Source organism: Papio anubis, unplaced genomic scaffold (genome assembly GCF_008728515.1).
Source record: "Papio anubis isolate 15944 unplaced genomic scaffold, Panubis1.0 scaffold385, whole genome shotgun sequence".
NCBI lineage: Eukaryota > Metazoa > Chordata > Mammalia > Primates > Cercopithecidae > Papio > Papio anubis.
This window is the reverse complement of record NW_022164007.1, coordinates 1-72089: the sequence shown is the minus strand read 5'-3', so window position 1 is coordinate 72089 and position 72089 is coordinate 1. Positions and strand designations below refer to the sequence as shown.

The window sequence follows — 72089 nt, the reverse complement described above, 5'->3', positions numbered from 1 at the left end:
ATTCATAGTTCTGAGTTTCAAGACAAACCCCTGGATACTTCTATCTCTTGACAATGGCCTCAGTGGTCAAGGCACTGACTATATTTGCCTTGCCCCCAAAATGCAACTTTGCTGTACCTTCACATGGGTGAAACTGTCTTCCTCATGAGATAAGTAAAACAAATAAGTGGTATTTGGGGGAGACCTGTAGACTCAGAAATCTCAATATTATTTCCACCTTGGGTTTATTTTTCTGTCTTTGGGGCATATAATTTACGTTCATCTAGCCTGCAGGTCTTCAAATTACTATATTCTCAATAAATTTATATTGCAGTTGACAGGCAGAAAGAGCCTCTTTTAGAAGGTCATATTTTCTTTCTTTTATGCATTCAGATATCCCAGAAGCCCACAATTCTGCAAAATGTACCCAGCACTCTCCAATACAGTTTTACTTTTTACTAAATGCCCAATACTACAGCCTTGGAAAGCAAAGTTTAAATGCCAAGAAACAATAGTTCGCAGTTTAACTAGTTGCTTTAATTCTATATAGCAAGAATTGTATACTTCCCAGACTAGGACACAAAGTCTCTTATTGCTTTCAATCCTACCTCTTTGACTAGAACCATTTCACCCTTCTCTGTCTGTTAATTATAATCCCCCACTCCTGGCACAAAATTCTGAAACAGTTACTCTTCTTCTGGTTGCACATGTTGGAAAAGCCAACTAATGTTGGCTTATACACAAAACTAATTTATTATTCATGTAAGTATATTTCCAGAGATAATACTGGCTTTAAGTGTAGCTTGATTCAGCAGCTAATGAGGACCTGACTTTTTTCTGCCTTCAGCATTATTGCCTTTATCCTAAGACTAGCTTTTCTTGAGGTCTTATGATGACCGCCAACAGGTGCTGGGGCTGCATTTTTTTGTTGCTCAGCTCCGCATAAAAGTAAGCCTTTGCCAATCATTACCAGCAAATATCCAGAGATTCACTTTCTTTAAACAACTTAAATTACATCTCTACCTTGTTACCTACTCTTGTGTACAGGGAATAGAGCGTATTGCTTGGCTTATCCCAGGTCATATTGTACGTCTGTGGATCTGGAGGCATGGCCAAATTACCCAGAACCAAATGGATTTCTAAATAGTGACTGGGAATTCTGGTAATGGGAAAGTAAGGAATGGTTGCTAAGGAGGCATCCAACAAATTTCCACTACATTTCAATAGTGCCTTTCCTTATTGGATAAAGATCAGGTACATTTAGTTAACTACTTTTTTCCCTTAGCAATGAAAACAACGCAATTCATTTCTAGTCTGGGAATGGATATCACCCAAACAGTGTTGTTAATTGGATATACTGCATGTTAAACACAGACATACAAGGTAAAAAAAAGTCAGTTTACAAACACAGATAATTTGTAACAGTCTTTAATTCATATTTCAGGATTTTTATACTTGGAATACTCTTCTCAGAGATATCTAAATATCTCACTCCTCCTCTTCATCTTTTTCCCTGAAGGTCTCCTCTTCAATGAGGCCTTACCTAAACACAAGTCTCTTCCCCTGCAACGTTTCCTATCATTCTTCCTCTTATCAGCTTTATTAAGATATATTTTATATATCACATGTTCCCCCATTTAAAATGTAAAATTCAATAGACTTTCAGCATAATCACCAATAGGTGCAACCTTCACCACAGTCCAATTTTGAACATTTCATCATCTCAAAAACAGACTCTGTAGCTTCTAAGTGTTGTCCTTTAGCTGCGTCAGCCCTAAGCAGCCACACATCTACCTTCTGTATCTATATGTCTTTCTGGGCTTTCGTGAGAATGAGATCATACAGTATATGGTCTTTTGTGACTGGCATTTTTCACTTAGCAGAATTTATTCAAGGTTCATCCACGATGTGGCATATATCACTACATATGCTCCTTGAGTTACAACGGAGGCATGTCCTGATGATCTCCTTGTAAACTGGAAATGTCATGAAGCCAAAATGTATTTAATCTACCTAACCACCAAATATAGTCACCTAGCATAGCCTACATTAAATGTGTTTAGAACACTTAAATTAGCCTCCAGTTGGGCAAAATCATCTGGCAACACAGCACACTATAGAGTATCATTTGTTTGCTCTCAAGAACACGTACCTGACCAGAAGTTTTGACTCACTGCTGCTGCCCAGCATGGGGAGAAAATATTGTATAGCGTATTCACTAGCTTGGGAAAAGATCAAAAATCAAAATTCAAAGTATAGGTTCTACTGTTTGTGTATCATTCATTTTTTCATTAAAGTCAAAAAATTGAAAAGCTGTAAGTCAAATCATTGTTGAGGACTGTCCGTATTTCATTCCTTGTAACGGTTGAATCATATTTTATTATATGAATATACTATTTTTTTTATTCATGTGTCTGTTGATGGATGTTTCCGTTATCTCCACCTTTTAGCTATTGTGAATATTGCTGCTACAAACATTTGTGTACAAGTTTCTATATGGGGGAACACATATTTTCATTTCTCTTGGATATATTAGTAAGAGTTAAATTACTGGGGCATACAGTAGCTGTATGTTTAATCATTTGGGAAACTGCCAGACTGTTTTCCAAAGTAGCTGCACTATATCATATTCCCATTAGTAGTGTATGAAGGTATTAATTTTTTATACCCTTACCAACACTTGTTATCTAACATTTTTATTCTAGCCATCTTGATGGATGTAAAGTGGTAACTCCTTGATTTACCATGGTTATTATTTATATTTCTCTGATGACTAATGATGTTGAGCATCCTTGCATGTACTTGTGAACCATTTATATATCTTTCTTGGATCTTTTACCTATTTTTAATTGTGTTATTTCTCTTTTTATTGTTGAGTTTTAAGAGCTTTTTATATGTTCTAGATACAAGTCCCTTATCAGATATATGATTTGTCACTATCTTCTCCCATTCTGTGGGTTGTCTTTACACTTTCTTGGTGGTGTCCTTTGAAGTACAAATGTTTAGTTTGATCAAGTCTCATTTATCTAATTTTTCTTCTGCTGCTCATGTTTTTGGTGGCATCTTATACATTCTTTGCAAATCCAAAGTCATGAAAATTTACCCTTATATTTTCTTAAAAATGTTTTATAGTTTTCTGGTTTTACATTTAGGTCTTTGATCCATTTAATTTTTACATATGGTGTAAATTATGATCCAATTTCATGCTTTCACAGGTAGCCATCTAATTGTCCCAGAACCACTCATGAAATGACTATTCTTTCAGTTTTGAATGGTCTTGGCATTCTTGTTTAAGATCAGTTAACCATGGATAATAAACACATCAGTATGTGTTTATTTCTGAACTTTTGATTCTATTTCATTGACATATATGTCTATCCTGGGGATAGTATCATACTGTTTTGATGACTGTTATATTGTATTTAGTCTTGAAATCAGAAAATGAGGGTTCTTCTATTTTGTTCTTCTTTTACAGAATTATTTTGGCTTTTCTGCATTCTATATAGATTTCAGAATCACTTTTTCTGTTTCTAAGAAGAAATAATCTGTCATTTTGATAGAAATTGTATTGAATCTATAGATCAGTTGGGATGTATTATTAACTTAACAATGCTGAGTCTCCCAATCTATAAACATGGTATGCTTTCTCATTAGCTTATACCTTCTTTAATCTCTTTCAATAATGTTTTGTACATTTCAGAATATAAGTTTTATGCCACCTTTGTTAAATATTTTTAATGTATTTTATTATTTTGATACTACCGTGAATGAAATTGTTTCTTTTATTCTATTTGCTGTTAATAGCAAGTATGTATCAATGCAAATTTTTTTTTGTATATTGGCCTTGTAATTCTGTTAATTTGTTGAACTCATTTATTAGTTTTAATAGTTCTTAGTAGATTCCTTAGAATTTTCTCTACACATGATCATTCAGTTAATTGAAACAGTTTTACTTTTTCCTTTCAAATTTGAATGCATTTTATTTCATTATTTGCCTAATTTCCCTGACAAGAGCCTTTAGTATAATGTTGAATGGAAGTGCTGAAAGCAAACATCCTTGTCTAGGTCCTGATATTAGAGGTAAATCGTTCAGTCTTCCAGTGTTAGATATGATGTTAGCTGTGGGTTTTTCATAGATAGTCTTTATCAGATTCAGATATTTTCCTTCTATTCTTAGTTTATTTATTGTTTTTATTAGGAAAGAGTTTTGAATTTTGTCAACTGTTTTTTCATCTACTAAAATGATTATGCGATTTTTAAATATTGATAATATGTATCACATTAATTATTTTCAGATGTAAAGGCTAAATCCCACTTGGTCGTGTGTGTAATTCTTTTTATATGACACTGGATTCAGTTTGTGAGTATTTTGTTGAGGTTGTGTGACTCTATATTCATGAGTCATTGTTCTGGAGTTTTCTTGTGATATCTTTGGTTTTGGTTAATAGAATGAGTTGGGAAGTGTCTATCTGCTAATTTTTGAAAACAGAATTGATATGAATTCTATTTTTTAAATTTTGGGTAGAATTTAGTGGTCAATCTATCTGGGTCAGGGCTTTATGTTGTGGATAGTTGTGTTTTGTTTTTAATACTTTAATCTCTTCACAGGTTTATTCAGATTGTGATTTCTCCACGAGTCAATTTTGGTGGTTCCTAACTTTCAAGGAATGTGTCCATTTTATCTAATTCGGGGGTCCCGTACCCTGGGCCACACAGCAGGAGACTAGTGGAGGGCAAGGGAGCATCACCGCCTGAGCTCCTCCTGTCAGATCGGCGGTGGCATTAGATCCTCACAGGAGCGGATCCCTATTGTGAACTGTGCATGGGAGGGATCTAGGTTTCATGCTCCTTATGAGACTCTAACTAATGCCTGATGGTCTGAGGTGGAACAGTTTCATCCCAAAACCATACCCCACCCCCCATTTGTGGAAAAATTGTCTTCCATGAAACCAGTCCCTGATGCCAAAAAGGTTGGGGACTGCTAATCTAATTTATTTAATATGTGGGTATACAATCGTTATTAGTATTTCTTCATAATTCTTTTTGTATTTCTAAGCTTAGTAGTTTGTCTCCTTTCATTGTTAGTTCTGGTAATTTGTGTCTTCTCTCTCTCTGTCTCTCTTCTTGGTCAATTTAGCGAATGTTTTGTTTATTTTATTGAGTTTTTCAAAAACCATTCCTTGGTGTCACTGAATTTCTCTGTTGTTTTCCTGTTCTCTTTTTCATTCATTTCTGCTGTAATCTTTATTATTTTCTTCTTTCTGTTTGCTTTCTGATTAGTGTACTCTTCTCTGTTTAGTGTATTAATATGAAAGGTTAGATTATTGAGCTCTTTCTTCTTTCTTAATGAAGTTTTCAAAAAATAATTGAAGAACACTTATAACTTAATTGAAAGAGAACATCAAGTACTTAGCAAATGAATGTTTAAAAAATAATCCCCAAACCAATATAGTACCTCATCATGAGATTTGTGTACACCAGAGATAAAGAGAAGTTCTAACATCTTACAGAAAGAGGAAATAAAGGAAGAAAAAACCACAATGTGAGAATCATAAATAAAAATTTAATTAGACTTCTGAATAGTGTTACTGGAAGCCAAAAGGTATTAGAACAAGGCCTTATTCAAGATTCTGAGGGAAACTGATTTTTAGTCTAAAATTCTATAACCACAACCTAACACATCTGACAGAAGAAAAGCAATGTTCTCACATATTAAAAATCTAAAAACAAATTGAAGAAAAAAAAATGCAGAAAGCCTAACTTCTAATCCTATATTTCTGGAAAAGTGGCTGTAAATATGGCTACAGCATAGTGAGGGAGACTGTGTGTATATGGGCGCAGGGGCATATGCCGTATCTCTGTGCCTTTCTCTCAATTTTGCTGTAAACTTAAATGTGTTCTAAAAATCGTCTTAAAACTTTGCTTAGGAAAAGTGACTTAGTCTTTATACATTCCACTAGAAGGTTATAAATCCATCCTAGTAAAAAGAATAAACCACTATGGTTTAAAGGGCTCATATCCTAGTAGAAATATTTATGCTCCAACATGCCTCAGATCTTGCTAGTAAGAAAAGTCTGAAGCACCACAAAATTGACTTTCTTATTAAGGTCCTTAGAAGAGATAAGCTGATGCACAAACACCTTTTAGTCTTTGTCAGAATAAACTTCCTTCCTAGACAGATGGCAGATTGCAAAACGTCAGGTTAGCTTTGAGGCTGATTAATTCAGATGGTGTCAACATAAATAGCTGTTGACTTGTTGTGGAAAACCAAACTCCAAAGCAAGACCCAAATATTTTATTATATGCAATTTTGTTTTCAGATCATATTTCCTGTGTTATTCCTGCACCCTGTTTTTCTTTTTTGTTATTACTACCAATATTTGCATGTAAACAGGATCTCTGTTGCTTAGCAATTCATTACTTCTGTTTTTTTCTTCTCTGCGAAATTGGCTTATTTTTGTAGTAGAGAAGAGAGCTGTCTGATTTCTCTCCCATCTACAAAGTTTATCCCATTTTGAAATCTGAACATAAAGTTTGTTTGTAGAACAAGTCACTCAAATGTTCTTCAGACTTTTGTTTGTATTTCAGTTCTCACTGGAAAGGGATTGAAAATATCATCGCTTTTGACCACTGCTGCTTTCTGCCAATTTTATAGTTACTCTATACCTACTTCAGTCAATGAAGATCCCTGAAAGCACATGCATTAAAATATGTTTAATAATTGGGAAAAATTAGAAGAAAACAGATTCCATGAACAGGGGCTAGATAAGATGTGTGTTGAGTCCATGATCCAAATGTCCAGTGCAACCCTTGTAGAGCTATTAACCGTGAGACAGACCTATGTGAGAAAATGGAAAAATGACCAGAATATATTTAAAAGTAGGGAAGTAAAAGCAAGTGGAAATACAAAATGTATAGTATGATCTCATTTATATATATAAGTTGGGTGGTGAAAGGACCTATTCAGACCTGTCTTTTATTTTATACTCTGTGTCCTGTTGAGAGAGAGAGTGTGTGTGTGTGTGCGCACGCGCTTGCTTTTCCTCTACAATGAACTTGTATTGCTTTTATAATTAAAACAAAAAATACCCAATATAGTCACTGACAGGCTCTTATTTTCCATCTTTCTGGGTTTTGATAGCTGTCATGACAGCAGGAGAAACAGCAAAGCATAAAGTTATGGGAAGTCATTCTTGGCATCCTACAGAGTGATAGCCTCAAGGGGATTCTTTGTCTCTCAACAAGTCTCACTGACACATGAATATCTCATCTGCAAGATTCCCCTGGAAATGAGAATCCAAGGTTTAGAATATAACCTCTTATGTTATAGAGTATACTTTCTAATGGCAGTGAACACTGGCTTCAGTACCAGCAAAAGGAAATGACAAACAAGATACCTGCTCTTCAATAACTACACAGGCCCATGCTTTTTCCTTTCATGTTCAAATAAAATAACATTTTTAGGCATCTTAGATAATATGTGAAAATCAATTGCTCAACCACCCAAAAGAAGTACCATTCCCCCCAACCCAAAGAGAATCAACGCATCATGTTTGCTAGTCTGAATATTTTTGTCTCCACAAAATGCGTATGTTAAAACCTAATCCCCAAAGAGATGTGTTAAGATCACTTAATAAGAAGTGATTGGGCCTTTGGGAGGTGATTAGGTCATGGGGGCTCCACCCTCATGAATGAGATTAGTGCCCTTATAAAAGAGGTCTAAGGGACTTGTTCATACCTTCTACCATGTGAGGACACATGAAAGGTGCAATGTCTTAGAAACAGGCCCTCACCAGACATTAAAACTGCCACAGCCTTGATGTTGGACCTCCTAGCCTCCAGCACTGTGAGCAATAAACTTCTGTTGTTTGTAAGTAACCCAGACTAAGAGAGTTTTTTGTTATAGCAACCCAAACAGACTCAGGCAATATTCAAGCAGAAAAATTTCTGTGCAAATGAACTCAGCTCAAACTAAACCAAGATCTTTATCTAGCAAAGTGACACTGCAGATTGACGCCCAGTGCTACTTTCCAATATAAGGACCTCTTCTGAATTCTAAGCTGACATAAATTGGCTGGAGGTATAAAGACTACCATGACCATTGTACAACTCTCTGGTGTTCTTTGCATTTTGACAAATGAGGCAATGAAAATTATAGTTATTATTTATAATTAACAGTTTTTTTGAGATCCTCAGAGTGAAGTTTATATCACTGGGTACCTGCTGAAGAGAAGGAAGGCTTTGTGGTACTGGAGAAAAAACTTTGGACTAAGAGTCAAGTGAAATGAGTTCTCCTGGCCTTACCAATGTGAGTGAATGTGAGCTAGACATTATTTTCCTAGGCCTTAAGAATTTTTCATTTGAAAAACGTAGAACTAGAACAGATGATGCTATATATTCCTTACAATTCTATAGAAACTTGGTTCATGATGATTTCGCAGGGTCTGTGTTGGTTGCGCAAAATCCCCTTATGTATAGTCTATTACTTGGTGGAATGCCTATGTGACATAGCAAAATTTCTACCCCACCCTCTCTCTGCTTATCTTTTAAAGATAGGACGCTTGCTACGAGACGTTCCCTTTGTACTCACACCAGTTGAGACTGGTTAGAACCAAGATAGCCAACCAACGACTTCAAAAAGACCTCAGACTTCATTAGAATCTCATTTCCATGCTAAATGACGTTCTCCTCGCACCATGACAATTGACGATCACCCATAACAGTGACTGGAAGAAGCTGTAAAATAACAAAAAGGAAGGCAACACTACTTGTTCCAAGAAGTTCACTGCCTATTCCTGGAAAATACAGGAATATTCCTCCCCTCATTTTTAATGTCCAACCCCTTCATTAAAGAGGCCATATCTTTAATTTTTTAATTGTTTTATTTTTATTTTTAAACTTTTAAGTTCAGGGGTGCATGTGCACATGTGCAGATTTGTTACATAGGTAAACTTATGTCACAGGTGCTTGTTGTACAGACTAGTTTGTCACCCAGGTAGTATGCCTAGTACCCAATAGTTATTTTTTCTGATATTCTCTCTCCTCTCACCCTCTACCCTCCAGTAGGCTCCAGTGCCTGTTGTTACCCTCTTTGTGTCTGTGTGTTCTCAGCATTTAGTTCCCACTTTTAAGTGAGAACATGCGGTATTCGGTTTTCTGTTCCCACATTAGTTTGCTACAGATAATGTACTCCAGCTCCATTCATGTTTCTGTAAAGGAAATAATTTCACTCTTTTTTTTATGGCTGCATAGTAGTCCATGGTGTATATGTACCACATTTTCTTTATCCAATCTGCAATTGATGGGCCTTTAGCTTGATTCCATGTTTTTACTGTTGTGAACAGTACTGCAATAAACATAAACATACATATGTCTTTATGGTAGAACAATTTGTATTACTTTGGGTATATACGCAGTAATGTTATCGCTGGGTTGAATGGTAGCTCTGTTTTCAGCTCTTTGAGGAATCACCACACTGCTTTCCACAATGGAAACTGTATATTTTAACCCACTCACACTTCACTAGTCGAGAAGTTGATTTGTGAGCCACCTTCCCGCTTCTCCGTTACCTGGCCAGCAAATAAAGCTTGCTGTTACTGACATTCACTTTCAGTTTTGTGTATTGACTCTGCGACACTGAATGGGGAAAGATCCCACCTTTTGGAGCTACCAAGGTTCTGGTAACAGTACTGTACTCAGCTCTAGTTTCCACGGGCAGGTTACCGGTGGGTTCAGGACATGCTACCCAAAATATGGCGCCTGAGAAAATAGCAGAAGGGTAGCCTTTACCTTCCCCTTGCTCTTCTCCCCTGAAGCAGGTTATAAGCCCTTTTCAAGTGGTACCCTCCCTATACCCAAAGGAAACGAGCATCCTTATCTCTGAAGACACAGGGATACAAGGAAGAAACTGAACAAACAGACTTTGCTGAGTTCCTCCCAGCATATTATGATTAGATTAGACCCTTTGTCCTCTGTCACATTTCCTCATGACTGCCACTCTTCATCAGACAGAAGGAAAATGCACAGGCTTCCCTGTTTCTCTGGTTATCCATTTCTGAAGGCCTCTGAGTCACACAAAACTTATGTTAAATACATCTGTATGCTTTCTTTTTGTTAATCTGACTTTTGTTACGGAGTCTCAGTCACCCTGGTGATGAGAAAGATATTTCTCTTCCCCTACAATACTAAGTTCCAAAGTTACCCTTTTCCCCACATACCCATACACCTTCTTCTTGCCATTAAACTCTCATTCTCAGTTATACTCAGTCAGTTATCTTGCAGGTTAAATCTGCTAAACCAAGTCATAATAAGTTGCTTGCTAGTAGGAAGCAGAGTCCTCTCCCCTCTAAAATAATTAAATTGAAGTGAATCAGTTCTTGAAGCCTCATTTTCCAATAAGATACTATTAATATAAGTGTACTGATGGCTTTTATGCATTCAAATCCAAAGAATAGATAAAAATTGAGCAATAGGCTTTTGATAGGGCGGAGCACTTATGCACCATATGATGTTAACGCAACTTTGAAGGAGCGCTAAAGGAAGTAAGAAATATTATTTAAAAATTAATCACTTAAAAGCAACAATTAAAAAACATTGGAGATCATCTACCTGTTGGCCTGGTGATTGATTCTGGGGCCAGCTTATTGCCATTGTTTCCACAAACAGGCTGTTCCACACTGCCACAGGGAGGCCGTTTGGTGTGTAAAGACTTTGGCGGGTGCAGGGCCCACTCTTGTTCACTGGTTTGCTTTTTTTCTCTTTTTACTTCAAGAACCTTCACAAGCCTTTCTTCACCTTAGCAAAGCGCCTTAACACAGGTGAATTTAGTTGCTTCCTTCCTTCTCCTTCCATTTTTTGTTTCCTTTGACAAGCATGAGCCTCCCCACTCAGCTCCCTCCTCTCCATGGAGGTAATGGGAGAAGGGAGGTTGTTGTTGAATGTTTTGCTGTGACATCTAAAATCTAGGGAACAATTTGGAAAAGAGCAAACCACTTTGACTCTCTCCCTTAGACCACCACAAAAATAGTGTCCCTTCGTGTTCTTAGGTGGCTTGTACAATTTCAGTTGGAGAGGATCATTCTTCAGTTGCTTTTGGTAAGGATGAGAAAGAATCATCCAAGCACCAGGATTTAAATATTTTTGGTGGTTATAGCTATGTCACTACCCAGAAAAATGTATGGGCATATGTACATATGTATGTATATCTATCCATCTATGTCTTTTTTATTCAAATGTGTGTGCGTGTGTGTGCGCATCTGTGTCTAACCCTTAGAATGTTACCCTATCGTCCATCATCCCTTTGCCCATGAGCTTCCATTGACTTGTAACTTCCACATAAAACACCTTGATGATCTCTTCATTAGTAACACAATATAGCCCAGACCCCCATCTCCTTGTTTACAAGCTTGAAAGGGGGAAAGATAATCTATCTGATCACTAAAGAAACTAAATTTAGGCCCAGAGTCTTTGCAGAAGAGTGAGAATTATTCTATGGCCATCATATGGTTAGGCTTTGTGTCCCCAACCAAATCTCATCTTGAATTATTATCCCTGTAATCTCATAATTCCCATGTATCCAGAGACCAGGTGGCAGTAATCGGATCATGGGAGTAGTTTCCCCCACACTGTTCTCGTGATAGTGAGTGAGTTCTCAGGAGATCTGATGGTTTTATCAGTGTTTGGTAGTTCCTCCTGTGTTCACTCTCCTTCCTGCCGCCTTGTGAAGAAGGTGCCCTACTTCTCCTTTGCCTTCCGCTATGATTCTAAGTTTGCTGATGCCTCCCCACCCATGCTGAACTGTGAGTCAATTAACTCTCTTTCCTTTATAAATTACCCAATCTCAGGCAGTTCTTTATAGCACTGTAAAAATGGACTAATACAGGCTGATGGTATTTCTCTCAGAAGACACAGCACTAAACCACTACATTCTACTTATGGTTTTATATTCCCCTCATGTTACCTTCCAACTTTGGATATTATGGTATTTCAAATGTGCAATAGAATCACCTGTAATCCCAGCACTTTGGGAGGCCAAGGCAGGCGAATCACAAGGTCAGGAGTTCAAGACCAGCCTGGCCAACATAGTGAAACCCTGTCTCTACTAAAAATACAAAAATTAGCCAGGCGTGGTGGTGTGTGCCTGTAGTCCCAGCTACTCAGAAGGCTGAGGCAAAAGAATCGCTTGAACCTGGGAGTTGGAGGTTGCAGTGAGCTGAGATTACACCACTGCACTCCAGCTTGGACAACAGAGTGACACTTTGTCTCAAAAAAAAAAAAAAAAAAAAAAGAAGAAAGAAAGAAAAAAAAGAAAGAAGTGAGTTGGGAAAAGATTATAAAGGTCTGTAGTGTTATGAGTTCACTGCATGTTTTCTGTCATCTGCATGTACCCTGTGCAATGCTGTGTCTCAGAATGATAAAGAAAAAAATGGTGAGAAAAGTCTTTGTTTCTTAAATTATCATTGTTATACAAATAGTACCGTATTTCACTGTTCACTGGCATGTATTTAAGAAAAATGCTTTAAATTCAAAATAGTAATTTTTTTCTATTTCTTTATCTACTGGACTCCCTTTCAAAAACATTAGAAAAAAATTAGATCTAATATCAAAACCTGAAATTTTATTTTTTTGGAAAAAGGAAGGCCAAGTGTGTTTAGAAGCTTCCATAAATGAAGTGACCTAAGGATAGATATCAACAAGAGGAGAGATACTGATCACCCAATGCGCCTGTACAAATTACTTTATAAGAAACTTAGGGTTTAAAAGTGTACATACCAACGATGACTGGAGAGGTGGGAAGTTATGAATGGTGGAATGTCAGAAACCAGTAACAATAGAATCAAGAAGGTTCAGGCAAAAGAAAACAAAAAGGTTTTTCTAGCTGCATTTCAAACAGAAAGATGAATGTGAAATGTAACTACTTGGTTGTTACAAAATATCATCAGATGAGAGGAAAAAAAGACGAAACTCCATAAATAACATTTTACTTCTCTTTTGCTTCTAGATGAGGGGTGGTTTAAACTTAAAAAAAGATATTTAAAACTCAGTAAGAGAGGTTTAAAAAATTAAATTTAAAGAAGAGAGGGTAAAGGAGCATGTAGCCACTTTTAGTAAATTCATGCCTGGAATAATAGCTTCTCAGAACATGGGCACCCTCTGCATGTGTGAGGGTCAACATATAACGTGTAACCTTGTAAAAACTACAGATAATTAGAAAGTTCCTCAAAAAATAGGGATAGAGATACATCCTATTTTCAAAAGAGAAAAACAAATGGATTTCTGAACAATAGACTTAACATTGATCACACAACACAAAAGCTATATATGAATTCCAGGTGTTATGATTGTAAATATCCATGCTATTATAGACACTCTAAAAGAGAAAGATACATACCAATAAGCCTATCATTCTAACGAAAAAAAAATTCATTTTTGTTCAGACTTTCCCAGTCCTGCCTACACAAATGTAAAACATTTTTTCTCATTGTCAGGTAGTAGGTCAACATTTTAAAATGTTATTCTTTCATTTATCAGTAGATCAATATTAGGAGTTGTTTGGCTTTGATTTTGCATTTTTAGATTTCACAAGCATAACTTTAAATGAATATATAATATTCTATCATGTAAATGTGTACTAATTTCAGTGGTTATTCATTTATTACTGAACTTTTTGGGCTTTATTAATACTCCCCAAATAAAAATATGATGTATATAATTTTTCTCTTAATTTCCTGGAAGAGTTTATTTGGACACATTTCCGAAAACGGGTTTAGAAAATCAAATGTTATGAGCACTACATGGATGTAGAGAGATATGCATGATTGCATTCTAAAGTGATCATGTACTTTGGCATCGGTACCATTTTATGTTCATCTAAACAGCACTGAGAATTATGATTCTGATTAAATTTTATAAACATTTTACCAGATATTCAATGGAACTCATAGGTGTTATGGGAGTTTATTTAATTCAATGGAGGCTAAAATTGTCCAAATATAAACTTAGTTATAATTCTCTTAGGTGTAATATTCCTTTATGAGTTTTATGCATGAATTAAGCCTTCAAGTTTCTCTTTATATTGTGATTTTTGTATTTTACATTATATGTTGAGTTATATATGATTTTTCATATTTATTGCAAGAATTATAATCTTTTTGTCTTTCTTTTGAGTTATTTTCATAGGCTTTGAATATTTAAGTAATTCAATTGGTTTATTTCTTTGGAATTCCTTCAAGTAGTTGTAAAATAAAAATTTAATTTTTTCTTGAATACTTATTAAATATTTAACTCTATTTTTGCTGTTTTCCCTTTTGATATATTTTACATTACTCAGTTATTAAGCAGCAAATTCTAATTGTAAAAGGTTCAAGTCATCATGATAAAATAAACTATGAAAATCATCTCAAACCATTCCAATCCCAGCAATCTCGCATAGGTAAATAGTATGGACAACGGTGTGCTTATTTCTAATTCTTTATTGAATATTTTGAATGTGTGCTTTCTCTCTCTCCCTCTCCACACCCTGCCTTCAACTTTCTTTCTCTCTTTTCTCCACACACAGACACACATACACACACAGGTACACTCATGCATGTTAAGATTCTAGACTTAGGTTCCTAATGGAATTTTAATTCCTAACTTTAATTCCTAAATGGAATCATCAACATTTTTCTAATACTTATTTTTTTCACTTAGTAGTGCCTTCAATCTCTTTCCATTCATATCCATCTTTTTAATGACCATATTGCCTACCAGGGCATAGATGTTCTATGGTTTGTGCAAACACTCATCTAGTTAAGGCTGTTTTCTGACTTGGTTGTGAAAATACTTTATATAATTCTTGGAGTATGCATACAAATATTGCTATGAGATAAATTTTGTGAAGTAGATTTATGGTTAAAGAATACACGCATTTAAAATAATGCCAAATTGACTTCCTAACATGATTTATCAATGTATGCTGTCATCTCTCTCTCTCTATATATATATATACACACACACACACATATAATGTGCATATAATTATATTATATTTTTGCTTTTTCTCTATATCTGTCAAAACACTAGACATCATTAGTATTTAAAAGTTTGTCAAACTTAGAGAAAAGAATGATATACAGCCATTCTACACTTATTAAGAATCTAGATGACAGCAAATCATCATTCCCCCCATATCCGTTAAGAAAACAAAAATAAATTTAAAAATAAAAAAAATTAAAGACATCAGAGAGCTGTGGATGAAAGGACTATAAAGAAACTAAACGCAGTTATAGGAAAAGCCTTTCTAGGTAATAGAGATTAGTGGCTTCTTTCATCATCTAAGCCATGTGCTGAGTCTGAGCATAGAGGAACGAAGCATTGGGGCTCAATGGGGTAAGCAGAGGAAGAAGTCCACAATATGTTGATGCTTACAGACCTACTGGAACACACAGAGGGTAGGTTTTACCTTAAGGTCATTTGAATTCAGGTGAATGAAGTTAAGCTGTCACTCATTTCTGACCAAGCCCCATTCTTTATTAGATGAGAGATCAGCCTTTCACTCTAACTGTCTTACAAGGAAAGGGCAATGCTCTGTCAGAGGAAACACTACCAACCTCAGTATCTGTGGTTTTATTATATACGATGTTTGCCATGCAGTCAAAAAATTAGGAAACATACAAAAACGCAGAAAAATATGACGCCTAATCAAGCATTAAAAAACTGCCAATAGATGCAGACACAAGAACAACATACTAGAATTACAGACAATAATTTTAAAATTATTATTATATGTGTTAAATAAAGTAGAGGAAAACAAGGACAAAATAGATATATTATTAATAAATTTATTGGAGAAATTGGTTATCTGAGAAAAATATAATAAATATTTTGGAAGTGAAAAGTGCTGTATCTGAAGTTATGAATGTGTTGCATATACAGAATAGTACAATAGATACATAAGAAGAAAGGCTCATTGCATAATGTATAATAGACATTATACAAACTGAAGCACAAATAGTTGAAAGCATATCTAAAACCAATGAAAAAGGAAGAGCGTTTGACACTGTTAGTGGTCTGAAAAATGTGTAATTAGAATCTCTAAAGACAGAAAGAATGGAGTAAAGCAGTATTTTACCTCAGATGGAAGAACAGAGATTCAGAAACAACGAGAACTTACAACAATAAACATGTCTGAACAAATAAAAGCCTATTTTATTTAATTATCCAAATATTGACTGTTTAAAATAACAAGTACATTCATGTGTTTTAGGATTTGTATAGACAAAAGCAATATATATGACAACTTAGTACATAAAGTGGAGAAGGATACTTTTTTCACTTTGTTGTAAGGTTTTTATATTGATTATAAAGTGGTAAAATACTAATTCAAAGTAGACTGTAATGCATTAAGGATGGATATTGTAATCTCTAGAATAATTAAATAGTATAAAATTAGACAAAAATAAAATATAAGCATTTAAATAAAATAATAATAAACAATTGAGTAATCCCCAAAGCAAAACAAGTAAAAAGAGCAAGGGAAAAAGGATTTTAAAAAAAATACAAGATGTAATACAAGTATTTAAATCCAGTTCTACTAGTAATTGCATTAAATGTAAACAGACTAACACAGCACTAAAAGACAATCATTGGCAGGCTCAAATTTTTTAAATGATACATTAAACCCACTGTTTGCCATGAAAAAGATATCTACTTAAATGTAAGTTTCAATTAAAAGGGTAAGAAAATACACATCATGCAAACACTAAAGAAAACTTTAAAAGTAGACTTTAAAGTAAAACACCACCAGATTTGAAGAGGGATTCTTACAATAATAAATGGTCAGTTCAAAAGGGTTTCAAAGGATTCTCAAGTAAATTATGAGAATTAATATGTCATGTTTTTGTTACACCCTTTTAATAACATTTAATATCATAAATTTATTTCTTTCCCAAATTAACAGAGCCATTATGGTCCAAAAAAAAAGACCCCAAAAACACCAACAGGTATTTTGTGAAATTTAAAAAGTAATCCTAAAATTCTTTTGAAAATCTAATGTCAAGAATAACAAAGCCACTCCTTAAGAAGAAATAAGATTGGCCTTCTGGATACCAAGGTACAAAGCCAGGTGTAAAACAAAATCATTAAGATAATTGGACAAGGAACAGACGATGGAACAGAACTGCAGAACACACATATAAACACTTAAATATGACCAAAATTATATTACAGATCAGTGAGAAAGTTTGGATAATTAAATAAATGGGGCTAAGGTAAATGCTTTTTTATAAAGGAGAGAACAAAATTGGATATCTAATTGATACCATACATTAAAATAGATTCCATGTTTCTTAAAAGTTTAAATTTGAGAGTTGGAGCTTAAAATCTTTTAACATTAGAGAATACTCTTACTACTACAGGACTGAAGATAATTTTTAAGACACATAATCTGGAAATCTATATGGCAATACTAATATATTTGTCTACATTAAAATTTAAACATATTCATCAAAGAGGCCACGAGTAGAGTGGAAAGATAAGCTATAAACTTGGAAATTTTTAAAATACATATAACCAAAAAGAGACTTTTTTCCAAAATAGATTACATTGAACCATATGAAATTGCCTCCTTTGTCTATCTAAAATAATAGAATATTGTTATTTCTTACGGTTCAACCTAACGAAAGAATTTCTATGAATCATTCAGAATAAAGATAAATAGACCAATAGAAAAATAAGCAAAAGAGATAAACTAGCTCTTCTCAGAAGAAGAAATAAATAGCTAACAAATATTTTAATAGATGCCAATTTCACTAGAATCATAGAATTGTAAAATAAACCATAATTACATATAATTTCACATCCACTAAATTGACAAAATGTATACAATCTGACATTGTCCGGAATCCCAATGTGTTCTAAGCATTGTCAATGATGTGGGGCAAAAAACATTGCATTCACTCTGGTTTTCCTTCTCGGAATCATGCAGGATTAAGTGCACCCTGTCACCCTCTCAGTGTCCTCTCTTTTCATTACAACAACACACAGCTGAGAGTTTTCCTGGGTAAGCTATTTACCCTTGTGAATTTGAGCCATGTCCACATTTGCACTGTAAACTTTCATCCCTGGCACTCCTCAATCCTTCATGCAAATCTGTGACTCCAGTGACTGTCATTCTTCTTCAGCTGGAAGAACTTCCTTTGATATCTCTTTCAGTACAGGGCTGCTGGTGATGAGTTTTCTCAACACTTTTTGTTTGTTTGTTTGAAGACACCTTTATTTGCCTTTTTTCTGAATGATAGTTTTGATTTATATGGAATTGTTACATGACAAGTTTTTTTTTTCTTCCAACACTCTAAATGTGGATCACTATCCTTTGGCTTGCATTATTTCTGATGAGAATTCCGCAGTCATTCTTATGGGTTTTCCCCTATAGGTAATGTGTCTTTTTCTCTGGCTTCTTTTAAAATATTCTCTTTATCATTGGTGTGTCTTTCATTCACACAAATTTTTGGTCTGTTCATTTTGTTTTTGAGCAAGCTAACATTTTACATTTTTATATTATTACTATTTATCTATCAACTCAATAATTTGGAGCAGAAGCAGGGAATCTCAAAGTATTTACTTATTAAGCCACCTTTCCTGAAGTTGTAAGTACACTTGTGTTGTCACCAATTCCATACTACTTTAAGTATTACTGCTTTATATAAATCTTAATATTTGATAGAGTTGGTGAATTCTGGTTGTTCCTCTTTTTCAAAAATCTTCTTTAATTATTTTATCAAATTATTTTAAAAGAAATATTAATACAAAAAGACTTAGGCTGAATGTTTTTGGAATCATACTATATTTATAAATTAATATATGGATTTTGTATGTTTGAGATATTTAATCTTTATTCCCAGAAACATGGTGAGATGCCCTGCTTCTGCTCCAAAATTATTGAGTTGATAGATAAATCATAACAACAGAAAAATGTCAAATGTTAGCTTGCTCAAAAACAAAATGAACAAACCAAAATGTTGATTCCAGGTTAATCTAGAATGGTTAAAAACGCATTTATGTGAATTCATACCCAAATGCTTTTTGTTGCTGTAGCAAACTAGATCACATAGTAAATGTCTATGGTTGTCCAGTGGTTTGTCACAGAGCCCTTCCCACAATCTTGTTCTTTTTAATAATTTTACCAGTTTATCAGAAATCAAAAATAATTTCAGGTTTATCAAAAAACATAAAAGATGTGTGTCTGCTGAGGAATAACTAATATACCAAATTACAAATCACTATCACAATGGTGAATACCTTGGTTTCCGGAAAAAGAGATCTGGACTTGGGCAATTCTTTTCAGTAAATGCTTGGTACCATTTAGAGGACAAAAAGGCTATTTTATCTAGTAAATACTATTTTCACTCCGAAGATCCAGCCCTCCAGAGAGGTGGAGAATCAACGTTAGTCATTGTTGGGGTTTCCTTCCATCTCTTGGGTTACGCTGAGGCTCTGGGGTCTTGTTTAGGACCAGGGTGACATTAAGACCTCCTTGCGCATCCATCTATAGATTTATTCCTGAGTTCCCATTATTCCTGCAGGCATATTCCTTTTAGGTTTGTGTGCTGTAACTTCTCTGCCAACTTACAGCACTGAATGTGTATCTGGAAAGAGCTTCTTTAGTTAATTTGTGTGTCTGCTAGAATTTTATTCACCTTCATTTTTAAAGTATATTTTTGCTAAGCTGAGAATTCTGAATAGCAAGGTTTTTGTTTTTATTTTTTCTTTCAGCACCTTAAAGGTCTTATTTTATTGTCATCTGGGTTTTATTGTTCAATTGGCATGTTCACCATTATCCTTATGCTTGTTCCTTTAAAGGTAAAGCACATATTTGTAATCTGTCTGCTTTCGAAATTTTCTCTTGGTCTTTGCTTTACAGAAGTTATAATACCATGGCACAGACTATTATGAATAGGGCTTCCTGAGTTTCTTGAATCTCTTTCTTGATGCCTTTAGTCAATTTGGAAAATTCTCTGCCAATATTTCTTCAAATATTGCTTCTGTTTCATGCTCCTCCCCCTGTCCTTCTGGGACTCCGAGAGCAGATATGTCAGTCTTTTTTTTTTCTTTTTCCACCATGACTCACATATCTCTTATGCTCTTTTCTTCAGTTGCCACCCTGTCTTCTTGCTGGCATTCAAATTGCGTACTTTCGACTATTCTGTCTTCCAGTTTAAAGTTCTTCTGGTTGTGCTGTGTCTAATTTTCCATCAGATCCATCTGTTGAATTCTTTATTTATTATGTCTTTCAATTCTAGAATTTACATTTGATTTGTATTCATGGATTGAAGTTTTTACTGAAATTCTCCATTTTACCCTCCTTTTTTAAACACAATCATCATAATATTTTACAGTCCCTGTCTAATAGGTTCAGTCCTGAATCTTTGGGGGTATATTTCTATTGCTTTAGATGGTGTTTTCTTCCTCTCAAGAGGGCTATGTTGTTTTGTTTTGTTTTTGTTGTCATTTGTTTGCTGGTTTGTTTTTCTCGTAGGCAGGTAGGGTACATAGAATCACTGTAACCCTTTTTATAATGGTAGGCAAATACACTGTGAGGTGTGCAGATCAACTCAGTAGAGACTAAGCTGATTTAAGACTTCATATTAAATTTAGCAAGGCTAAGCCTATTTCTAGCTCACCTCTTTCTGATGGTGTTAATCAGGGCTTTTAACCAAGAGCTTGTGTGTTCACCAGGTCTCCTCTTCTGGTTAGATTTGTCTTCTCTCATTAGCAGGGTGGAATCCTCTTCTTTTTAGAGGTTTCTGACTTAGCTCTTAGGGTTCCATCCCACACGGCTTTGTAATTCAGTGTCCACATCAAAGACTAGTCTAGATGTGTGTTTTAGGCACCTTAAGTCTTCCATCTTGTCACTGTAGCCCAAAGCTTCGATAATTATTCTGCCTCCAGTCATACATCACTTCCCTGACTCAAGCCTAGGGTTGCTAGGGGAAAAAATACAGAATACACAGTTAAATTCGAATTTTAGGTAAACAACAAGTTTATCTGCACCAGAATCAGAAACTACTTCCCAAAGCAGCTGAAGATGATGAGCTCACCTCCCTGCAATTCCTCCTCTCCAGGACCTTCTTCTCTGACAGCTCTGTTGCATCCACCGCTCCCTACCTTTCATTTTTTTTATTTTAATCTGGCTTTTTAAGTTATAATTTATTAGAAACATTGCTTTGCCATTCATTATTCCATCTTACTGGAAGTTAAAATTTACCCTTACATTTTTAACTTACATACTCATATACACATTCTTTTCCTAACAAGATGTTTTTTGATGTCTCTGTCCTTCTCTGACAATAACAGAAAAATTAGCATGCTTCATATTCCCCCTCCCCTATCACATCCTTGTTGCCTAGCAGTATGGGGTTTAAGCCCATGGAACCCCTGGGACTCCCTTCAAGAAGCAGAGTTTATATTAGCAGTTCACACACGCTGTTCCATTGTGATATGGGTGAAATTTCCAACCTAGTTCATGAGCCAGAGAGCAGCTGACAGTGACTGTCCTCCCATTCCTATGCTTAAGTCATAAACAGCAAATAGAGCTATTTTTGTTCATTCTTATTTCATAAGCTTTTCGTCCCATCCCTGCTGTTAAATCATAATCAATGCTCTGGCATCCACAATGCATAGGGCAATCGCAATCCCCAGAACCCCAAATGAGCTTTAAAAATCCAAAGAAATGTTCCCACCCCACCCCAAGCTATCACACACAGCAGACTTCAGACTTCAGCCCAGTCACTGCTCATTATTTTCTCATTGATTTCTAAACTCTCTTTATACATGTTTATTCTGCTTTCTCTCTTTCTCGTTAAGCTATTTTAATTTTATCTGTTACTGCTAAAGCAACGCAGAAGGTTTCTCGAATTACAAAATAACACTACCTTTTTTTTTTTTTTGAGACAGAGTCACTCTTGTCTTCCAGGCTGGAATGCAATGGTGCAACTTCTGCCATTGTTGCAATGGCCACCTTTGCAACCTCTGTTGCAACCTCTGCCACCCTGGTTCAAGCGATCCTCTTGCCTCAGCCCCTTGAGTAGCTGGGACTACAGGTGCCTGCCACCACACCTGGCTAATTTTTGTATTTTTAGTAGAGACAGGGTTTCACCATGTTGGCCAAGCTGGCCTCGAACTCCTGGCCTCAGGGGATCCGCCCACCTCCACCTCCCAGAGTGGTGGGATTACAGGCATTGAGATACTGCGCCTGGCCTAAAATAACACTACATCTTTTTGTTGTTCTTCGGAAAAAAATATTTTATTACAGGAATAAACTATTTTAAAGAGAAAGTGGATCATTTAAACAGATACAGCTATTTATGGGCAGTGCCAAGATCAGAGCTGGATCTTCTGACTTCTAACTCCTAGTCTATTGTACCATGTAATAGGGCTGAAAATAACACTACATATTGACTGTAAGTTCAATAGAGTTTTCTTTACTTTCTTTTATTCCTTTACTGACTTGAAAGACATATATTCTACTTCTATTTTGTTGGAGTTTACATTTTTAAAATTAACAATTGGATCTTCTACTTTTACTAACAAAAATAAATTATTTTTTAATCTTCCCTGTGAAGATTGTAGTGACTTTAGAGTACATTAATGTTCCCCCTAAACCCTCTCTTTGTATCTCCTAAGCTGTATCTGTCTAATGTTTTATTTCAATCCTGATTTTAAGCAGAAACCATTATTTTTACATTCTATATGAGTTTAGATTGATTAATATGTTTTACCAATATTTTTATCTACTATTTCTCTATGAAATCCATTTTTTTCTCTTCCTAATTTACTTTCTTCTTGCTGTAGTATAACTTTAATCATTCTTTAACTGAAACTTTATGAATTTTTAGATGTCTAAAAATTTTTTCATCTTTTTCTCATGTTTAAGGCTCCATTAGGTAGGTATACAATTTTAGTTTCAAAACTATTAACACATTAAATATATCCTTTCCTTTTTTTCTATCATTCAGAGTTCTTTAGGAGAAGTTTTATATTCTCCCTTTATAGGTAATATTTCTTTTCTCCACTGTAGTTTTTAATACTTTGTTTATCTTTGATATTCTTATATTTTATTGTAATGCCTACAATGTGGACTTGTGAAAATTTGTCTCTATACTTTGGGCACTTTTCAAATGTGAATATTCATGTCTTCAAATCTGGAAAATTATCTTTATTTAGCTTCTCAAATATTGCTTCTTGCCTATTCCCTGTGCACTCTTTCTAGAATATCTATGAAAGAGTGCTGGATTTTCTGTTCTATGTGTTCCCTAACTTCTGTTTCATTTAGAAAAACTTTTTGATATGGATTTTGGACGATCTCTTCATGTCTATCATTTAACTCTCTAATTCTTTTTCAATATGTAAAAAGTCTCCATTTTCTAACCTATCTATTGAGTTTTCACTTTCGATGACAACATTTTCCAACTTTAATATCTTTTTTGGTCCTTTTCTATGCTTGTTTATCCCTTCTTATAGTATTCCTCTTGTTTTATGAATTATATTTCTTCCAGTAATTTTGATTTATTATAAAGTCACATATCTCTAGGTCTTTGAATGTAAATTATTCTGTTTATTGGATCAGTAGACTGTATTTTCAGGTACAGTCATTTCCTGTTATTTGTGTATTCGTCAACTCACTAACATTTATTTGTAACTCCAGAGTCAATCAATATTAAAGGCAGTTTTGCCACGATCCATAAACATGTGCCCGTGGCAAGCAGAGAGAAATGGGAGTCGCCTGACATCTGTGCTTCCAGCTGAAGTCACAAAGGGTGTGACGCTCTGCCTTCTTGTCTGAACTTGCCTACTGCCAACAAATGTCCTTTTCACAGAGTCTTTAGTTCCATGCTCTTTGCATTTTGTGCTTCTTGTTAGTAATTACTCTGTTTTAAATGGCCCTTAGTCTGTGCTGAGGTGCTGTCAGTGTTCCTAAGTCAAGAAAGCGGTGATGTGCCTTATGAAGAAATATGTGGGTTAGAAAAACTTCCTTCAGGCATGAGTTAGAGTGCTATTGGCCATGTGTTTAATGTTAAAGAGTTAAGAGTGTATATTAAGTAAGGTGTCTTTAAATAGAAACATACATAAAACAAGGTTATGTATTGTTTAGTTGACAAAAAAAAATGTGACCAGCAGCTCAGAGTAACAAATCCTGTATTTCCCCTGTGGGCAATAATTCAGTATTCAGTAATGTGGTGTTTGTGGCTACTTCATAGAAAATAACTAGCATGACAAGTGGATAAAGAAACTGTGGTATATATATACAATGGAATACTACTCAGCCTTATAAAGGAATGAATTCATGGCATTTGCAGCAACCTAGATGGGACTGGAGACTATTATTCTAAGTGAAGTAACTCAGGAATGGAAAACCAAACATCTTATGTTCTCACTCATAAGTGGAAGCTAAGCTATGAGGTTGTAAAGGCATAAGAATGATACAATGGGCCGGGCGCGATGGCTCATGTCTGTAAACCCAGCACTCTGGGAGGCCAAGGCCGGTGGATCACGAGGTCAGGAGATCGAGACCATCCTGGGTAACACAGTGAAACCCTGTCTCTACTAAAAATAAAAAAAATAAAAAATAAATAAATCAGCCAGGTGTGGTGGCAGGCGCCTATAGTCCCAGCTACTTGGGAGGCTGAGACAGGAGAATCACTTGAACCCAGGAGGCGGAGGTTGCAGTGAGCCAAGATTGCACCACTCCACTCCAGCCTGGGTGACAGAGTGAGACTCCATCTCAAAAAAAAAGAATGATACAATGGACTTTGGGGACAGGGTGGGAAGGGAATGAGGGGTAAAAGACCATAAATTTGGTTCAGTGTATACTACTCAGGTGATGAGCACACCAAAATCTCACAAATCACCGCTAAAGAACTTACTCATATAACAAAATACCACCCGTTGCCCGAAAACTTATGGAAATTAAAAATAGCTATATTTAAGACTGTAAAAAGAACATAACTAGCATGAATAAAAATAATCAACTGCGTTAGATTTCTCTATATGCATTAAGGATTTTTTGCCTAAGTGTTTATCTTCTATTGGTACCATCTGCCATAAGGGTCATGTAGAGTCCCAGATAGTGACATTCCTTAGGGGACAGTTTTACAGTTTCCCTGGGCTGGGTCCTTTGTATTTCAGGAGACCTGGACCAGTATTGAGGTGAGTTTCTCAGCTCAGACTTTCCCCACCTCAATATTGTTGTGAATTGGGGCCCTAAATCTTCTCATAATACAGAAAACAGATTCTGATTTCCCATGAGTGGTTCTATTTCCATCTGTGGTCTAGAATGGGTGGCTTGCATCTTAGCTAAGGTTTCAGCCCAGTTCTTAAAGATATTTCCATCTCAGTTTACAGACAAGCCAATGTTTTACCTTCTTCTGGTTTTATTCAGAGCTCCAGATTCAGAATTCCTGACACATGAGAAATCTGTGCTTCAGCTTTCATTCTGGATGGAGGTTTACACTCTGGCCCTTAGTAGTATGCGGTCCGTCTGGCTTTTCCCCATGGCTGTGTAGCGCCAGCTCCCTCCCATAGCTATCACAGTGGATTTTTTCTTCTTAACATGGAATTGTCCATTTATGCTTGTAAGGCCAGTTACATTATCTACTTAAAACTTTAAGAAATCTGGCAATGCCATAGCTTTGGAACAGAGTCAGAGAGATTTCTATATCTGCTTAGTCTAAAATCTTTAACAAAAGTCCTGTAAGGCACTTAAAAAATTCCGTAATCAGAGATCAATTATCTGTCTTATATATCTTCCAAAGTGCCATGCCAAAAGCTCATATCCTTTCAGGTCATGATAGCGAATACTTTTGAGGACTTATGATGTGCCAGACACCATTCTAAGCACTTTATGTTCTTATTTAGCTTTACAGTAATACCATGAGGTGAACTTTACTCTTGTACTCCATTTTGCAGATGGGAAAGCTGAGGCACAAAAGGTTGAAAACCTCCCCAAGCTTACATAGTTAATAAGGAGTGGTTGTCAAACAACCCAGGCTTTTAAACTGCTAAGCTATCCTGAAAATATATTTTCAGGTTATTTTTCTCTCTTTCTGTAGTATCAGTCACCCCATCTGTCCTCCTGTCTTTTACTCATCTATTGAGACCCATCTCCCTGCAGCACATGTCACATCCTCTGCAACTTAAAACAGATACTCTCTCCCTTCTCTGGATGCCATAGTTCTGTGTTCTATTAATCGTTTTATATTGTTATTATCTACTTATAAGTTTGTTTTCCCCATTAAATTTTGAATTCCTCTAAGGCATGGAGTTCGTTTCATCTCCTTTGATTGGCAGTGGTCATACGGTGTATGGCCACAGAGTAAGTCTTCGGCAAATCTTAATTGGACAAATAAAGTTCTAGAGGAGCAGCTTGCTCAGCCATTTTTACAACCATATTGAATTATTTTAACAGTTCAGATACAAGTTTGTATATGACTGTCCACATAATGGTATTATATCACAGTTAAATGTGCTGGGAAACACACAGATTTTTGGGATCAGGCTGATTCCAAATGGACACACGGATTTTTGCTCCATTTCTGAGAGGCAGGGATTTGGGTAAATTAAACCCCTGACAGAGTATCAGTTTCTCATCTGCAACACGCGCCTCCTATGACTCCTCGCGTGTGGGAGTCAATCTGTGAGACGGTCCCCAGTGGCCCCTACCTTCTGATAGTCATACCCCAGGTTCTTCCCCTCCCTTCAGTGTTGGGACGACTTAGTGACTTGCTTCTAATGAATAGACTACTGTAGCAATGATAGGAAGTCACTTCCAATCCTTGTTTATACGAAAACCATGCCTTCAATCTTAGGTTCTCTCTCAAAACTCTCTTAGATCACTTCAGTTTGGGGGAAGCCAGCTACCCTGCCCACTTGGCATGCAGTTGAGGGCTGCTAACAGCCATGTGTGTGATCTTGGAAGTGGATGCTCTCTGAGTTGAGCCTTGAAATGACTGCAACCCTGGCCAACGTTTTAGTCACAACCTTTTAACAAGACCCCATGTCCGAACGATGAGGCTAAGCCAGAGTCCTGATCCAAGGAAACCGACGGAAAAGAAGTGTTTGTTGTTTTCATTCAACAGCTAAGGTAACAATCAATAACTAATAGACTATGCCAGTGGTATGCTTATTCAAAACCTATATGCTAAGCCTTTGAGAGAGAAAAAGCAAAACAAAACAGAAAGAAGCAGGCCTTGGGAAACTTACAAAATTAGAAAAGAATACAAACACCAATTTATGTCAATTTAGAAACATACTTATTACAACTTGCTTGTAGCTCATCAGTTAGCGAGGTGCCACCCCACCCTATGTGTGGGGTTTTAAGAGGAAATGGCAGATGTTTCTGTTAAGATTTCCAGGAGAGGCTGAACTAAAGAGAATGCCTAGCTTCATAGGACAGGATGGTTATCCACTCATTGAAGGACTGATTACCTCGGAGGGTTGCCCAGTAGGTCATCTGAGGTCCTTATTGAATCTCTCTTAATTTTATTTCCACTTTTAAACTTGCATGAATAGTTCTGATGATAATTACCAAATGTTGATATGTATGGAAAATCAGCATTCCACAAATATCCAACTTGGGCAGCTTTCATACACGTGTGGCTGCTTGAAATTCAGCAAATTTCATTAGAATCACATGTTTGCTTAGAGAAATAGTAGCCAAAAGCTGTGCTGGAAACACACACACAAACACACACACACAAGCAGATGCAAAAAAGAAGAAATCTTAGGTTGAACGTGTGCAAATTGCAAGCTCCAAGCTGGATCTTCTGAGGTCCCTCTCTGCCACTCTCTTAGGGTGTAAAATTTTGGATCAATCCCTTAATACTCTGCCTCCATAGTTACTGTATTAATGCTTTCACCTACTGTAAGGTGTCTCACTCCCTACATTTGATTTTTTTGTGTACCAATGCTAGCAAGCACTTTGCTCAATTGCCAAAATATTGTTGTTGATATTGTTAAGGAAATATATTTAATTTCTATCAACTGCTACTATATATAGAGTCTACCTCCATATCCCTTTCCCAATTATCCATTATCCACTAGCCTTTAGGATGTCATTAGGACATTCAACCTTTGTTCCTTGCAATTTCAATTCAAGTTTATTGTTTTAGTTTTGGGTTTTTCTTCTCAACCGGCATCCTGCCCGCATCTGTAACAACCTCAAGATATTGAACAAGAACGATATTTGTGATTCATATTGCAAGCTAAGGTTCTTTACTCTTAATACTCTGACCTTAAAATCCCTTGGCCTTCATCGATGCTCTCTTTGTGCCTAGAACCATTTTCAGGACCAGCATTTGACATCTTAATGTGGCAAAAGAGAATTCCTGATTTTCTATAATACCAATCCTCACCCACTTCAAATCCACTCTGTAGTCTTTCTCATCTCCATAAACAGGACCTGCAGTTGTTTGAGCCAAAAGTTTAGAAGTTATCCTCGATGCCTCTGTTACTTTTATCCTCCAATGCTAGAGCATTTCTTGTGATCTCTTATTACATGATTGCCTCTATCTAGTCACTCAGGTGTTGACTTAACTGCTCTTTGAGACCTTTCTTTCCCAATTGGTATATGGTAACCCCAGCCACTTTCAGTCACATCACCACCTGATATTTCTCTACTAATTTTTTCCATATTGTCTGTTTCTTTCTGCCTCCTGCCATTGCTATAGATCACAGATCCGTGAGGACAAGGAGCTTGCAGGTCGTATTGACTATTAGGATCACAATAGTGAGGTGCCGAGTTGATGAGCAAAACTCACATGCATTCATGCTTTTGGAATTCACCTTAATCTCAGGCCTCCCACCTTCTGATCACAATAAGTCCACAGCAGTTTCTCTCCCTTCATTGTGATCTGTTGTCCTTCAATGAATCCCTGATTTCCCATTTTCCTGCCCACTTCTGGTCCTGAAGTCGCCTTGTCAATGCTTCTCTCTTTCAAACGCTGGAATCCTCATGTGCTTGGCAGTTCTTCTTACTTCTAGTGCTATCTTCTGCCTCCTGTTTTCTCTTTTCCCACTCCCCAGCAGCCAAGAGTAGCTCAAGAAATTCACAGCATGGTGCTGATTTGATCCATAATAAGCACATGTTATCTAAGGACCCTTCTTCGTTATGCTTTGTCAGCTCTTGTTACTAACAAATGAACTATCTTCAGACCTTCCTCTCACGGTTATCCAGAAAGAGGCTAATTATGGTTCTGGCCTCAATTGTCTTACTATGAATTCATTCATTGATACCTGGCTATTTTGTTTTACAAAAGCCCTTGACTATTTTGGGTTCCTCTAACCTTTGAGTTCTGGCTAAGTCTTGCCTGATAATTTTCTCTAATGTTCTGGTTTGAGTCCACTTTCCTTCCTTTTTTTCCCTTGGATATTGTGCTCACCCCGATGGCTTCAATTACTTTCATTAGAACAATTCCAAAATCTATATGTGTCACTCGGACTCTCATCCTTAATCTCAATACTAAGCCTACAACTCCTCATTATTTTATTAGGAATGTTCCTCGGATATCTTAAATATGTCAGACTTCACTCCAGACTTACAGTCCTTATTTCAAAGATACCTCTCCTTTTTCTTGTTTTTTTTGTTGTTAACGATTCCCTCAAATTCTTGTTCAACTAAGTACAAAACTTGGGAGCCGTCATTTACATCACTTTTTTTTTTCTTTCAGCCTCCTAATCCATCATGTTTTCAGGTAAGCCTGGAACACACAGGTTGTAAAGTGCCAATCTTAGAATAATATCAGACTTGTATATAATGGTTACATGTTCATAATGCAATGACAAAAATAAGACAGTCCAGTGGGTTAAACACAAAACTAAAAACTAATATTAACCTAGAGGATTGCCCTTTGTAGCAAGATTATGTCCTGTCTGCCTTTTCATGTGTTAACACCATCTTGTTTTCATAAAGCAGAATTGATAGTAGTGTTCATTTGTTTTAATGTCCTCGTGGGACAAAATTACACAGTTATTTTAAAAAATAATCAGTTAAATCTAAAAATCAGGTGAACTCTGCTGTAAATTTCTCATTCTCGGTTTCTCTCATTGGTCCTTTCTTTCCATTCCCACTGCCATCACCCAGCTCAGGCTTTTATTACCATTTTTCTTAATAATTACACAACTTTCTAACCAATATCTTGGTTTCCATGGCTTTGCTCTTTTCCAGTATCCTGCAAATAGAACACTATCCGAAGAAACATCTAAAACGTAACTTTGGTCATTACTCTCTTTCACAACATCCACTGCCGCCACCATCAGAGCCGCCGCCACCAACGGCAATCTCTTGCCTACTACGATTCAAGGTTCAGCTAAATGCAAGAGCTGGCACTGAGAGCTCTCCATGGTCTCTGTGCTTTGTCCATCCTGACATAGTTACTCCCTGGCTCACTACCTCGTGTTAGTGTCTTCATAACATTATCACTGTCAGGAATACTCATGTGTTAGTCGCTGTGTACCATCTGTCTCTGTTGTACACATATACCAGAATACAAGTTACTTGACAATAGGAATTTATCATTGTTCACTATTGATCTCCAAGGCCTACACCACAATTTAGGTCTGCTATAATTGTTGAAAAATATAAACAGAAAAAAAGAAAGAATAAAATCTCTCTCACTTCCAGTACCTCTCCTTAAGTCAGTGGTTTTAAACCAGGGACAATTTTGCCCTCAGGGTAACAGAGTATATAGGTCTTCCTTTCTACTGCAGCAAATGGAGACAGACCAATGTTCCAGGGAAATTAGCACCAACATGTTCTTTGTTATGATCCACTCTAGAGGACAAAAAAGTATCATGTGCTGCTCTTATGCCATAGGGAAACCGCATTCTAGTCTCCCCATCAGTAGTTGTTGAAAGTTGGATAAGCTGTGAGCAGAAACATACAAAAATGGTGAATGTGAATACAGAGAAAAGGGCGGTCAGAGACGAGGCTGTTACTCTGGAAAACCAACCAGTCCTTCTGCAAAAGAACTCATAATGAATCAATTGTCAGTTTAGCTGAACTCTTTGTGAATGGAATGCTTTCTGTTGAATGAATGAATGCAGTTCTGTAATGTGCAAAGTCTGAGTCAAAATGGGCTGTGATATGAGCATGATTTAACTGATTGATGACTTCACGCGTTTTCCCTCTGGTCACCCACAGTCGTTTTGGTTTTAGTCTGCAGCTCAGTAACAGCCAGGTTATAGGAGAAATCCAGTCATTTATGATATGACTAGATAATTGTCCATTGACTATTTTCCACACCGATAAGCTCTGCTAATCAGAGGACTAGCGTCTCCAGGCCAGTGACAATCTTTTCATTTACAGTTTTCTTCCAACGAGAGAAATGGGGCTGGATTGTAGAATCCTGTAATTGAGAAGGAATGTCTACAAAAAGTCGTTTCATTTTGTTCTGTTGTCATTTTGTGATTGTACCAAATTCACTAAGAAATAGAATGATTAGAAATATGATTACAACTTTCGAAAAGGGACACCCTTTGATGTCTCTTAGTAAGGTGTTTCTAGTCTCTCAAGTCTTACAGTCAGAAAGCTTTATGTTGTTTTGTTCTGTTTTCTTCCCAACATTAGACTCACGAGTCCCTCTTCTAATTTGTTCTTCCTTATTCCATCCGCTTATTTAGGAAAGTGATACATAGTACAAAATTACACGCAGGTCTTGTTTAGGGAATAAGTTTTATGTAATCAAAGATATCCAGCAGTTTTACTGTAACCTTTTTTTCAACATAGAATTTCATTCGTCAAACCTTCCAGGGATAAGACAATGAGGCAGAAAGGTTGTCCTATTATTCTTAACACATGTTTGTACCTATAAACTTAGGATTAAACCTGTCCTTACTTGTCATCAAACTAGAAGCCTAAATGTCAAGTAAAATTGAGTTATCTCAAATACCCCAACCATTACAGAATACGGTTATTAGTCTGGGTCAAGGCTGTGTCATGTCTTCTAAAATCATGCCGCTAGAGGGAGTAAAACCCAGCAGTCTGCAAACCATCCTGGGCCAAAAGAGCAAGGTTGTCTGTTTCACCTTTCTCTTTAAACAAATGATCCTCAGCTTGGTTGCCCCAGAAAAACACCAGCATCTGGTGAGTGGTGTTTATTCTGAGGTTACTCTTTCTAAAAATAGTTTTCTGAAAACTCTCCCTGGTCGGCTGGGAAGCACACAGGCGGAGTGGCGAGTCAGTGAGTGGGAGGCCGTCTTGCAGCGGGGGCACCTTAGAGGCTGGCTGTGTGGGCCAAGAATGCACTCGAAGAGCAGGAACAGGGTTTACAAGGGAGGCTGCCAGTGTCCACGAGAACGTGGCAGGCCAGACACACCCATCCCTGGAGAAGCAGAAGGTCGGCTAGGAGTTACGAACATCCCTGCTGAGCCCCAGACGTGAGGAGCAACAGGGCAGGAGGGAGGCCCCTATCTTGAAGCTGTTGGGCACCTACGCAGGTGGCACAGGGAGGGGCAGGGTGTTGGCTCCGAGTGAGAGATTTGCTTCAGCCAGATGGTGGCCGAGGAAGGAGGCCTCAGCAACCCCGTCTGGTCTTCCAGACACCACCACAGGAGTGTGTGTGTTGTGGGGGTCTGTCTGTCCATCCACAAGCACATGCCAGAAAGAAGAGGATGGAGGAGGTTAAGATTGTGGGAGTTTATCCTCATTTTCCTTTTCCAAGTTTCATCTTTATCCATGCTTCTAATCACATGGAGACCATTACCACTGGAGGAGTCATTTTCATTTTTCTTTAGATTCAATTTTAAAATCCCCTAAAGACCTGAAGTAAAGAACGTCAGTAGTGGCATTTCTGTTCCTCTGAAGGGTATTTTAAACGGTAATTTTGGATAGCCCCAAACTGCACAAAGTAGGGAACTGCATGCCCTTCCTGCTCGGGGAGCCCAGCCCTGCCTCCAGCAGCTCCAGCTTCCTTTCCTCTCTATCATGGTGCTGCCTTATGATGAGCAAGAAGTTAGACCCGACTGGTCCTTGGTGAGCTGGGGCTTCTAAGAGAAGAGGGGCCAGCTCCCCCATGTGAATCCTGGATTATGGCACACAGGGAACGGGAGAAGCTGATGCACAAAACATGCCATACCCCGCTGCTTTCCTCTCACTCAGACCTCAAGTCAGGTCGGAAGCAGCTCTTCCAGACCTCCCCCAAGGCAAGTTGCGAGGATAAGGCTTTTATGTGTTTCCCTGAAAAATGTATGGGAGAATACAGCCTCCTTGGATATTGGAGACGTCCCCTATCTGGAATTGCAGTGTTATTGCTGAAATGTGTAGTTTCTGAGCCTTTGTGTTAAGGCAGAAAAAATAGCAAACTTGGTATTGAAAGCATTCTGAGTTCTCATTCTTGCTCTATTCACAGCAAACTCTGATTTCAGACAATTCATTGAACTCTTCCAGGCCTCAGTTTCTTTGTTTATAAAATAAAAATGTTAGACAAGACTTTCTGTGAGGGCCTTTATGGTTCAAAATGTCCATGATATCTGTCTGGTGAATGTACATGGGGTTTTATTGTTGTTCGTTTTTTGTTTTTTCTTTAACTATGTCTAGCCTACTACCCCACCTAAAAGTCAATAGAGAGAGCTCTGGGGTAAAGTGCATGCCAACCTCAGAGTGCATAGCCATACTGTGTAGGAGGAAGCAAATTTAGAAGGAAACAGGCTTCATTTATTCTGCCTGATATGGTTATCTCTCTGAGACTTGTGCCCATGCAAGCGAGATGAGAGTGCGGAGGAAGGCGGGGGGACACGCTGTCAAATGTCAAATGTTTAGCAAAGACTTTGAACGCTGACAATTGAGTCTTCCGGTAACTTTTGTCTCTACTTTTGCAAAAATGGAAGAGAGGGGGAAAGAAAAAGAGCGATAGGGAGAGATAGGGAGAGAGAGGACAGAAAATGATTAAATATGAGACCATGGTCCTGTAGGTTTCTTGCAAAAATTAGGCAAATAATATCTAAATTACTCGCAAGGAATTTCAGCCTCATTTCTTTGGCTGACTTTCAGAAAATCCCTGATAATAGCTCTGAACTAACACTGAATTCCAGGCCATCATGATACTCTTCCCAGCACATAGACGTGGGGCCACCGTACCTGTCCATGTGCTGGGAAGAGGCACAAATGTCCAAACCTACTGAGAATCGTGCCAGGGTAGGATGAGAACACTCCTAAAGCCTCTGCCCTCGTGGGCCACATATCTGTTTGAGGAAAATAAAACATGTGCATACACTAATGAACGATAAAGTGGAACAGTGCAAGGTACGATACGGGGCAATGTTTTATAAAGGTCAATTACACATAGGTAGGAAACGCACCTGGGAAGTCTCATGAGCAGGGTGGGAATTAAATGTTAAGGTGGGTGTGAGTTTATATATAATACAGAAGGGGTGTATTTTGAAGAAGAAATCATGAAAAAAAATCACATTTAGTTGTCAGCCACTTCCTCATCTGCATGTTTTTCCAATCAAGGACATGAAATCTATCGTTCTGTGCTTCACATCTCCACGTAGTAACTGGAAGACACAGAAAATTCTTATTCACTTTGAATTCTGATAATTTGGTGCAGGAAATGGGTGATGGCAAAACTGATTGTGTACGAAGAGCCCTCATTCTGTCGGTGAAGCCTGGGTATGCCCAGCTACTAATAACAAGTGGCCAGGCAGCTATGACTGCCTTTCTATGTGAATATAATGCTAAATGTATCTAAGCGAATTTAGGACCACCTGCTCTGAATTTTTTTTTAATCCTTCAAATACAGCATGGAGTTAGATGGCTTATCCATCAAGATTTCAATCTCAAAGGGCAATACTGTGTGGCAAAAGAAGAGTTGGCTCCTAGAGGACCTCTGGAGCCCCAGGCATGGAGCAGTGTTGGCATCAGAAAAGAGAGCCTGTCAGCAAAGGAGGCGCTGGAGGATTTCTGGAAGAAGGGGCCTCATTCGAGACCACCAAGGGACTGCTGACTGTTCTTGTTCATGACGCCTCTCTTCAAGGAAATTGACCCTCCCAGAGTGCCTGATGGAGGAAAAGGTTCTTAACCATTTCCTCTGGAAATCACCACTGAATGGATGCCAGACAATTCTAGAATTTCCACTCTCTGGCTTTTCGGGCCTCTTGGATGGGTGAGCAGTGATGTGCAGATCTGATGGGAAAAATGGCAGGGACCACAGCTACTCTCCTAAACCCTCATTCGTTGCCCACCAGACAATTCTCCTGTTTCCGATCCTGTAAGGTCACAAGGATTTCTCATTTTAGGTAGGCCAGAAAAGAAGCCACTGATGGAATGCTGCAAGCGGGGGTTTACCATGCAGTATGATTTCTGGGACCCCTTCTTCCCTGTTGAAAATATTTCACAGCCCCCCAGGACTTCCCCCAAAAGACAAGGGCAGAAACCAAAGAAAATGTGCTGTTCCAATTTTGTCCAGGCTGCCTGTGGAATGAGGAACCCATGAGAAAGTTATTGAGACGTCAGTTTTCTATTCCTCTCCTTATCTGGCCTCATTACCTCCCCAACCCCAGAGAGAAAAAATAAATAATTCGCACACAAAGGACGAGGGTGTGGTGGATTGAGAGCAGGTTTGCTTGGCGACAGGAGGGCTCTGTAGAGGGGTCTCTTGGGAGGTGGGCAGGAGGGAGTGGCTGCTTCAGAGCCCACAGCTCCATCCAGAAAGGTGGAAGTAACACAGGCACCATGAAGGCCTCCGGAGGCAGGGGATGAGCCCTCCCACCGCAAGGACCACAGAAGCCAGGGCTGGACTGCTGGCCGGGGAAACTCCAGTCCCATGGACTCTATCCCACTCCTTTGTCTCTTTCTCCCTCCTGCGCCTGCCCCGCCTGCCCCTTGCTCTGTCTTCATCCTGAGGAGCCAGCTGCAGCATGTAGGAGAGAAGGGCCCTGTCACGGCTGTCTCTAGTGTGTTATTGTTAGTGTTACGTTACAAATCCCGTTTCCATGCCAGGGTCCCTCGGGGGTCATAACCAGGAGAGGCCATGACCCTGTCAATAAACAGAACCCCAATCCTTAATGTAACCATTTTGCATTCACTGGGCCGGCTCCATGGGTTTGTATACCAGATTCTGCTCCTAGGCAGGATCACTTGAGAGAGGCTCCCATGGAAGTCAAGGTAGAGGGCACATGGAGGTAGACCAGATGCTGCTCCTGCTGGCAGGTGGAAGTCAGGCATAGGTTAGCTTGTGCTCCTCCAGAGCCCCCAGCTTTTCAGACCAAGGTGCCTTAGGGGTTCAACCATCACTCTGAAGTCTCTCTTGCTGCTTCCTTGGTGAAGTTTCTTTTCCCTTAGAAGACCCTGAGCAATAGAGAGACCTTTGCTGATCTGTCAGAGGTTTAGTGATGGGGATTGTTAAGTAAGACCATTGAGCAAAAAGGAAGCAGGGCAGGGAATGACCTGGCACACATTACTCAACCAGGAGATGTGGTTGACTTCAGCCCACTCGCAATTTTTTTTTTTTTTTTTTGCAGATTAATCTGCTCAATATAGTGTGTTTTCCTTCCCAATGCAGAGCCAGCTGATGAATGATGGGTAGGACCAAGCAAAAAAAAAAAAAAAAGGAGAAGAAGAACAGAAATAGAGTCTGCTCACTCATTCAACAAATATTTCTTCAGTACACAGTTCTGCACATGGATACCAGACAAGGAAAAGAATTATAGGGCAGTTTGATTGGCGCTATGTGTTGGGAAGCAATTTCTCTTTTTTCTGTCTTGCATCTAACACCCAGGTATTTCAGAAGCTCTTGATGCCAATACTTGGCCTTCATAGCTATGACTCTCCATAGATCCCGTCTGCTTGGCCTAAAGAGAAAATATTCCTGGGTGTCTGTTGCAGGGACTGAAATATTCACATTTGGAAAGAGATAGTAGTGTTAGACTTTGCCCATCAAACACAGCCTCAAAGTTAGCTACCATTGCCTGGCTTGTTTCTAAAACCACCAAGTGCTTATTTGAGTGTTTGGGGGGAGAATAAGAGAGTTGGGCTAAGTGAGGTACTATTATTTCTGCTGAATTAATTAGACTCAATTACAGAGCTAGATGGGACCTTGCAGCTCTAGGGACCAGTCCTTGTTTCTTAAATATGGTAGCCAAAGCCCGGAAGGAGAAAGACGTTTGTCCATAGTCACAAACACAGTTCCTGATCCTGCAAAAATGTGACCTAGGTGGAGAAAGAAACAACCAAAAACAGAAAAAAAAAAATGGAGGCAAAAGAGAGGAGCCAGTGACCAAAGGCAAGTTTCACTTCTTTATCCTGGGTCTGCTCAGGAATCTAGCATCAGACAGTAAGAGCCAACATGGAGACAAGTCAGGCCAGTGACCTCAGAGGCACGTGACCACTAGAAAGAAGCCCCCGATGGCATGAAGCTTCGTTCTCTGACATACTCTAAGCATCTAGCACAGCACCTGCCTACAGGAGGTGCTCAGAAACTAGGGAATTGACAAAACTGCCTTGCAGATCTTTGTGGCTGAAGATGAGGAGTGAGGGAAGAGAAAGAAGACTACTTAATTAGGCCCTCAGCCCCTATTTCCAAAACAGCTCTGAGAGTGTCTGTTTCAGAGTTAGAGTTCCCACAATTGCCATTGTTAGCAGGAGGGATCCATAAAAAACCAATGGTTTGGACCAGGGGCTCCCACGCTGAAAGTCTGTGACTACCAAGGGCAGTGGAGTTCTTTCACAATTCGCCTAACACTGTTGTCTTAGAGATAATACTGCTTATACAAAAGCAGCAGGACTATTTCCCAAATAAATGTAAATGAGGCTGGAATTAATAAAGATAAATTCTTTTTTTTAAATTACAAAATATATAAAATCCTTTTGCTATTAAGTGTCAATGAACCATCATAAGTATAAACATTATTGTATGTTTTATGATTGTATTGATATTTGGAAGGGATTTCCCTGCTCATAATGTTTGGAAATCGCTGCTCTGGACCTGTCCCTTATAGATAACGCCTTATAAACTTCTTCCAGAGGGGAAGAAGGATGTGGCCAAAGCCACTCAGCCCTCTAGTAGCAGAGCTGGGTATCAAATTCAGGTCATCTCTGTCCTTTCCTCTACATGACATGCCCTGCAGTGGCATTTTCTAACACCTTCATCCAAAAGGACCACTCAGTTCAACTCAATTTATTTCCAAACTGGTGATGTTGGTAGCCTAAATAGTGTGCCAGACACTGCATCCTCTACATGCATTATTGTCACCACCCTTACATCAACTCAGTGAAGCAGATCCTATTATCATTTCTATTTTAAATGCTAAAGAAAAACAGGGGGCCTCAAAGAGTTACACAGTTTTTACCAGGCCACGTGATTAGCAAGTTGTACAGCAAAGCTCAAATTCTCTGGCTCCAAAGCCCAGGTTCTCATGCACTTTACTGCATACAACTTAAGGAACACATTTATAACAATCACTGGTGTCCACTGAAATAAAATTTAAGGGCATTAAAGGCAGCCCTTGTCAGTGCCAGCGATGATCCCACAATGACTGCTGTGGGCAGGGAATGGCAGGAGGCAAGAGGTCCTAAGAAATACCCCTTGGGAGGTCATTCCTCAAGTGGAGAATGTGGACCTCAAGACCAGAATCACCTGAGTGTTTCCTGAGAATGTCATATGTTAGGTTTCATCCAGAGCAGCTCAAACAGGATCTCTTGAGTGGATCTGGAGTATCTGCAGTTACTACAAAAACGCCAGGTGCCTTTGAGCACACCCTAGTTTGAGAACGAGAGGGCTCAGAGACCCCAGGAAGGGTGTCAGTGTGAGGAGATGATGAAGCAAGAAGTAAAAGTCAACAGCAGGCCCAGCTCTAGTCGCGGAGGAGCCTAGCTGAGCCTCAGACACACGCCTGATACTTCACACGGGGCCATTCCCCACAGCCTGGCTTTCTGCAGAGTGGGGAGGGGTGCCCTTCGTGGTTCTGGGTGTGCAGAAGGTTTGCGTGTGTTTGTTTAGAACAAAGCCTATACTTAACTGGCACAAGTGAAACAGATTTTATAAATAGATGTGAGCATGAATGGTTTTTATGATTAGCTTGTTTTTAATCACCATGCTTGACCGGTGTCTGTGTTCAACTAAGTAAATATTTCTATGGTGATAGTATACACAATACAATGGCCATTATTTAATGTTAATACAAGTACCATATGGGAGGTCTTATCATGCGAGAGCCCCAAAGCATAATAAAAGCAGATAGGAATAGATAGCAAGGGTGGGCCTTGCTGTACAGTCTGCTTGATAAAACATCTGCTCTTGCAAATGTTGGCCATGCAAGTATTTATGCAAGATGGTTCTCCTGGAGGATTTTGGGGACAAGATCAGAAAGCCATGGATTCCAGGTTTTTTTCTGTTACTCATTTGGTGACCTTGGATAAGTCTCTATACTAATTGTTTAAACATGTGTGCCTCAATTTCTCAATTCTTAGGTCTTTGTCTCCCTCTCCAGAGACTAATGAAGATTAATTAACACCTGGCAGAATTCTTGAGTTCTATATTTAGAACAAAGAAACAGGGAAGGGTGGTGCTGAAATAGTGCCTCATTATTTTAACATATAAAAGGGAGACAATCCAGTACATTTTTCACTTACAACTGGAAATTTGAGAAAAGTTGAAGCTTCCTGAGATTAGTAAAGCAGCCTTGTCATGAACAAAGCCTCTTAGGAAATGTACTAGGTTGCAAACTTTGCCAGCTGACTTTTCACTCAGGAGGAACAACTAAGATGATAAAGGGCATGAAACTAGAATGATTGTCTCCTGAAAAAGGGCAAATGGGAAGGTTACAGCTTTTAGTGTCCTGGAAAGGGACATTTGCCTTTTCACAAAAGCGTTACTACTCTGATTTGCCTTTCATTTTTGAACTTGACGATACTGCAATGTTTAGTGCAATCCAGTGCTCCTAGCCTGTTTATATATTATCTGGCATCATCTTCGGCACTTGCTATGAATGGATAAGAGTGTTCTATTCTACGCCTTAGTCTTTTGCATCTACATGTTCCAATGAAAAATATCAACAAGAACTTTTAGTATTTGTTTTACACTTCCTGTCTGTAATACGTGTTTGCATTCATGATGTCATTATAGGAGGTGGGTACTATCACCACCCCCAATTTAAAGCTGAAATGACCTCCAAGAGGGGATTTATCTAAGTACAGGGTTTAGTCGGTTAGAACTGGAGCTCAAACCCAAGACCTGTGCTCTCTGAGCGCAATGCTTAAGGAGACTCTGCTCATTTGTGAATTAGAAACTGGAATTTGGCCCCAGGAAGAGGAGCCCTCCTGGGTGGTCAGGCTTACTATGAGGAACTCTGAATTGGATTTGAGGGTGTGGGCTAGTGCATGTTTTCCTTCTGGAAGTGCTGGCCTCTCGCAAGCACCCCATCCTCTCCCTGACCACTCTGGCAAATTAACAGAGGGTTACTTTGTTTCATTTACTATCAGGGCGCAAGTTAGGCATAGGTGAGAAGAGACAGTGCCTGACAAATGCTTAAGGAAAGAGATGTGAATTCCCACTGTGTTTTCTAAGGTCGTAAGATTCTTTCCAGTTGATTTACTACAGTGACCATAAATCTAGAAACGATATGTTCTTAAATATATTTGGAAGGGCCCCTGGGGAATGGCTGTTTGGTGTAGTGCATGGCATGTGGGCTGAGAAGGGAATTATACATATCTAGGTGGGTAGATGTCTAGGTTAACCAACTGTTCTGCCTCATTCCCTGGCTTAAATATACTAGCGAGAACTGAGAGAAGGGCAGGCAGGTGTCCACGTTCCAGGCAACATCATGGTCCAGTCCCTGTTCTGAAGGCGTGTGCCTCATGCTTAGTCCAGAGCCTGCAGTAAGAAAATCACCCTGTCTGACCCAAGGAAACAGCTCAGCCTGGTCAGAAACAGGGACTCCTTTAAGTGGCTGTGAGAATCATGTGTGCTTGTATGTTCACATGCTTGGGGCTCATTTAGTCCCAGAAGGAAAGAGGGGGTGGCAACGCAGGGTATTAACAGGATAGGCTGAACAGCACGACCGATCTGTTGCTGATTTCTGCTCTGCTCTGCCTTCTTGACCCAACCTCCATGCATGTTTCTTATTATGCTGTGGATTTGTTTTGCACTGATGGGTGGGAAAAGACCGGTGAAGCAATAATCGTGTAAGTGAAAGCAATGACTCTCTGGTGTCCTCTACAAATTTCCCACAGTCTTTGCTAAGGCCTCAGGGCCCTTCAGGGTTTAGAATTACAGCTTTCAGTAAATCTCCTTAGACTCACACTCACATGTGCCGTCGTGAGACAGCACCAAATCTGTGCTGACAATTCTTCACAAAGCCAGAACCATGCCCTGTGTCCAAACACTGATCAGAGCTGAGGAGTAACTGTGACAAGAGCAGCTGCCATTTATTGTGCAGGGAGTGCGTGGCAGGCCCTATTCGAATCCCTTCAATGGATTCATCAATTTAACCCTCACAACAATTTTTGGTAGTGAGTGCCATCGTTATCCACCTTTGACAAATGAGGAAACTGAGGCACAGAGAGAGATGAAAGACTTGCCCAAGCTAGTTAACAGAAGAACCAGTACTCAGGCCTGGAGAGTCAGATCTCAACCTATAGGCACTACCTCTTTTCAAGGACCCAAGAATGAAAAAAACACAGAGTTGGGAATTATTTCACTTTAACCTTAACATCACCCATTAAGGAAATGAAACATTCATTGAATAAGAATAAGAATGTTTTCCTTTACCAATGGAGACATTTTAAAGTAAGAATTGTGCTTAGTTTCTGTTCCAATAGGGTTGCCAGCCATAGTTTATGGTGTGGTTATCATATTTCAAAAGATTTTAGTGGAAAGATCTATGGGAAAGCTGTTGAGTGGAGAAATCAGCTGTGTTTTGCCTATCAAGATGACACTATTGACCCAATGCAAGTTAGGCTTCTACGCTAAGTAATTTTTCTAGTTGTGTTGACAAGTTATCTTGAACCATCCAAGCCTCATCTTTTCTTCCCTGTTGATTAGTTGGGGATGAGAGACAGATGATCTTGGTCTTTGGAGAAGTGTTTTATTTTCTTCTATTCAAAACTAAATAACCCAAATGAGGCAGTTTTGCCTTCAACTAATTTTGTGTTTGTACCCACTGAACTGTCCTCTTGCTTTCATAGGAATGAAGGAAAAGAATAATTTTGTGATGATAGCTGGCAGCCTCTCAGGTATGGAACTTGAGCAAAATGCTTCTAGGAAGCATTTGGAGACAGATAACAGCAGGTAGAATGCCAGTTAGAGGGTTCAATTATAAAGAAGAAGTAACAATTTTGATGTTTTCACCCAGCTTTTCTATGGTGTCTTTTTTAAAAAATGAAAATACATACTCTTGAGAACCTACTTTATCTTAAGTGATAATACTCATTTAACTCTTGATGAGGTAAAGTATATCCTAGGATAATATTATTCTAACCTGATTCTAAATCTTACGTTTTTAAAAAAATGTTGTAGTGTTAATCAACTTTGCAGATCTAATCAATATAGACAGCTCTGATGAGTAGATCGTTTCCCTACATTTTTCTTATTTTTTAAGAGCAAATGTTCTTAAATTATTAAGAAGGTATGTGTCACATTATGTTTTGTCTTTAGCCACATTTCCTTTGAAATTAAAAGGAGATAAAAGTCCCATCTATGTACTGCTGGCAGAAAAAAATTGCCGTGAACTTTCCCCGAAGACAATATTATGAAAAGCCTTAACAACAAGCATACGCAAGAAAACAACACACAAAAAACCTTAGAGTCAACCTAAATGTCCATTAATACATAATATGTATTTAAGTCAATAAAATAATTTATAGCTGTGAAAAATAGAGAATAGTTAAATAACATAGAAACATGGCCATACTGCACTGTTCAGTGAAATAGCAACTTGCAAAGCAACAGTATGTTAGCCCAATTTTTAAAAATAAAAATATTTGTGTGTGTGTTTGTGTGATACGTGTTGTAATATGTGTAGAGAAGGACAAACTCGAAGCATACTAGAACAGTTTTTTCTTGGTTGTAAGACTGTATGTTTTCAGGCTCTTTTTTGTTTTGTATTAATTTTTGACAATAAAATGTAAAGTAAATCCTTGAAGATCTATATTTAGAATTTTATTTTGCAGTACTTGCACTTCACTGTAATTCTTGGTGTTGCTATAAAGCTGGCTATATTTACTACCATAATTGATTCTCAACATTCTGTCCCATATTCAATTCTATGTAATGACCCTTATTCTGACGAGGCCTTTTAATAAAGATGGTTGCTATCTGGCCAGCTGTATCATTTAAGTTATAGCTTCTGCTGCTGATCATCATTAAGCTTCAAAAACCAATACTTTCATTAACATTTATAATTTTTTAAATTTTTTCGAGGTACATTAAATCATTAATTAGCCCATCTTCACAGTATGTTTTCCCATTTCCTGGACCATGTGTTTTCAGTCTAGCTGCAGTGACTTCAAACTGCAGCCTCCTAAAAGCAACAGAGTGATTCAACTGAACAACTATTCAACTATTACTTGACTATCCACAGGTGCAAAACATGACACCAGGAAGAGTGAGAATGACACCAATAAACAAAAATGAGCCACTGGTGTCAAGGAGCTCAGTCTAGGGAGCAAGAAAAACACAGGCCTAAGTAATCCCAATGCAATGATTTGAAAAGCAGTAGACAAGCACTCATTCCAATTCCTAAATGCATTCTGCACCTCTGCCAACTTCTTACAAAATGCCCATTTGCTTTACTCTTGTTAACATATTACAGATTGGAAATGTCTCAGAAAGGGAAAGCATGATATTGTACATCTTTAATAGAGGTAAGTGCTCAGAAAGCAGGGACCTACTTATATTTTCCCGCGATGGTGATTTATTAACTAAAATCCAACCCACCCTGTTTGGTAGCCAAATTAGATAAGTTATCTCTTTGTGTCATCCCAGTTCACTGGTGCACCACTCTCTAGCCGTATGAACACTGTTTTATTTTGCAGATGAGGAAATTAGAAGACGGGGGGAACCTGCAGCTTGTCCTTTTCTCCTCAAAAGCCTATTTCAAAGTCCACATTCAATTGCGGTGGACTTTAAGGGGTGGGCTTCAGATCTTCAGTTACTTATCCAACTGCAGGATCTCCTGCCCTCCAGTTGGTGTTTGAGACTGGACAAGTCAAGAGTCTTCGGGCAGAGCTGACTCCACCTACTGTTACACTGCTGAGCAGATGAGAAAACCAGGCTTAATGTTTGTTACCAGTGTCTCTTCCTATTTCTTACTGTGTGACAATGATCGGTATCTGGTTGCCTTAGAGACTGTCAGGCCTGGCATCTCTGCGTATCTGCAGAGCACTCAGTGGTTTCTGAAAACAGGTGTGGCCTGGTTAAGAGTAGCACAGCCACAAGTTTGTTTTGTTTTGTTTTGTTTAGGTTGCTTTGACTCTGGCGGCTTTTACCAACTTTCCAAATGTCACTCACTCTACCTCAGGGGCTATTTGTCAAAGTTATTGGTAAACTAGTTTCTTACCTGTTTTTTCTCTATATTTTAAGAGTTAAAATACTAGATAGAAAAAAAAAGCTTACTGAAGCAAAAACTGGTTTTAAGTGACAATTGTGTGTTCGTTGTGGCTTGCACTTTGACAATTAGTTCTGGTCCTCTTGCTGATGGTGTGGCTTTTGAGGTAAATTGCATGAAGAAAACCAGTTCTCATTTGGTAAGCTCCAGTGGGTTGCAGAGTTGAGGGAGCTGATACTATCACCCACCACCATATATTTGGCCTCACTGGTATAGAGCTAATGACCAGTAAAGGTATTGAAAGTACATTAATATTGGGTCAGATTAAATAGGAAAAATAGACCCTATTCAGTTATGAACATTTCTCCACAAAACAGTACAAAAATGGGACTACTTGTAAAAAGTCTTGAAAATCAATGAATTTAGAAAAAGTTGGAGAAGCTGGGTATATTTTGACAGAGAAGAGACAGTTTAAGGAAGTCAAGAGAGCTGACTTCAAATCTTCGAAGAATAGCATGTGAATGCACAAATAACCATAATCTTTAAGGCCAAGAAAATGGACTGACAGCTTAAAAGGGGAAATAATTTGATTCCAAGAAGGCAATCCATTCTAACAACAAGAGCACATCTTACAGCAGTGAAATGGGTGCCTCGAGACAATGAAAATTCCCATCTCAGGAGCCAACACCAGGTGGTGATTTGTCAGGCTTGCTAGGGAAGGATTCTTGTAGTAGGAGGGAGATTGGATGAGACCTCTAAGGTCTTTCCCAAATATAAGATGCTATCTGTCTAATTAATTGCAGTCAGACTCTTAGGTATTGTCCTGGGCTCTCATCTCTGTGTCGTTGAACTATAGATTCACTTCTTCCTAACTGAGATAATTGAGTGGATTCACATCTTTAAGTCAGCATTCAGCAGAAGCAGTGATGGTGGTGAGATAAATTCCCAGACTTTCCATCTGATTAATTACTGTCCCAGAGCCTTGGTTTAGGAAGATCCAGGAGACCATGAGGCTCATCAGAGTTGAGAGCTAATCCCATATGAAATCAACCAAGTGTCTGTTTCCACTTGCTTCCCCTGAGGAAAAAAAATAATTTCCTTTTATTTTCTGGATGTTTGGGTTCGAGGATGGGTTTGATCTTTAGTGCTTCTTTGTTTTGTTTTGTTTTATATTTGTTTATGTTTGGTTTTAGCTCTGGAGTTCCAAAATGCAACATAATAAACACTTGCATGTCCAAAGCACTTTTGTCTGTTTTGCTGGTGAGAGTTGAAAGTAGATAATCTGCAGTCAAGTTTTGGTATCAGATCAGTCCCCTGTGCAGCGCGTGGTCTTGTGCATGCTGCTTTATTTTCTGGGCCACCATTTTCTCATTTCTGAAATGGTGTAAGCACCATTTTATAGGTTTATAAGAATCCAATGAGAAAATGCATGTCAAGGTACTTTCTATGCTTTGAAGCACCTTTAAAATTTTAGTTAGGGTTATTTAAGTTTTCTGAACTGTGTGTTGTGGTCAGTGAAAGATATAAAAAGCTCTCTTCACTCTTTGCATTAGACTTTTTTTTCTCAGAAGCGACATTTCTTGATCTTCCCATAGGTTCTGTAGAAAAACACATGATTGATTAGAACTGTTGTTTTGAGTCTGCACTTGTAAGTAAAACAGAACATGAGTGAACACCTGGAAAATCATGACTTTCTCAAACTTTCAACTCTAGGTTGGTATAAAATGACCAAAGAGACAAGCAGTAGGAACTATTGAGTTTCATTAGGCAAGGCTAACAACTAAGGTAACAAACCTGGAAATTCACAGGGAAAGGAGATTCTCTGGATCAAACCCAAAGCTGTAAATATTTGTGTGTATTAATGATTAGGATTTGCCATCCTATAATCAGTTTTGCTCTAAAGGGAAAATGTTCATAGAGAGTCCCTCAAACACCAGGCAGCAAAAGCAAACTCCCCCAGCAGAAGATAGAAAGCATTTCACAGAATGGGCTTAGCAGGGCTTCTCACATGCTTGTGGAAAATAAAGTGTGTGACCACACTGTACTAATAATCTCCACAGACAGATACATTGTTGCTTGATTCAGGCCTTGTGTGCATAACATTGTCTATATGTTTTGTTTTCTTTAAACAGAATCATAGAAGATAAGGAGCCACAAAGTTTCACTCTGTTTTCAAAGGTGCAGTCAAAATGTTACACTTCTAAATTGTGGCAACGAGACACACCCTGAAGAAAAAGAGCCTTACACCTTCACAAGAAAGCAGAGAAACCAAGATACCTTGTGATGTCTTGTACATACCAAGAAAAATATGTCCTAACCTTGAAAGCCCATGTTGGACGTGAGCAGACCCACATCATCACAAAACCGAAAAGTATCTTTCTCATCCACTATACCCCTTCTTTTCCAAATGAACACCTGAGACTTTGAGCTACTTCATACAACAGAGTTTCACACTGGAGCCTCCCACCCCTACCTGCATTTCAGGCCCAAGTATTTGCTGGTGTCAGATTCATCATCAAGAACCTTTCTGTGGTCCATTTCCTGGGGCACAATTCTCTAGCGATGGGCACTAATCCCGTCAAATCATCCATTTTTGTTAACATTCATTGCGATATCCATTCCAGGTATCGCTTTGTGTATAAAAAGGAAATTTCTGAAGATAGAGCTTGATATGAAAAGGACTGATTTTAGTTGCAGAGGTTTCATACATAATGGGAGGTTGGTCAAAAGATTATTCCTTGCTGGAAAAAGCTCTGGAAAAATCACGCCACGCAGAAAGCTGTGCACATGGCCTGTGCGTGGATTCAGTGTTGAGGGGGAAGGACATTCTCTTTACACTTTTACAACTTCCTGATGTAAGTGGTTCACTCACAGGAAAAGGAGCAATGCCTTGGTACTGACACTTTCACCCCAAGTTTCCAGCCTGTGGAGTGTAAGGTAAAATTAAAGGATGGGTAATCAGACCATCATGAACAAAAACAGAAAATTGTGTCTTGGCATGCAAATACTGTGAATTTCATTTCTCTCTCTGTCTCTCTTCTGTCTCTCTCTCTCTGTCTCTCTCTATCTCGCTCTCTTTCTCTGCCCCCCATACCCCAATCTTTTGAACAGTTCCAGTGTTGCTAGTATATAATTATGACAACCGGACTTAATTGAATACTAAGCTAATGCATTTTGATACTCTATTATTCATTAACTAAATTTCAGTTGTTTAAGCATGAGGTTAACAAACACTTTTGACCATCTACTATATACTAGACATGATGATGACTACTGGGGATATAGAGAGATAAGATGTAGTCCTTTCCCCAGGGAGCTTACAGTCTACTGGACAGACATAAATGAACAGTAAATGAAAATGCAGTTGTCCTGAACTCAGGGTACTATGGGAACTTACAGCAGAAATAGCAAGCATAGTCTTACAGAGTCAGGAAAAGCTTCATGGAAGACCATGGTGTATATGTTGAATACTGAAAGAAATAGAACAGGAAAACCTGGGAAGAAAGACCGAGGATTTGCATTCATGGCAATTACCCAGCCTAAAGGTAAGAGATATCAGGGTACCTGAGGGGAACTGTGAGTTTCCAGCTTGACCAGACACAAACACAAAGAAATAAGGGAGAGTTGAAAGAGAAAGTTTGGAGAGCAATGCATGGGGAAGACTATATCAGATTTTGCATGTTTTTTGTATCATTTCCAGCCAAAGGCTTGGTTGGATAGACCTTCTCAGAGGGTATGGTTTGAATGACTAAGGTCATAGAATTATAATATTGTAAGGAATTTAGAAATAACTTAGTATTAACACCTGCCCTCTGTGCATAAGTACTCTGTACAACAACCAGACAGGTACCTAGAGCCTCTGCACTACCTTTGGAGGTAAATACCTCCAACGAGCAGGGGCACACTATTTGACAAAGCAGCATTCTCCCTCCCAGTCTAACAGCCTGTGATGTATTTGACCTTTCTTTGAGGAAAGATAATCTTATGGTCCCTGACCTCAAGATGTTTACATTTTAATGATTGTGTGGCTTATCCATTAATCTGAAAAGAATCACAGATAAAGTAGATAATAACATAGACCAGGAAGTAGCATTACCAGGTATTTCAGATTTGGGGATTTATTTCATCTTATTTCTGGGACTTAGGATATGACAGAGGACCAGATACAGTCCCTACCATCAGAACCCTTATGATATAAAGGCTGAACATATAAGTAAGCATGTAGGCCAGGTGCGGTGGCTCACACCTGTAATCCCAGCATTTTGGGAGGCCGAGGCAGGAGGATTGCCTGAGCTCAGGAGTTCATGACCAGCCTGGGCAACACGGTGAAACCCGGTCTCTACTAAAATACAAAAAAAAAATTAGCCAGGCATGGTGGCGTGTGCCTGTAGTCCTAGCTACGCAGGATGCTGAGGCAGGAGAATTGGTTGAGCTCAGGAGGCGGAGGCTGCAGTGAGCTGCGATTGAACCACTGCACTCCAGCTTGGGCAAGAAAGTGAGACTCTGTCTCAAAAAAAAAAAAAAAAAAAAAAAAAGTAAGCATGTAAAGACACTTTATATAATTCATGTGTGTGAACAATATGAATGCATGTGAACACTGACCCACTAAAGTAAAGGTAGTTCAGAAATCTCGGGCAGTTCCCATTAGAGCTGCCTGAAGGCAGGCTGGGAGGATGGAAAGGAGATTGAGCTACAAAACACATAAATGTGAGCTACACAGAAAAAGGGTCAATTAAACAAGTCTTGTTGACTCTGGAGTCTGGCTCTGCATCCCTTTTAAGTGAAGGCCAGTGGCTTCCCACTGTGTTTAGGTTGAAGCTGGCCTGAAGGATAGCTTGTATACTGGAGGTTGTGCAATCAGATACTATTTGGAGGACCTATTAACGGGCCTCATGTGGTGTTTTTCATAAAGAAAATCACCCTCCGTTATTTAATGGAGGTCTGTAGACTTTGAGTCTGTTTTATAGTGGGGATGTTCTTTGTAGATGATAACTACAGGGATTGGAGACATTACTTTCACCCAAACACTGTGGCTGCTGGGAAAGGAAGATTTTTGGAGCAAATGGGACTTGGAGAACACATCACATCTCGCCATATAAAAAGCTGTTCATAGATTCTGTTCTGCACCTTCCTTTATTCTCACTTTGCATGTAAGTTACTTGTGGATATTCTGCTTCCGATCCATAAATTGTAAGTCAACTTCCATTTTAGGTTTCTCAGACCAAGTTTATGGGGTCAAAATGAGCATGGAGTTACAAGCTCTTAACTCTGTACTTCTGCCTCGAGGGAACATGTTTTTCCGCAGATGTTTAGAAAACTCAGCACTCAGTGTGTGCTCCACATTACAGAGCTCCCTTTTCTTCTCAGATAATCCAGTTCTTCCACCTTAGTGTTTCAGAACTACCATTATTTATACATTTCAGATTATACTGCCAGAGCCTGAGGTTGTTCCAAGAGCTCTTGGCTGCACTGGACCCTTGTGTTCTCTTCCTAACAGTGCTGTAAGAAATGGCCAAAAAGTAGTGATTAAAGCAAAATAAATTGACTATCTTCTAATTTGTAGTCAGAGGTTCTAAAAATCAATGTGTTGGTATGGCTGCATTCTCTCTCAGTGCTCTAGAGGAGAACCTGTTTTCCTTCCCTTTTTAGGTTGTTGAACCTACCTGCATTCCTTTGCATCCTTTGACTTGTGGCTTCTTCTTTCATCTTCAATGCCCACAGTGTATCATCTTCAAATTTCAAGTCTCTCTCTCTCTTCCTCATTCTCTATCACTTTTATAAGGTAAACAGTAAAAGCATATGGTCCTGCGCCTTCCAGCCAAAGCATAATCATTCTGAAGGGCAAAATAAGGCATACAAATATTTTATATGTGGCCTCATTCTTTGGCTCAATGACAGTCTTTTCTTTAACTTCAGCTTCTTCAGGCCAATTAGTGGGTATTTTAGACGTCTACAGGAAAGCTTTGGAATTCTTGTATGTTGCACAATGTTCCTAAAGATAGGTCATGCTACAGATTGTGCGGATTGTTTCTGTACCAGCCAGTCAGTCAGCCAACAGAGAATCAAGAAATATGTATTAAATTTCTATTATTATACCAGGTACTCTGCTGCATGTAGAGAATACAGTGGTGAATAAGACAAATGTTCAAGCATTATCAACAGACAGCATCAAAAAAAGCAAGCAGAGTAGCAGAAAGTGAATTATAGCTATTTACAACGCGTATCTTCAGGAGCAGAATAGCAGAATGCAAACTAACACAATGCAAAGGAGGAAAGATTGGAGTCTGTGTCTATAATAAAACTCCACTGCTCTAGTTGTTCAAGAATAATAGATAAAAATTAAAAGACGTAGACCCTGCATTCAAAAAGTTTTCAGTGTAAGTGGGCAAACAGAATATTATACATAAAATGACAAAAAAATTAGTCAATTATAAATATAAATCAAGGGCAGGAACAAGGGTACAGAAGGAAGAATTGTCTAGCAAGGTGAGGGAGCAATGAGCTCAGACCTGAAGGACTGTTGTGAACCGTCATGGAAGGAGACTGGAGGGTGCCACATGTAGTGGGAGTAAAGAAAGATTTGGACTTTCAACAAAGCATTTTCAATGCTAAGGAATAATCACCATTGGTAGGGCAAAATCATTCTGCAAAGTACATCTGCACAGGTGTTGACAAATCTAATGAAAGTTACTGCATAGATGTCAGCTGTGGTTACAAAATCTAAGCTCCTTAATGGACGGGACTTTGCTTTATTCACCACTGTACCCACAGAACTCAAACTACTGCCTGGCACAGAGTAGGCAATCAGTAAACATTTGTTGGTGGATAAGTGAGTGAACAAATGCAGAGACAGAGGAATGAGCAGGGAATTGCTCTTTGGACCAGGGACGGTAATAAGTACACCCCTCTAGCTTACCTCTCCGGAATGAGATACTAATCACCCAAAAGCAGGTTATCATCACTTGCCTTTGCCTATCTGGAGAGCCAAAGAAATGAAGGCCAGACGTGGAGGGTCTTAAGTCACAGACACAGCTTGTCCCTGAACAGCGGAGCAGGAGTGGAAGCTGGGAGTCTTTTTATTACATACATCCTGTAACAGTTCTCATGGGCTTGGCTTAAAAATCCTACAAAAATAAGAATGAGTAAAAGAAGTGGGGAGTATTTCTAGGAACTCCCTTGTTCTTCCAACACCCTATTCTTGTCTCTTTCAAGCGATCTGCTAAACGGCTGCTCCATGTGGTATAAATTCCCCACCCCAGCACTGAGAGCCACAGTGTCACTATTGGAGGAAAAACCTGAAGACGGGGGAACTGACAGAGTCAAGTGCATTAGACTAAATCACAGCATCTAATGAGGTTCCACAGCAACGACTTGCCATGCTCTTTAGGGAAACAGTTTCCTGTCTCCTTCATGTGGCCTCAGCAGGCCTTTCAGTATCTTATGCTGTGCAGAGTCCCTGTGAAATTTTCCCTCAGCCTTTCTCAGCGTGCTCCCGTACACCTTGGAGTTTCTTTCAGCCAACATCACAATCAACTAGGGCTTTGAAAATGAGTTTTTGTGAATAAAGTGAATTATGTAACACTATTCTTCCATAGGACAATTTTTCATCTATCAGGCCAGGCCCTTTGATGCAGGAGAAGGTAAAGCGAAGGATCTGAAGGGGTGTCTTTCTGTGTCTCAGCTGCTCTGGAAGTTTGCTCCTCAAGCACCTCCAGCTTTTCACCTCTACCTTCTGAAACCAGAACGTCCCTGACTACCCAGAGCAGGTGCCCAGCAAGGAGCAAAGAAACAAAATACAAAGTAAATAAACACTGCGACAAGAGGGCAGCAGAGTAATGATAATGCTGTGAGCATGAAAAGCACTGTGGCCTCTCACTCCAAGACGATATGTTCGATATATTATCCCCATACTCATGTTGGAGATGATCCCATGCTGGAGGGGACTGGTGGAGGCAAGCTTGGTCGTGGAGGTGGATCCCTCATGAATGGCTTGGTGCCCCCTTCACGGTAATGAGTAAATTCTTGCTCTGTGAGTTCACACAAGATCTGTTGTCTACTGTCTCCAGCCTCCTCTCTCTCTTTGCTCACTCTCTCTCCCTGTATGGGACAACCAGGCTCCCTTTAGACTTTTACCTGACTGTAACCTTCCTGGAGGTCCTCACAAGAGGTGATGCTGGCACAATGCTTTGTGTGCAGCCTGCAGAACTGTGAGCCAAATAAGTTTATTTTTGTTATAAATTACCCAGCCCCACATATTCCTTTATACCAATGCAAAGGGACTAATGCACCATCCCCAGTGGCCTCCTCCCCATTCACAACCTGCTAGCCAAGCAAGGGTGGTGGAGGCAGATTTGAGGGTGAGCCCCGGATATGAGACAACTCCCACGTGTCACTAACTATGGCTTTGAAGCAGCTGCAATAACTTTTGTCTCCTGGGCAGACTGAGGTTAGGAGTCCAATCCATGCTATGGGGTGAGGTCAGAACACCTTCCCTTGCTTTGATCTCATTGGGCTCCAGCCTCCCTTGTAAAGGTCCTATTAAAGAGGGCTCTAACTGTCTCTGTCTTGGCCTGCCTACTCTTTGGGAATTTTCCTATAATTTTGAATTATTTCAAATCAAAATGTAGTATTTGGAATGGTTTATTGAAAACCCTTCTGAAGGAAAGGGGAAGGGCTAAGGGAGGTCTTTGCGGTTCTCCTGTACTGCTACTTTCAGTGGGGCTCTTTCTGCCCAAAGCCCTTTTTCAGTAAATTGCCCTGGTTGGCTAAACCCAGTGGGTTTCTTCCTATCACTGTATACTCCTACAGGAATTTCAGAAGAATTATTCCTTTTTGCTTCCTGAAATGAGCATTCTATAAGCCTGTGTTTTTAAATAAAATAGCCTGGAATCATTTTCATTAAAAGATAGTTCTGAGGTACAGTGCAAACATTTAACTTATGAAAACTAACAAGCAGATGAAACAAAAAGAGTCGAGGGCTCTCAGTGAGGAATGCTCACTATAGGGGTGTTAGTCTTGAAGCAATGAAGAGAGTTTGAGAGAGTTAAGGGAGGTGTCCTAAGCACATCTGCCCTGGGCATGTACTGTTTGTATAGGATGTGAGGTTCTGGACCAAGTCTCAGCAAGGAGAGCAAGGAGCAAGGGAATGCAGTGAGGTCTCTCCTCATAGTGCCCAGTCAAGGGGCAACCTAGAAAGGAGAACTTCAGGGTCACCCTAGGACTATTTTTGAGGGGGGCACCAAGCCATTCATGAGGGATCCACCTCCAAGACTCAAACACCTCCCACCAGGCCCCCCTCCAACATGGGGGATCACATCTCAACATGAGTATGGAGGGGATAAAATATCCGAACATATCAGATGCGGAGTGAGAGGCCACAGTGCTTTTCATGCTCACAGCATTATCATTACTCTGCTGCCCTCTTGTCCCAGTGTTTATTTACTTTGTATTTTGTTTCTTTGCCCCTTGCTGGGGACCTGCTCTGGGTAGTCGGGGACCGTTCTGGTTTCTCCTAATGAAGGAAGGTAGAGGTGAAGAAAAGCTGGAGGTGCCCAGGAGCAAACTTTCAGGAAACAGCTGAGACACAGAAAGACACCCCTTCCAGATCCTTCACTGCCACCTTCTGCATCAAGGGCCTGGCCTGATAGATGAAAAATTGTCAAATTAGATAGTATACCTGTAATTCATTATTCACAAAAATCCATTTCAAAGCCCTAGTTGATTGTGATATTGGCTAAAAGAAACTCCAAGGTGTATGGGAGCACCCTGAGAAAGGCTGAGGGAAAATCTCACAGTTGCACAGGGTATCCACTCAACACCATTTTAGTTCAAAAGAGACACTTGCTTAGGAGCCTCCTTGCGAGTAACTCACCTTGGATTCACCAGAGAAAGGGAGAAAACCATTAATCTAGAAGTAAAGGGACCTGTAACACAGAAGCTTCTGTATGACACTGCCAAGGCTCAAATCAAAACTCTATACCTCATAATGTCCATGCTTTGAGGCAAGTTATCTGATGGTTCCATGTATTCTTTTACTTCTTTATAAAATGGTAACGATAATAGTGCTGATACTGTCAATTTATTGTGAAGATTACATGTGATGACATATTTAAAATAGAGCTTAGCTATAGTTAGAATTCAATAAATTTTGGCCATCACTACTATTAATCTTTCTAGTAATATTTCTTGTGTAAGAGGTATCCTATAATCAGGTTACTAGGAACTTGACTGCATCATTTTCTGTGTATTTTTAATTAAAGGAAAGCTTCAAGAGAGCTCTTTTAATATAAAAGCTTTTTAAACCTCCAGCATCTATCCTTTCTGTTGGACTCTAAGGAAATTATAGATTGTTCCTTACCAAGTTTTTTTGACTGGATTAGGCTGTACCGTTGCATGTGACCTGCACAAATATAACATATAAACAACATTAAGGTTCACTTTCAAAGGACCTTAAAAAGTTGGGGACCAGTCTTGCATCTTGATTTTACTAGGTGCAAAGGAATCGTTTGAGGTAGGAAAACCAGTTGATAACTGCCCTATGCACTGTACTCACTTTCAAAAAAAAAAAAAAAAAGAAGAAGTTTACAATGGTAAGAAGAATTGAAACCTGCAAAGCAAGTTAATCAAAATATAACGTTAAAGTGTGGATTCTAAATTGTCCAGTATAATATAACACTAAGCCAAAATTTCATACCATCTTGCATCTTTTCTTCATTAGAATTTTGTTCCATCTGTGTTTCATTAACATGTTCATTTACATTTACTGTCCTATGAAGTCATTACGTAGCCTCTTTTCTGAGGGCTCAGACCTTTAGATGGTCCCTCCTCAAGTTCACCTGAGAGTCACGCTTTCTCAAAGCCCATGGATTCCACAAGGAATTGGTTGTCTAAGCTTATGGCGTACACATTCTGATCTCGAACTGAGGGCCACTGTGAGAGCCTGCCTATTGACCTCTGGCCACCCCTCCAATCCCTTCATGCACTGCAGCCACAGTGATTATTTCAAAACAAAAATCTTATCATTACCCTCTAAAATCTTAAATGTTTAAAAGAAACAAACCACCTTAAATGGCTTTCCACTTCTCTTAGGATTATCCAAACCGATCCAAATTTTGAGCATGGCCTACATGTTCCGATGGACTGCAGCCTCAATTTCCACTCCATTTTCATGGAGCTCTCTCCTCATGCCAGCCAGACAAGCTGTATTTTTATTTCTTAAATACACTACCGAGGACATGTGCATATATTGTTCTTTCCTCCCAGAATGCTATTCCAATGCCTCTTTCAGTTTTGCCTCAGGTAACTCAGACATCATTTTAGCCTAGCTCAGGTCTGGTTTGGGTTTTTGTTATATAAATTCACAGTACCTATTTCATGTGTACTTACATATTTATAATTTCAGATATTTAATTAATAGTTTGCCTTTAAAATACATATCCCAAGAACACAGAGCCTGTGTTTGTTTTAGCATTATCACAACCAAAATTGTTTAGCCCATGGTCAGCCTTCACACAGATATGTGAAACCATTTTTTAGACAGGATCTCACTTCATTGCCTATGCTAAAGTGCAGTGTCATGATCATGACTTACTGTGGCCTTGACCTCCCAGGCTCAAGATATCCTCCCACTTCAGCCTCCTGAGTAGCTGGGACTACGGGTGTGTGCCAACATGCCTGGCTATTTTTTTTTTTTTTTTGGTAGAGACGGGGTCTTGCCATGTTGCCCAGGCTGGTCTTAAACTCCTGGGCTCAAGCAATCCTCTCATATCTGCCTCCCAAAGTGCCAGGATTACAGGTGTGAGCCACCACACCTGGCCTGAAACCTTTAAATCTAAGAGAAAAACTCATCTATACATTTCAACAATTTTTACTTAAAAATCCAAGTTACCCAAGGTCATAATTTTCATGTAATATTGCCAGAGGGTCTTTAACCAAATGTCACCTTTTAACTAAGAAGGCAACTGGCAACTGTTTCTAAAACTTAGATTCCTGTCTCAGCATTCTCTGTGTCTCTTTACCCTCCTTGTTTTTGCCTTAGCACTTACCACCATTCAACCTATATTATATTAAATGTGTCTAGTTTGTTGTCTGTATCACATAGTAGAATGTTAGCTCCGTAAGGGAGTAAATTTTGACTCTTATTTACAACTATAGTCCCAGTATCTAAAACAAAGCTTAGAACACATTAAGAACTTGGCAAGTATTTGTTATCAAATTCTATAGCTCAACTCAGCACTACTAGACCCATTGACTCAAGCTGATATCTTCTCAACAAAATCATACATGACATAAGAAAAATAAATAGCTTGTTCTCATGTGATGGGTTTTCTAGACCAATATTAGCCACTGTCCACATGTGGCTATTGAGCACAGAAATGTGTCTAGTCCAAATTAAAATGTGAGTATAAAATACACACTGGATTTCAAAGAATTCGGATAAAAAAAGAATGGAAAATATGTCAGGAATCATTTTATATTGATTGCATATTGAAATGATCATATTTTAGATATATTGGGTTAAATAAAATATATTATTAAAATACTTTTTACCTGTTTCTTGTTTCTTTTTTAATGATGCTACTAGAAAATTGAAAATTATATACATGTCTTACATTATATTTCTATTGGAGAGAACCTGTTCCAGAATACACTTTTCCAATGCCTGAAACACCTTTTTGAGGAAATGCTGGGATGCAGACCAAAATGTAAAGAACCTGACCTCTTAATCCTCTTTAGAGGAATTCACATTACTTGTGTACAGTAGTCCCACCTCACTGGGGGAGGTTGAGCATTCTGCAGTTTCAGTTACCCAGGGTCAACTGAGGTCCAAAAAACAAGTGAGTACAGTACAATAAGATATTTTGAGAGAGAGAGAAACAACATTCATGTAAATTTTATTACAGTATATTGCTATAACTGTTCTATATTATTTTAGTTATTGTTCATCTCTTTCTGTACCAACTTATAAATTTTATCATGAGTATGTCTGTATAGGAAAAAACATAGTATATAAAGAATTCAATACTATCTGTAGCTTTAGAAATCCAGTGGAAGCTTTGGAACATATCCCTTTAAGATAGGTGGAATTACTGTATAAGGAATAAGGGTTGTAGAAAAAATTCCCTTTTACATGGTGGTTTTAGTCAGTTTCTTTCTTAAACATGAAACAAATGAATTTTGGTAGAACACAGAGTGAACTAGGGCTCTTAATCTCAAGTAATCATAGAAGTATTACGTATTTGTCTGTTATCTGGCATATAATCATGTATTTGTCTGTTCCCACATTGCTATAATGAACTACTTGAAACTGGGTTATTAATGAATAAAAGAGGTTTAACTGGCTCGCAGTTCCTCAGGATGTACAGGCAGCATGTCTGGGAGGCCTCAGGAAACTTATCATCATAGCAGAAGGCGAGGAGGAAGCAAGCACCTTCTTCACATGGCTGCAGGAGAGAGAGAAAGCAAAGAAAGAAGTGCCACCCACTTTTAAACCATCAGATCTCATGAGAACTTACTCACTATCATGAGAGAAACAAGGGGGAAATTCATCCCCATGATCCATCACCTTCCACCAGGCCCTTCCTCCAATTCAACATGAGATTTGGCTGGGCACACAAATCTAAACCATATTCTGCCTCTGGTCCCTCCCAAATCTCATGTCCTCCTCACATTGCAAAATACAATTATCCTTTCTCAACAGTTCCCCAGTCTTAACTTATTTTAACATTAACTCAAAAGTCCACTGTCCAAAGTCTCATCTGAGACAAATTAAGTCCCTTCTGCTTATAAGCCTGCAAAATCAAAAGCAAGTTTGTTACTTCCAAGATACAGTGGGGGTACAGGCTTTGGGTAAATGCTCCCATTTAGGAGAAATTGGCCAAAGCCAAGGGGCTACAGGCCCCATGCAAGTCCAAAACCCAGTAGGGCAGTCATTAAATCTTAAAGCTCCAAAATAATCTCCTTTTACTCCATGTCTCATATTCAGGGTATGCTGATGCAAGAGGTGGACTCCCAAGGCCCTGGGCAGCTCCACCCATGTGGCTTTTCAGGCACAGCCCCAATGGCTGCTTTCATGAGCTGACATTAAATGTTTGTGGCTTTTCTAGGTGCATGGGGCAAGTTGTCAATGGATCTACCATTCTGAGGTATGAAAGATGGTGGCTCTCTTTTCACAGTTCTACTAGGAAGTGCCCCAGTGAGGACTCTGTGTGGGAGCTCACCTTTTCCCTTTACACTGCCCTAGTAGAAGTTCTCCATGAGGGCTCCACTCCTGCAGCAGACTTCTGCCTGGACATCCAGGCATTTCCATACATCCTCTGAAATCTAGGGAGAGGTTCCCAAACCTCAACTGTTGCCTTCTGCATACCTGCAGGCCCAACACCAAGTGGAAGCCACCAAGGCTTGGGAGTTACACCTTCTGAAGTCACAGCCTGAGCTGTACCTTGGCACCTCTTAATCATGGATAAAGCTGGGATGGCTGGGATACAAGGTACCATGTTCCAAGGCAAAACCATTTTTCCCTCCTAGGCCTCCAGGCCTGTAATGGGAGGGGCTGCCATGACAGTCTCTGAAATGTCATGGAGACATTTTCCCCCATTGTCTTGGCTATTAACAAATTTCTGCATTTGGTTTGAATTTCTCCCCAGCAAATGGGTTTTTCTTTTCTACTGCATGGTCAGGCTGCAAATTTTCCAAACTTTCATGCTCTGCTTCCTTTTTTAATATAAGTTCCAGTTTCAGATCATGTATATGAGCATACACTTTTCTATGAGATCACTTTTCTCTGTACACTATGAGATCATGTTCAGATCATGTATATCATGTATATGAATGAAGACATTCATGTATATGAGCATACACTTTTAAAAACAGTCAGATTACATCTTGAATGCTTTACTCCTTAGAAATTTCTTCCACCAGATACTCTAAATATTCTCTCTCAAGTTCAAAATTCCACAGATCTCTAGGACAGAGGCAAAATGTGCCAGTCTCTTTGCTAAAGCATAGCAAGAGTGACCTTTACTCCAGTTCCCAGTACGTTCCTCATCTCCATCTGAGACCACGTCAGCCTGAACTTCATTGTCCATATCACTACCAACATTCTGGTCAAAACCATTCAACAAGTCTCTAGGATGTTCCAAACGTTTCCACATCTTTCTGTCTTCTTCTGAGCCCTCCAAACTGCTCCAATCTCTGCCCATTACCTAGTTCCAAAGTTGCTTCCACATTATCAGGCATCTTTATAGCAGTGCCCCACTCCCAGTACAAATTTTCTGTATTAGTGCATTCTCATACTGCTATAAATAACTACCTGAGACAGGGTAATTTTTGAAGAAAAGAGGTTTAATTGACACACAGTCCTGCAAGCTGTACAGGAAGCAGGAAGTTCCTGGGAGGCCTCAGGAAACTTACAATCATGGTGGAAGGCTAAAAGGAATCAAGCACCTTCTTCACATGATGTCAGAAGAGAGAGAGCAAAGGGGGAAGTGCCACACACTTTTAAACCATTATGTTTCATGAGAACTCATTCACTATTATGAGAATAGCAAGGGAGAAATTCGCCCCCATGATCCAATTGCTTTCCACGAGACCCTTCTTCCAATTCAACATGAGATTTGGATGAGGACATGAATCCAAACCATATCAAATGATTATTCTGATTTTCTCAAGTTTAACTGAATTCTCAAACGATACTGATAGATTTATCTTAAAGTTTATATTGTTGTCATGTCTCAAAGTTATATTTCTCTTGAAACAAATAAATGTAGGTCCTTTAGAGGTGCTATCTCCATTTTAAAGTCTGTACTAAAAAACTTATTTTCTAATGGGCCACTCATCTAAAATAAGTGCGTTAAATCGTAAAAGGAAACAGTTGGTCAAACTTACTAGTAAGCATAACATAAATGAGTGTCCATGTAACTAGTGCAATGGTGATATACTCAACACATTTGGTAAATATTTTCTGCATCGGTCAGTGGAATATTAAGATGATAATATGTTGAACCTATCTTCAAAGAGTCTGTAGTTTTATGAGGAAGATGACATATAAGCAGTTAATTTCAACATCATGTGGTAATTTTCTGATAAACAGCAAAACTGGGTGCAATACGTGAACAAAAAAAGGAACCAGACCCAACTGGTTAGTGTGTGTGTGTATTTGCAAATACATCATGTAGTGAGATGATGGAAGAGATAGGGAGGAACAAATGTTATATCTTCAATTAAGAATCAATATTATTTATTATTGAATAATTAGACTTTTTTGTTTATCATCATCTTGATATGCTAGATTAGTTTGAAAGTGATCACTTCCTTCTTACCAGGACTTTCACTATAACTGTTCAGAGTCTTCTTGTGTTAATAAGGAGTAATGAGATCAAGTAGATAAGATAGCTGTGATGAAGATTTTCTGCATTTCTTTACTTTCTAAGAAATGCTCTACCATCAGAGAAGGAAAGACAACTTCTTCCTTGCTGCTAATGGCATGTTTTTACTAAGTTATCCTGGCCAGGTCTGTACGATCTTGCTTAAGCGCCTTCCTGAGCATTACATCAAACCCAAGGAAGCTTCCAGAGAAAGTCTCAATCCTGCCTGTAGGATTGCCCTGGGACTCGTCTTTGGAGGAGATGGAGGAGCTTATGTTTAGGTGAAAGAAGAGACCAGCCTTCTCAAATGCCAAAATATCCAAAGTGTCTCATATGCAGGTCTGGTATCAAAAGCTTATGGAAATTTGTTCATTTGGGAAGCAGTTTCTGGATACTGCTGGAGACTCGAACGTTAAGTTAGGGAATTTCAACTGCAGTCATAATCATAATGCTTATTCATAGATAAATGAATTTGCGTTCAAGGAAAAGAAGTTCAAGGTATTCTAAATTTAGTGATTTCTATCAAACTAGACTATTAGAAAGCAACAGGCCTACTCCCCTTCTCCCAGTGCAAAACGTCTGGTACCCAATATTTGATACAGTAAGAATAAAAACATAGAAAATTATTCTACATGTACAATTAAACCATTTTTAAAGGGACACTTTATTATGTGTCATTATGTGGTTCAATGACTCTTTGCACTACATAACTAATCCAAAAATTTATTTACAACTTAGAATCTGAAAAAAAAGATAGACTTGTATCTGTTTATAAAACAATAGCCCATCATGTTTCTCTAATTATCTTGCCTGCCAAGAAGCACAGGCAGTGCTACTGTTCAAGCAAGCTAGTTCAGTGTTTCCCAAAGGGTGCTCCACAGAGTTCTACTGCACGATGATTTTAAAAACATTTGTTTAATGACATAAATGTGAGAAAAGAAATGTACAATTCCATCAGCATATTAACAATTGTAAGAGATCTAACAATAAATGTTTATATTTGTGTATTTGCTTGTTTATTTATTTATTTTTATTTCAATAGTTTTTGGGAAATAGATGGTTTTGGTTACATGGATAAGTTCTTTATTGGTGATTTCTGAGATATTGGTGCACCTGTCACCTGAGCAGTGCACACTGTACCCAGTGTTAGACTTTTATTCCTCACCCTCTTCCCACCCTTCTCCCTGAGTCCCCAAAGTCCATTATAACATTCTTATGCCTTTGTGTCCTCATAAATTAGCTCCCACTTATAAGTGAGAACATACAATGTTTTTTCCTTCTTATGTTACTTCACTTAGAATAATGATCTCCAACACCATCCAGGTTGCTGTGGATGCCATTATTTTGTTCCTTTTTATGGCTGAGTAGTATTCCAAGGTACACACACACACACACACACACACTACATTTTCTGTATCCACTCATTGGTTGGTGGGCTGGTTCCATATTTTTGCAATTGCGAATTGTGCTGCTATAAACACAAATGAGCAAGTGTCTTTTTTCATATAATGACTTCTTTTCTTCTGGGTAGATACCCAGCAGTGGGATTGCTGGATCAAATGGTAGTTCTTCCTTATCCAACTATAGACTTCTGCCTTTGCATAATATCTGCTATTTCAAAGCTCACAAAGTTGGGAAAGGCCATTGACTGATTTATTTCCCTCTTCCTTCTAGAGGTCCATTTTGTTTTTCTCTACTTCCATGCCTATCTTCCATATATGGATTATAAGGCACAGATAATAAACTGTGAGTTGGGGCAAGTCTGTATGTATACGTATGTAAACACACACACACAAAAAACGTGTACGTTCTGCTCTGCTTCTTTCCTCCCCCTACCCCCGCTTTAGCTATTGAGCTCAAGTTTGTTCCTGGCAGGACCTGCACATAACAATATAGCCTTCTAGGGAAAACCCAAAGCCCTTCAGGAAGTGGTATGCGATGATGTACTATAGTAGCTGGTGTGTTTCCTTCTGAGTCAGGGCTGCCACAAGGGGGTCCCCAGGAATTGACACCTCTCTGAAAAGATGTTAAGATGCCAGTGCTGAGGTCATGACGGCCTCTCCCTTTGTTAAGGGCCCTCTAGGGCTTTTCCGAAGACACTGAGATTAATAGAATCCAAACCAGATTTCAGCCCAGGCCCTCCCCTCTCTTTGAATTACCGTTGCTTCCTTATTTTTTTTTTCTTCTTCTTCTTCTTTTTTACTTTGAGACAGAGTCTTGCTCTGTCACCCAGGCTACAGTGCAGTGGTGTCATCTCAGCTCATTGAATCTCCGCCTCCCAGCTTCAAGCGATTCTCCTGCCTCAGCCTCCTGAGTAGCTGGGATTACAGGTGTGCGCCACCACGCCTGGCTAATTTTTGTATTTTTAGTAGAGATGGGGTTTCACTATGTTGGTCAGGCTAGTCTCGAACTCCTGACCTCACGATCTGCCTGCCTTGGCCTCCCAAAGTGCTGGGATTACAGACGTGAGCCACCGTGCCTGGCCTGCTTCCTTGTTTTAAAGATTCCTTGGAGTACCTTTGGTCACCAGTTTATGGTTTCACATCCTTTTACCATAAAAGGCACACTTCTGTGCTGCATCCAAAGCAGTGTCATAAAAATGTTCCCGTGGGTTCATTTTGCGTTTGCTCCCAAATCTTCCTCATGAGAAGACTAACTTAAAAGGGTGCCTGAAACATACCATATGCCTGGAGCAGCAGTAATGATGTCGTTTCACATGTTTAGAGATCTTTGACTCTTCTTCCCTGTGCTGGTCAGTGCACGTCTTCAGAGGCTCAGTTCTATAGGGGCTCTGTCAGGCTGATTCCTACAGAAAAATACTCCCATGCTGCTTTATAAGGAATTAACACTACTGTGAAAGAATCCTAGAACCATTGCCATTTAGTTGAAATCTTGCTTCTTTTATGTAAAGTAATAATAATACCATTATTAAGACAGTTCAGAAATGCTGGCCAATTTCTCTTTTGTCAGCAGCTGTCTGGAAAGCTTTTACCTAGAGAACAACTTTATATGCTAGAGCTTCTTTTCTCTAGAAGACTCCAGATCATTCTCAAACCATTCTCTTTGAAAGATGGAGAAAACCAGGCCCAGTGGAAGGCAGTGAATCTCCACTGGCTGCTTTTGAACCTGTTCTGGATTCAGCATACAGAACCTCAGTCCGAGGTCAACTTTCCAACATATGGCACTGCTTCCTGGACCCGATCTGTCATTTAAAAAATAATGCTTATAAAACTTTGACCCGTGAACCAGAATCTCCTGGAGTGCTTATTACAAGACTGTATTTTAGTGGAAAATTTGGTGAAATCTGAATAAAGTCTGTAAATAGTAAGTGAATAGTATGTGAAAATTAAGTGAATAGTAATGTACCACAGTTGTATATGAAGTTAACATTAGGCTTTTGGATATTTACCCGAAGGAACTGAAAGCACGGACTTGAACAGATATCTGCACACCCATGTTCACAGCTGCATTATTCACAATAGTCAATAGGTAGAAACAATCCACATATCCATCAACACACAAATGAAGAAGGAAAACGTGGTATATACATGCAATTGAATATTATTGAGCCTTACAAAGGAATGAAATTCTGACATACGCTGCAATAGAAATGAACCTTGAAGATACTACGTTAAGTGAGATAAGCCAGATACAAAAGGGCAAATATTGCATGATTCCACCTATATGAGGTACCTACCAGAGTCAAATCCATAGAGACAGAAAGTCAAATGATGGCTGGCAAGAGAGAATGGGGTGTTATCATTCAATGGCTACATCGTTTCCATTGGGGAAGATAAAAGATGGATGATGGTGATGGTTGTCCAGCAATGTGAATGAATATTCTTAATGCCATTGAACTGTACACTTAAAATAATTAAAATAGTAAATGTTATATTATGTATATTTTACTACAATTTTTAAAATTAAAATTAGGGGAAATGGAATGGAGGTGAAGGGTATACTAAATTGACAATACTATGTGTGCAACTTTTTTTGTAACTCTAAAATGATTTTCCAAAATAGTTGATTTTTTTAAGCCACTAATGGAGTACTAGACATTCACCATCAACAATAACAAGAAAAATGTATTTCTGGCCTCCACACTAAACTATCAGAATCTCTAGAGTTGGGAGGTGGGCAAGGCACTTTATTTTTAATAAGTTTCAAAATTTAAGAACCACCTTTTCTTCAAGATATTTCTAATAATCATCTTCTTTCTCCCTACCTCTTTCATCAGTGAAGGAATGAAATCTGTGCGTGAATTTCCGGGCCACCAATTTTGTAGGTAGATGTTGTTTCATGACTGTGCTCTGGTTAGGCTTCGGGCTCAGCGAGGGCCACTGGGAGTACATGTAACCCCGGAACTAATGGTGTCGCCAGGCCCCTACCCCTTGCCCAGATCCTCTCTCTGTGGCTCCTGCTTTCTTTCCACCTCCACTTCTCTACCTTAGAAAAAAGGCTCCATTCCTGAGAAACTCAGTAACCATGGATTGATCAGGTCACGCCCAAGCTTATTTGCCTCTCCTTCCTTACCCTCTCTCAATGACCCCTTTCGAAAAGGGTCAGGGGCAGATTTGTAATGGAATACAAGAACAACAGGCAAGAAAATGTGACAAGAGCATTGAGCTTTAAAGCTTTCTTGTCTCAATGTTACACTCAATAAAAAGAAAAAAACAGTGGTCATGGGCATGTCAGGCCGGGGGCTTGGAGGCCAGAAGTGAGTCCTGTTTCCTCCATGAAAGCTACAGCACTTTACTTCTCAGTGACTCAGTTTCCCGCTTGTAAAATGGGAAAGGTGGAAGAGAAAGACTCTAAGGGCTTCCCCAGCTTTGAAAGAGTGTGATTGAACAAAATAAGACCATCCTGACCTGAAGTAGCCACTATCTTTAGGAGCAAAACTTGCACATTTAGCAGCTCAATGATCAACATTTCTTTTCTTTTATATATATATATCTTTTTTTTTTTTTTTTTTTTTTGAGACAGAGTTTCACTCTCTTCAGCCAGGCTGGAGTGCAGTGGCATGATCTTGGCTCACTGCAACCTCCACTTCCTAGGCTAAAGCCATTCTCCTGCCTCAGCCTCCTGAGTAGCTGGGACTACAGGCGTGCACCGCCATGTCCGGCTAATTTTTGTATTTTTAGCAGAGACAGGGTTTCACAATGTTGGCCACGTTGGTCTCAAACTCCTACCTCAAGTGATTCACCCGCCTTGGCTTCCCAAAGTGCTGGGATTACAGGCATGAGCCACCGCACCCAGCCAGCAGCTCAACATTTCTTAATAAAGATGGAACACTAAGATGATTCAAACTAAACTTCTAAATGAAGAAGATGATATCACTGAGTCAACTTTTCCAACACCTCTAAAAGAGAGAGTGTTGGGAGGAGAGAGGCACCGGTGGCCTCTGAGACACCATGAGGCGACTCCGTTTTTTGATGTGTATGTAAGTGGCTCCTGTCTTACTCTTTATTGAAGACAAAGAAACTGTGACAGGAACGAGTTTGGTGTCTAGAAGAAGAAAAGAGTGTGGGGGCTTGCTGATGCCCCCACACGCTCTTCTCATTTTTCTCCTCACTCGTGATTTCTGGCGAAGCAAACAGTCCCCTGGAGGACGGCATGACCTTGCGTGGGCTCCTCTAGTCTTTGGGGATTTGGAAGCCGGGATGCTGAAGTTTGGAGATAGCATGCTTGCTGCTCAGGGTTGGAAGCTTAGGTACTTAATAAAGTCTGAAAGCTGTTGCTCCAACAGGGACAGCCAGTGCCCCAAAGCCACTCTGAGCAGCACTGAGCTGTCAGCTCCAGCAGGGCCTAGAAGAAGGGAAGCAGGTCAACTGAGAGCTGACACAGACAGACCAAAGCAGAGTGGGAGAAAAGGGTGCAACACAGACAAATTGAGGTGAGAGGGCTCCCTTCTGCCAGGGTTGCCCTTCCCACATGAGCCAGTGATATCTAGGCACAGCAGCTTCCTTAAGCATCCCCAGATTTGCCTTCCTGGGCTCTGGGGTATCCAAATCTTGTAAGCAGTGCCACAGGCCTGCCAGAACTTTGTCATTCCTCCTGCTGCCTTGGCTAACGCTGGGAACTGGATGATCCTTCTGCCTGGTTTATGGACTCTTGATTTTATTCTTGCTGCCACTAAGGCTGCTATAATGCTTGTCGGATTTCCTTGGAACTTGAAGATGGGCAGGGGGTGCTTTCATAGTTACTGACAAGGTAATCTCAGGAGCACTCATTTCCCTGACTCCAGAGATGAAAGCAAACAAAAACAAAAACAATAAGCAGTTTATATTGGGCCAACCATCTGTGGCTAAGGAGAAAGGCCAAGCAATGACTGCGGCTTCCCAGCCCAAACAGGCTCCAGGAAAGAGGGCTCAATCCACAGTCTGGGAACATGGACAGCCAGAAATGCTAAGGCTGATTATGAGCTTTCAGGAGTCTGAGCTGGAGCCTCATCTGCCTGTTTTGCATTTCAGACAGGAGGAGGCAGTGTGGATGAGACTGTCAGACCTCGCAGCATTTCCCTTGCAACTCCACGACTTATTTGCCGAGTGACCTTGGACAAGCCCCTTAACCTCTCAGAGCCTTCAATTCTTTGCCTATAAAACAGAACTAGCAACATTTCATTAAAATTTAGGGAATCTGAAGTATAATGGCATTTCTCTATTAGAGCTTTCTCTGCTTGACCCTTGGTAATTTTTGCCTTTCAGCACCTTTCTGGAAAGAAATGAAATGAGTAGCATCTTCTTGTGAATAGGAGTCTTTTATAGAGTTATGGAAAAGATAATTCCCTTGCCTCGGCACCTTTCTTTCGTTGCTAGTTGTGCCACTGACTTGTTGCATATCCCAGATCCAGTCAGTTTTCTTTTCCTTGCCACCAGACCAACACTAGATCTTATAGCAGCCCCCATATAGAAATGATTTCCACAGGATGCTCACGCTGTGGGTTCTCAGGCTCCTCATAGTGAGTGTTGAACCATCAGGCCATTCAGAGTTCACTGAATATGACTTTTGCAATAAAGATTAGATCCCAATAATCCCTGCTCACAACACGATTACTAGCTAATCCATCTCAGTCGAGGGTTTCTTTTCTCCTTTGAGTCACAAGGAATCCTTATTACATGAAAGATGAAAACTTGAAATGCCTACCAGAAATATCACCACATGCACCATCCCCCAAACCAGGCCGTGGGGTCGGTCGATGAGTCTTCCCTGTGGTTTGGATGCTGACGCCTGAGTGACTCCCCTCATGAGCTCAGAAGCAGAGAGAGGGAACTGTTTTCAAAGCAGAGAGGTGGCTTAGAGGAAACAGGTACAGGCCTCGGCAAAGAACTTGACTCCATGTGAATGCTCACTCTGTGTGAAATTGTTCTTATTATAGTGATTTGTGGGGAAGAAATAACCAAGGAGGGAAATAAACAACCACACTGACAAGATAAAGGAAGAAACCTAGGCCCTAGAAAGGAGAATTTTCTAGGCTGATTTCTGTGCCTGAAATGCACCCATCGACTCTTCTGGAAACTCAGCTGTGTCTCCCACCCCTGAGGCCAGCCCCTCCCAGAGCTAACTGCAGCCCAAGCAAGCCCCCGTGGCAGGAGTGTAGCAGGGGCCTACAGCTCACCCACCTCTGCTCTCTGATCATGGCACACCGAGCCTGTCAGACCACTTGCAGCCCTGCTATTTGATCTTATCGGGCCCTGTCAGGGAGGTGAAGTGCATGCGTCAAGAAGTTCGTGGCTGTTCATCATTGTGGTTGCCCTGAAGTGGAGCAGGCAAGGTAACACTTGAAGCCATTTTTGCAGAGAATTGCACAAACAGCAGCGGGTGTCATAGACTCAGTGGTTCCATTTCAGATCGAGAAAACACCCACAGAATGGTAGAGGCTTCTAAAGAAACACCACAAAACACAGAGCAACATATACTCATGCACACACACCAGAGCAGTGTGAACCAAAGCCCCGGGTGGGAGGACGTGCTGTGCGCCAACAAAAAACAAAGGGGGAGATGCATTATTTGTTGGGGGGTAGAAAGGTTGGGAGACTGAGACTCTGCTGCAGACGAATGGGTGCTACACTTACTTGTTGGGTGGCAGAAAAGTTGGGGGACTGGGGCTCTGCTGCCAACGGATGGGCACTATATGACTTTCTTTGAGGAAGGCAGTTCTGAGAGTGAGAAAAAAAAAGACTGATAGTTCTTGGAGCTTGAAACTGAGAGTTTCTACTTTGGAGAATTGAGAACAATTTCCTTCTGAGGGAGGTGGTAGATGGAGCAAGGGAAGTCCAAATTAGGGCGCTTTTGGAGGTGACAGATATTTTCAATCTGCTAAGCAGTGGAGCGGGCAGGAACTGACAATTGTTACAATTATTCTTGCATAAAGTAAATAAGATTTTCCTCAAAGTAGAACGCACCTGTTGACTGGGCTAAGTTAAGCATTAGAAACACCTAAACTTGCCATTACACATTTTTCAATTTGGCAAATGCAATACAAGAGTGAATGAGACAAACCTTGACTTGTTCTCATATAATTTATTATCTAGTAGAAGGGACAGACATTAAGGAAACAGACACTGAAATACATAATTATGAATTATGATTTGTGTTTTGAAGAGAGAATATTCAGTGTCTATGAGACAGAATATCTGTTTTTACCTAGAAGTTTGAGTGTCTATTCAATATGCATTTTAAAAGTAGTTATTCCATGTAAAATTGTAGGGATATACAGGAATTATTGATATATGATCCTTACTTTCCAAGAGCTGAAAACCTTTTAAGGGACTCAGGCATGTTGATAGATAAATAATAGTATTCAAAAGTAAAAATAAGACCGGGCGCGGTGGCTCATGCCTGTAATCCCAGCACTTTGGGAGGCCGAGGCAGGTGAATCACCTGAGGTTGGGAGTTTGAGACCAGCCTGACCAGCATGAAGAAAGCCCATCTCTACTAAAAATACAAAATTAGCCGAGTGTGGTGGTGTATGCCTGTAACCCCAGATACTCCTGGGAGGCTGAGGCAGGAGAAACGCTTGAACCGAAGAGTTGGAGGTTGCAGTGAGCTGAGATTGTGCTATTGCACTTCAGCCTCCATCTCCATCTCAAAAAAACAAAAATCAGAACAAAACAAAACAAAAACAACAACAAATAAAAGTAGAAATGAGAGATTTATCACTAAGTTATTTTAAAACCTACATTTTTTTCTAGAAAAAAAATGTGAATAGGCTTTGTGCTATATACTTCTTCCTGTTATCCAGATCTGAGTTTTTTTTTTTTTTTTTTTAATACAATCAAGCTTAACAAACATAAAAGATATTACTATTCACCTGGTGGAAACCATCCAACTATGGGCACTGCGTTTTAGAGTAGCGCTTCTGAAACTTCAATGGATGTGTAATTACCTGTGGAATTTGTTATTAACAAAATGCAGATTCTGATTCCATCTGTCTGGAGTGGACCGTGGGATTTCACATTTTTTGTAACAATTTGGCAGATAACGTGGATGCTAGTGATCTACAGAGCACGGTTGGAGTAGCAAGGTCTTAAGGGAGGAATCAAATTCTACAACCTTATGTCCAATTAGCATTCTTTCACTCAACATAAATTTATTGAGTATCAGCTATGGAGCCTGGTTCTATGAAGCCTTAATCATCCCTTCCCTTACAAAAGCAATTAGAAAACAAACAAGTTTTTTACAAAAGAGTTCTGAACTCCATATTGGCTTGACTCATGGTTGTGTTGTGGTGGATGATATAAATTTGTATTGACTTATTTGTCAGAGGTTGTTCTGAAACTCAACACAACTCACAGACACTCTCGAGGGAGCAGAGACCATCCCTCTGGAGCAGAGAGCACAATGTGCCTTCTCCGGCAACTCATCACCTTCCCTCTCAACATCCTTCTGCCCAGCTGCCCCTCAGGCAGGCAGCCCCAGAGGCCACGGGCATGCTGCTGTCCCTCCCCAAAGTGACACTCATCACCAAAATGAAACCTGACACCAGAATTGTCATGTTACTGAGAAGATGATAAAACTCATTTCACCTTTCCACTCAATAGGCTGATAATTCCCTGTCCTGATGAACGTTGGTGAGGTTCACTGAAGACTCAAGTTACCAAGGGCATGCTAATGCAAGGTTTCCTTTTCACATTAGGAGTTTGCTTCCACCCAATCATTTTCAAACTTCACGGAAATGGAATTTCCATACTCAGATTTGAAGAAAGCACCTTGATTTCCTCCACCTTCACATCATGAAGACCATCAAAGCTGGGATGAATGATGAAAGGAGGTAATATTCTAGGCATAGACAAAGCCCTTTCTCCACTGCCTTCAGGCTGTCAGGGAAGTAATTGATGTGTCTCCCAGAGCACAATCGCTTCACACTGCCAACACCTTTTTGTCCTGCTGGGAATTAAACCTGTCACGTTGTCTAATTCTCCATTGGTAAGAAGCATTCACTGCCTTGTCATTGGGGGTGTGATTACTTCACTGATAGCAGCTGTAATATTTAATATTCCCCACATGAGGGAAAATCCTGAGAAGATAGAAAAAAAAACTGGCACATTTTGCAGAAGGAGCAGTTGTTCTTCGTTTTGTAACTTCAAGGGAATTACTGTCTACACTGTCTGAACTAACTTGATTCAAATCCAAATTTTTTAACAGGAAGAGCTAGCCAGAGATTTGAGAGACAATTTGAGTAAAATGACCCTAGGTGTGTAGTTGGTCATTCATGATGCTTACGAACCCTTTCCATGGGAAGGTACTATTACAGACCCTTTCCATTGTTTTAGGGGAAAATACTTTGAAAAGGGGGAGGGTCTGCTAAGAGAAGATATAGAGAATAGGATATACATAAAGGAGAATATGATGAGGCTGTGGGTGAGGATGGTTGGACTCTACGTTGAGTTCTACCCTCAGCAGGCTGTGAGAATTTGAGCTCAACCTGTTCCCAATTACTCCATTTGTTTAATGAGGAGAACTGGATTCTTGGTAAAGCTAATGTTTTATGACTTCATTTAATTAAAACCTTCCCATCTTCTAAGGAAATTGTGTCTCTCCCAGTTCTTTATCTTGCAAGTGATTTCTGGTCTGGTACTAAACCACTCAACGTAAGAAGCCCGGGGGTAAAGAGCCAGGCATGGTGGCATGCGCCTGTAATCCCAGCTACTTGGGAGGCTGAGGCAGGAGAATTGCTTGAACTCAGGAGATGGAGGTTGCAGTGAGCCGAGATCGTGCCACTGCACTCCAGCC

At 39.3% G+C, this 72089-nt stretch overlaps 1 long non-coding RNA gene across 1 annotated transcript; it reads right to left on the bottom strand.

Annotated features, from left to right (window-relative positions):
- Positions 1 to 43093: 43093 nt before the first annotated feature.
- On the bottom strand, positions 43094 to 69362 carry LOC108582087. The gene is made up of 3 exons (XR_004181603.1): positions 68001 to 69362; positions 50157 to 51617; positions 43094 to 46091 (listed from the first exon to the last, which is right to left on the bottom strand). It is a non-coding gene; the product is annotated as an uncharacterized LOC108582087 (long non-coding RNA).
- Positions 69363 to 72089: the final 2727 nt, after the last annotated feature.